This window comes from Gossypium arboreum, chromosome 1, assembly GCF_025698485.1.
Source record: "Gossypium arboreum isolate Shixiya-1 chromosome 1, ASM2569848v2, whole genome shotgun sequence".
NCBI classification, from domain to species: Eukaryota; Viridiplantae; Streptophyta; class Magnoliopsida; order Malvales; family Malvaceae; genus Gossypium; species Gossypium arboreum.
Genome location: NC_069070.1, coordinates 128,776 through 194,679, shown reverse-complemented (window position 1 = coordinate 194,679; position 65,904 = coordinate 128,776). Strand labels below are relative to the sequence as shown.

At 33.3% G+C, this 65,904-nt stretch overlaps 13 protein-coding genes, 1 non-coding gene and 1 pseudogene across 24 annotated transcripts in view; 8 read left to right on the top strand and 7 right to left on the bottom strand.

Annotated features, from left to right (window-relative positions):
• LOC108450251 (uncharacterized) overlaps positions 1 to 2,944 on the top strand; it is a 5,046-nt gene extending 2,102 nt beyond the window's left edge. Inside the window, exons 7-9 of the mRNA XM_017747785.2 lie at positions 549 to 632; positions 1,482 to 1,772; positions 1,864 to 2,944. Of these exons, the coding sequence (XP_017603274.1) occupies positions 549 to 632; positions 1,482 to 1,772; positions 1,864 to 2,660 (1,172 nt within the window). The 3' untranslated portion in view covers positions 2,661 to 2,944. The remainder of the gene's footprint in view (positions 1 to 548; positions 633 to 1,481; positions 1,773 to 1,863) is intronic.
• A 1,213-nt stretch (positions 2,945 to 4,157) lies between these two features.
• LOC108450630 (dolichyl-diphosphooligosaccharide--protein glycosyltransferase subunit DAD1) lies at positions 4,158 to 6,237 on the top strand. Its single transcript, XM_017748346.2, has 5 exons — positions 4,158 to 4,374; positions 4,469 to 4,516; positions 5,251 to 5,338; positions 5,418 to 5,461; positions 5,746 to 6,237. Exons 1-5 carry the CDS (start codon positions 4,285 to 4,287, stop codon positions 5,827 to 5,829), a joined length of 354 nt encoding a protein of 117 aa, XP_017603835.1. The 5' UTR covers positions 4,158 to 4,284; the 3' UTR covers positions 5,830 to 6,237.
• A 1,517-nt stretch (positions 6,238 to 7,754) lies between these two features.
• Positions 7,755 to 14,073, top strand: LOC108450168 (glycerol-3-phosphate acyltransferase ATS12, chloroplastic-like). 5 transcript variants are annotated; one of them, XM_017747677.2, is made up of 13 exons: positions 7,761 to 8,412; positions 9,423 to 9,520; positions 9,961 to 10,047; positions 10,176 to 10,273; positions 10,968 to 11,025; positions 11,513 to 11,614; positions 11,697 to 11,758; positions 11,850 to 11,960; positions 12,080 to 12,158; positions 12,512 to 12,631; positions 12,697 to 12,810; positions 13,521 to 13,691; positions 13,811 to 14,073. In XM_017747677.2, exons 1-12 carry the CDS (start codon positions 7,785 to 7,787, stop codon positions 13,653 to 13,655), a joined length of 1,692 nt encoding a protein of 563 aa, XP_017603166.2. In that variant the 5' UTR covers positions 7,761 to 7,784; the 3' UTR covers positions 13,656 to 13,691; positions 13,811 to 14,073. The 5 variants fall into 5 exon arrangements, with proteins under 5 accessions (XP_052881500.1, XP_017603166.2, XP_017603164.2 ...); XM_017747675.2 differs by having other exon boundaries at positions 7,763 to 8,412; positions 13,521 to 13,684; positions 13,774 to 14,073; XM_017747676.2 differs by having other exon boundaries at positions 7,763 to 8,412; positions 13,774 to 14,073.
• Positions 14,074 to 18,223: 4,150 nt separating this feature from the next.
• On the top strand, positions 18,224 to 18,295 carry TRNAQ-UUG (transfer RNA glutamine (anticodon UUG)). Its single transcript has one exon. It is a non-coding gene; the product is annotated as a tRNA-Gln (tRNA).
• Positions 18,296 to 18,443: 148 nt separating this feature from the next.
• Positions 18,444 to 22,242, bottom strand: LOC108450331 (UV-B-induced protein At3g17800, chloroplastic). Of its 2 annotated transcripts, none has more exons than XM_017747898.2 (3): positions 21,781 to 22,242; positions 20,274 to 20,551; positions 18,444 to 19,453 (listed from the first exon to the last, which is right to left on the bottom strand). In XM_017747898.2, exons 1-3 carry the CDS (start codon positions 21,892 to 21,894, stop codon positions 18,643 to 18,645), a joined length of 1,203 nt encoding a protein of 400 aa, XP_017603387.1. In that variant the 5' UTR covers positions 21,895 to 22,242; the 3' UTR covers positions 18,444 to 18,642. The 2 variants fall into 2 exon arrangements, with proteins under 2 accessions (XP_017603387.1, XP_017603388.1); XM_017747899.2 differs by having other exon boundaries at positions 20,274 to 20,610; positions 21,781 to 22,152.
• A 1,504-nt stretch (positions 22,243 to 23,746) lies between these two features.
• Positions 23,747 to 28,856, bottom strand: LOC108453862 (bZIP transcription factor 16-like). 2 transcript variants are annotated; one of them, XM_017752212.2, is made up of 13 exons: positions 28,582 to 28,856; positions 28,059 to 28,175; positions 27,899 to 27,958; positions 27,730 to 27,807; positions 27,478 to 27,567; positions 27,324 to 27,383; positions 27,056 to 27,225; positions 26,410 to 26,464; positions 25,269 to 25,311; positions 24,898 to 25,178; positions 24,567 to 24,644; positions 24,339 to 24,464; positions 23,747 to 24,226 (listed from the first exon to the last, which is right to left on the bottom strand). In XM_017752212.2, exons 2-13 carry the CDS (start codon positions 28,113 to 28,115, stop codon positions 24,122 to 24,124), a joined length of 1,203 nt encoding a protein of 400 aa, XP_017607701.1. In that variant the 5' UTR covers positions 28,116 to 28,175; positions 28,582 to 28,856; the 3' UTR covers positions 23,747 to 24,121. The 2 variants fall into 2 exon arrangements, with proteins under 2 accessions (XP_017607701.1, XP_017607702.1); XM_017752213.2 differs by having other exon boundaries at positions 27,730 to 27,804.
• A 3,186-nt stretch (positions 28,857 to 32,042) lies between these two features.
• Positions 32,043 to 36,236, top strand: LOC108453360 (protein IWS1 homolog 1-like). The gene is made up of 11 exons (XM_017751424.2): positions 32,043 to 32,355; positions 32,481 to 32,901; positions 33,706 to 33,825; positions 34,018 to 34,238; positions 34,324 to 34,453; positions 34,550 to 34,612; positions 34,682 to 34,759; positions 35,112 to 35,203; positions 35,295 to 35,357; positions 35,440 to 35,626; positions 35,913 to 36,236. Exons 1-11 carry the CDS (start codon positions 32,348 to 32,350, stop codon positions 36,009 to 36,011), a joined length of 1,482 nt encoding a protein of 493 aa, XP_017606913.1. The 5' UTR covers positions 32,043 to 32,347; the 3' UTR covers positions 36,012 to 36,236.
• A 231-nt stretch (positions 36,237 to 36,467) lies between these two features.
• On the bottom strand, positions 36,468 to 37,898 carry LOC128279330 (uncharacterized). Its single transcript, XM_053025517.1, has one exon. The coding sequence runs from the start codon at positions 37,439 to 37,441 to the stop codon at positions 36,662 to 36,664; it is 780 nt and encodes a 259-aa protein (XP_052881477.1). The 5' UTR covers positions 37,442 to 37,898; the 3' UTR covers positions 36,468 to 36,661.
• Positions 37,524 to 40,254, bottom strand: LOC108451737 (uncharacterized; annotated as a pseudogene).
• A 115-nt stretch (positions 40,255 to 40,369) lies between these two features.
• Positions 40,370 to 43,238, bottom strand: LOC108450723 (vacuolar protein sorting-associated protein 25). The gene is made up of 7 exons (XM_017748472.1): positions 43,107 to 43,238; positions 42,458 to 42,547; positions 41,644 to 41,783; positions 41,465 to 41,518; positions 41,278 to 41,366; positions 41,100 to 41,175; positions 40,370 to 40,790 (listed from the first exon to the last, which is right to left on the bottom strand). The coding sequence occupies exons 2-7, from the start codon at positions 42,514 to 42,516 to the stop codon at positions 40,669 to 40,671; spliced, it is 540 nt and encodes a 179-aa protein (XP_017603961.1). The 5' UTR covers positions 42,517 to 42,547; positions 43,107 to 43,238; the 3' UTR covers positions 40,370 to 40,668.
• Positions 43,239 to 44,433: 1,195 nt separating this feature from the next.
• On the top strand, positions 44,434 to 46,974 carry LOC108450596 (uncharacterized). Of its 4 annotated transcripts, none has more exons than XM_017748287.2 (7): positions 44,434 to 44,550; positions 44,880 to 45,063; positions 45,501 to 45,583; positions 45,780 to 45,842; positions 46,001 to 46,146; positions 46,261 to 46,392; positions 46,591 to 46,974. In XM_017748287.2, exons 2-7 carry the CDS (start codon positions 44,883 to 44,885, stop codon positions 46,778 to 46,780), a joined length of 795 nt encoding a protein of 264 aa, XP_017603776.1. In that variant the 5' UTR covers positions 44,434 to 44,550; positions 44,880 to 44,882; the 3' UTR covers positions 46,781 to 46,974. The 4 variants fall into 4 exon arrangements, with proteins under 4 accessions (XP_017603776.1, XP_017603775.1, XP_017603774.1 ...); XM_017748286.2 differs by having other exon boundaries at positions 45,998 to 46,146; XM_017748285.2 differs by having other exon boundaries at positions 45,756 to 45,842.
• Positions 46,975 to 48,530: 1,556 nt separating this feature from the next.
• Positions 48,531 to 52,821, bottom strand: LOC108453703 (26S proteasome non-ATPase regulatory subunit 13 homolog A). 2 transcript variants are annotated; one of them, XM_017751969.2, is made up of 6 exons: positions 52,534 to 52,813; positions 51,235 to 51,681; positions 50,619 to 50,699; positions 49,438 to 49,634; positions 49,256 to 49,355; positions 48,531 to 49,105 (listed from the first exon to the last, which is right to left on the bottom strand). In XM_017751969.2, exons 1-6 carry the CDS (start codon positions 52,681 to 52,683, stop codon positions 48,920 to 48,922), a joined length of 1,161 nt encoding a protein of 386 aa, XP_017607458.1. In that variant the 5' UTR covers positions 52,684 to 52,813; the 3' UTR covers positions 48,531 to 48,919. The 2 variants fall into 2 exon arrangements, with proteins under 2 accessions (XP_017607458.1, XP_052881469.1); XM_053025509.1 differs by having other exon boundaries at positions 48,531 to 49,355; positions 52,534 to 52,821.
• Positions 52,822 to 53,818: 997 nt separating this feature from the next.
• LOC108451872 (uncharacterized) lies at positions 53,819 to 55,541 on the bottom strand. Its single transcript, XM_017749569.2, has 3 exons — positions 55,169 to 55,541; positions 54,507 to 54,689; positions 53,819 to 54,198 (listed from the first exon to the last, which is right to left on the bottom strand). The coding sequence occupies exons 1-3, from the start codon at positions 55,232 to 55,234 to the stop codon at positions 53,977 to 53,979; spliced, it is 471 nt and encodes a 156-aa protein (XP_017605058.1). The 5' UTR covers positions 55,235 to 55,541; the 3' UTR covers positions 53,819 to 53,976.
• A 2,591-nt stretch (positions 55,542 to 58,132) lies between these two features.
• LOC108451776 (uncharacterized) lies at positions 58,133 to 61,894 on the top strand. The gene is made up of 2 exons (XM_017749454.2): positions 58,133 to 58,636; positions 59,091 to 61,894. The coding sequence occupies exons 1-2, from the start codon at positions 58,298 to 58,300 to the stop codon at positions 61,695 to 61,697; spliced, it is 2,946 nt and encodes a 981-aa protein (XP_017604943.1). The 5' UTR covers positions 58,133 to 58,297; the 3' UTR covers positions 61,698 to 61,894.
• Positions 61,895 to 63,414: 1,520 nt separating this feature from the next.
• On the top strand, positions 63,415 to 65,546 carry LOC108451736 (uncharacterized). Its single transcript, XM_017749393.1, has 3 exons — positions 63,415 to 63,598; positions 64,776 to 65,413; positions 65,532 to 65,546. Exons 1-3 carry the CDS (start codon positions 63,415 to 63,417, stop codon positions 65,544 to 65,546), a joined length of 837 nt encoding a protein of 278 aa, XP_017604882.1.
• The last annotated feature ends 358 nt before the right edge of the window (positions 65,547 to 65,904 follow it).

Below are 65,904 nucleotides of genomic sequence, written 5' to 3'. Positions count from 1 at the left end.
TATAAGTGTAAGTGATTTCTTCCATGGATTCTTTATTAGATTGTTCTTCTGTCCTGCATCAAACATAGCATGGCCTTATCTAGTGCCTTTTTGTAATATTTTTTGGTAAAAGTACCATTGAGGTCCCTGTACTAGGAGTATGATTGCATTCCCTCCACTAAAAAATGGGCAAATTAGTCATTGTACATCAAAAAGCAAATTGGTCATTTCTATTAAAATTTGATCTATTTGTACCATTAACAACTGGCGTGGCTGGCTTAATAACCACATAGTGACATGTGGCGTGTCACATGTATTTTATGCTAATGTATAGAGACCAGTTTTTAATAGGAGAAATGGATGAAATTTTTAATAGAATGACCAATTTGCTCTTTGATCTAACATATAGGGACTAATTTTTCTTTTTTTTTTTTTTTGAGTGGAGGGGGCAAAATGCAATCTGACTCCTAGTATAGTGGCCTTCATGGCACTTTTACCAATATTTTCCTTCTAACCTTTAGGGTTGTTCATCTAAATACACCGTAGTTTATATTATTTATTTCTTTCAGGTGGCGGGCAATTCAAACACCTTTGTGGCCGTAGTAAATTCTTCTCACTTATGGCAGGGAAGGTCAATTCGTCCCAATCTAGTGGTAGGATATCCTACCTTATCAATTACTGTTAGGTGCTTCTTGGAAAGAAGAATTATGATGCTTAGCATCAGAATTCAAATAATTTAATTGTGCTTAGTGTTGTCAAGTGCACAAGGCGCATTCTAAGTGCTAGAACCCTTATATTTGCCTCAGATGCAAGCCTCAACAAAAGCGCTAGCCCAAGTGAAGTAAACTGCAATATGTATATGTGTGAGTTTTTGCAAGTCTGTGCGTGTATATATATAATATTAAAGCTTCGGATATATGGTTAACTCTAAAGTGTGGTCTAGTTTATCTAGAAAACATTTCAATATGCATGATTTCCTTGCAGTCAATATTTTTTGTTGAATACTTAAATACTGAGGAGTATAGAGTTTGATAGTATCCCTTTCTTTCTAGTAAAGGCATATCAAATGAAAACAAAGAAAAATAAAAGAAATTAAAGAGAAATCAACCAGGTGGGCTTCTTTTATGCCTATTGCCTTACAGAAAAGTGCGCCTTGGTGCGTGCCTGCTCAAATGGGCCTCACCTGGAAGGGTCTGAGGCATTTTGCTGTATAATGATAAGGTGCAGGTGCCTAGGCTTATTCCTTGACAACACTAATTATGCTACTCTTCGGTTGACCTGTTTAGAACCTGTTGCTTCATTATTTCAACTGAAATAATATCGGGATATTTACTGTTGCATTTGTTTATGATTGTTCCATTGACTTAAGGAAATTGAGTGGTATATTGTGTGTGCTCTGATTGGAACTGGTTGAGCCATTATTGTGTAAAATGTACAAAAAGACGATGTTCATGTCTATAATAAAATTATGCATTTCCTGATGGGTGTGTCTGTATTTTCAGGTCCTAAGAAACTGGTTAGTAAAACCATGAAAAGTCTTGTAAGTTTATTTTCTACTTCATCCTCGGAAGTAGTGTCTGTGTTATTGGAATTGTTGCTAAGGGCTTTAGATTCTTCAAGCTCCATGGACATTTCAGAAGACTCTGAAAGTGGCCTGGATAGACACACTGCATTGGACGATTGGCAGCTTGTGATAAGAAAATTTTCGAATAAGGAGCCAGAATTGCTTCTGGCCCTTCTTCAAAGGATTCTTGATATGATCGGGACAAATGAGGCATCAAAATACGAAACAGGTAAACATGCATTTATATTGACTTGGTTGTACATCCCTTTTGAATGTCGTACTTTCTACGTAATTCGGTTTACTTTCTTATTTTTGTTTAGAAGCCCATCCGACAGCTTCAAAGGGTAGACCGGAGGCTTGCCAAGTAGAACATGTCTCATCTTTGTTTGCATGGCTAGTTAGACATTTAGAATTAAAAGGAAAAAGCATGTCAAATGCAATTCTACTGGAGCTACTGCGTAAATGTCTTTTGGTGGCGTCTTTACGTAACAACCATCTCATGGATTCTGCCCTTCATATTGCACAGTTGATCGGAAACAGTGTTCTAATGGAGAAACTCAACAAACTTCATTCCTTAGGTTTGTCAAATACAGCGGTTACTGAAGAAAATACTTCAAATGAGATTTGGGGAATTGTTAGTCAAGAGGAATATCTTAATCAAGCAGCTAAGAAGTTGGAAGTTGTAAAACTTCGTCGAACGAAGAGCACTGCTGTGAAAACAGCAGACGATGTTAGAAACTCGAACAGATGGGTTGTGGCAAAATCATGGAACCCATGTCCACTCGGTATGTTGCCTCGTACTCTTGGGTCTTCTGGTCGTGTTCCATTGCTTGACTGCGGTAGTGACTGCCAAAAGGATACAGAAGTAATGGAAGCGAAGAATGAGCGGGAACTTAACCGACGAAATGGCAAGAGAGAAGGTAGCGATGATATCCAGTTAATGAATTTCTCAAGCCCTAAGAAGCTAAAGGAAACGGTCGAGAACAAACATGAACAGAGTAGTGAAGGTGTTTCTTCATCAGGTACCTGCAGGCACCTTATGATGGATGGGGTCTGGAAGGAAGTTGGGGCAACAGAGGTCGAGGCTATAGCATCTGCTGTAAGGCTTTTGGTATAGAAACCCTGCATATTAGGCATTGCTTTAGTGTAGGTGTGCTGTTTTCAAATTGTATCAGAAGCTGTTGCTGAATTGCCATGGCATAAATTTTGTCAATGGTTCTTGTCCAATGGGTGGAGATTATTTTTGGTAGTATTGAGGAAGTTGTCACTGGGAGGCAATTGAGGTTCTAATATGATATTTTCAAATCATCATGCTTTTATCTCGTTAGTTTTTGGCCCTTGAACTAAACTTTTTTTTTTCTATCCACATTGGCATGTAAATGCCTTGGATTTTAACTTAAACATGCCAATGGACAATTGTGACTACTTCAAACTTGCATGCCAAAATGGTAAAATTTCATTTTAGATCCTTTTAAAATGTCAAGAGTATGGTTAAACAATGACTGCTTTACACTCGTATGTGGAGGTCTCATCAAGCTCTATTGGGGCAATGCCAAAGAGGCAGCTATAAGGGTCTTAGTCCCCAAAATAGTAAACTTTTATTTTAGTCACTTTAAAAATTTTGAGAGTACAAGTTAACACTATGATTTAATTACGCTTTAGCCTCCAAATAATAGAATTTTAATTTAACCCTTTTAAAAATTTTAAAATATACAATGATAAAATTATATATTGATGATTAAAAATTATAAATCAAATTGGACCTTCAAAATGAATATGAAGAGATTTTTTTTCATATATATATAGGCGTGCACGATTTGAATTTACTATTGTTGAAGAAGTCAATTTTGAATACGAATATTAAAAAAAAACAAATATTATTATATTAACCTTTTATTATATTAATACTTTTATTTAAAACTACTCGACCAATTGGATTAGGAATTTGTCGGTATATCATTTTGGACATTAAGATCTGACCAATTCGACTATCTAGTTATTAAAATATTACAAAAAAATTATATAAAAATGGGGAAGAAGTTACTCTAAAGACATTAAGAACCTAAGTCACTAAACTATTAATAAGTTTATGTTTTGGTCACTTAACTTCAAAAAGTTACAAAATGATCATTAAACTATTCGAAAGTTTTCATTTAAGTCATCGGGTTGTTAAAATCGTGGTTGTATAGCATTCTCTGTTCGCGTTGCCTACATTAATCAAAAACTCTGCTTCCCCTTCTCTTCTATAGTTTAGTTTTTTTTTTCATAAAATTACTTTGAAAAGCCTGAATTTGCAAACTAAAATCCGAACAGCTTTCTTCTCCAATCTCCAACACTGTTCCACCGTATCGATCATCAAATCCTCACTTGGAACTCGCTAGCTAGACTTTAAAAAAAAATTAAGAACCTAGTGACTTAAATAAAAACATTCAAATAGTTCAATGAGTTGTATGAAAACTTCGATTAGTTTAATGATCGTTTTTATAACCTTTTGAAGTTAAATAACTAAATCGTAAACTTATTAATAGTTTACTTACCTTAGTTGTAGTTTACCCTTTTCTTTAAAAATGAAGGGTCGATATTCAATCTTGAGATCTGATCACAGTTGACTTGGAGTAAAACCGCCCTTTGCTCGACGTTATTTCATTTATTGTTATTTTTCAAGTTAGTACAGTTTACAAAGAGAAGTTCTGGCGGAGAAGCTTGGAAGAAGCCAACGGCGGCAATTGAATTAGGGCAAAATGGGAAGAACATCATCCACCAAGGAAGACGCCGGCGCCCTCTTCCATTCTCTTCGATCTGCTTACGCTGCTACCCCTGTCAATCTCAAGGTTCCTCTCCTCCTCTTTTCCCCCTTTTTGTAACTCTCAATTATTTTTCCTAATCTTATATTTTTTTTTCTTTGGTGGCGTCTTCCATTTACAGATCATTGATTTATATGTTGGTTTTGCAATCTTCACCGCTCTGATCCAGGTACTTCCATTCATCTTCATAATTACTTTTTTTATCTAAATCTTTTCTTGAATGCTTTCTCATTATATTTCATCCGTTTGAAGTTCAGTTTATTACGCATTAGAAATGTTAAATTCTTTTTCTTTTTCGGAAATGCGAGCATATCGTAAATTGAATTAACGAGTTTAATGGAAGGACGCCATAATTTGAAACTCCATGAGAACCAAATTAGCATTGAATGCTCCCTGGAACCTTTTAATTGTTGAAATCGATGAATATTAATCAATTAGATCCTACCATCAAGCTAACGCCAGCTTGGGTGTGAAATGCTATCCCATATATGATGTGGAGCATATTTGAAGCATATGATCAAATTTAAAACACGTATATACCTGCATGGGCAGTTTGAATCTGATGCGTTAAAGAAAAACGTATAGTGCCATTAAAATTTTGTCAGATCTGAGCTGTTTGTTTATGCAATAGGTACAAATATGTTTAAAATTTGATCTGTGTTTTTAAATATGCTTCATGCCAGATCCTAGTTAAAATTTACTCTCAAGCTGGCGGCTAAGCTGAACTAAGTATCTAGTTGATATGATCTTTATACTTTGAGAACTTAATTAAAATGACATGAAGTTTAGGGGCTAATTTAGAATCTGGATTATAGTTTGGGATGCCAGATGTAAATATCCCTATATTTAATTTAGTTGCATATATGTTCAAAAACTTTGTACTCTAATATTGACGATACGCAGGTAGTTTACATGGCAATGGTGGGATCATTTCCTTTCAATTCATTTCTTTCTGGAGTGCTTTCTTGTGTTGGAACAGCAGTCCTTGCCGGTAAGTCAAACTTTCTATCACCACTCTTTGCAAAGGTAAATGACAGATTCTGACACTGATTTGGTTTTGTTGGATTCAGTTTGTCTTCGTATTCAAGTGAATAAAGAAAACAAGGAATTCAAGGTAAGCTTGGTCATGTCTTTTGTGTTTGCGTGTTACTACATGAGTTATGAGGCAGGGGAATAAATACGAAAGGAAATGATCTTATTATCCTTCTATATTCAAATGGTTTCGGGACCGCAAAGAAACTTTCTTAACTTAAAAATAGATGCTTTTGAACAGCAATAACCACCCCCGGGGAAAAATTACTGTCTCCTAGAGGTGGGCATTGGGTAATGGGTATATAACTATATATGTATCATCTATGTGTTAAATCCTTAATTTGAGAATGCTCATTTCAATTGCAGGATCTACCACCTGAGCGAGCTTTTGCAGATTTTGTTCTTTGCAATTTGGTGCTCCATTTAGTGATCATGAATTTCCTTGGCTAAATCGCGCCTCCAGGTTTGCTGTGGACTGCTGGCTGTGATTCATATTTAAAGCATGAAATGAAATTCTTAGGTCATTACTGTGAGTTTATGCATATAGCGTATATGATCAGGAATTGTAGTAAGAATTCAGTGGTGTCTTTAGTTAAAGAATTTTGAAGTTGCTTGGAGAGGAACAGTAGACGTTTTAGTGTCAATTTGCTTGTTCTGATTCCTTTCTGTGTTCATCTTTCATACAAGGCATTTTATAGACTTCGGATCTCTCTCTGGTGCTTAACTTAACAATCCTAAGTGCATGCATCGGCATATGGTTGGTAACGTTAATTTTCTTCTAGTTTATGAGTTGGATGAACATTTGAAAAGTAGTGAATTTACGTGTTGCCGGTAATAGCATCGAATCATAAAACATAATGAGCTTGCTTTATATTTTTTATACTGCACAAGTTTCATGGTGTTCATGAGTTGCAAAGGAAACTGTTCATGAAGAACCTATAGTCATTGATTTAGAAGTTTAACATGTTTGAACCCAGCTGATAAACAGGACAAATTAGTCTCTGTACGTTAGATGAAAGAGTAAACTGGTTTTTTTCTGATAAAAACTCCATCCATTTTTACTTTTAAAAATTGGTGTAATTGACAAAATAACTCGACAGTTACATTTGACGTGCCACATTTACCTTGTGCTAGTTTACCACGACAGTTTCTAACAGTAGAAATGGATGAACTTTATATCAGAATGACTAGTTTGTCCTTTGATCTAATGTTTAGAGATTAATTTATTATTATTTTTATTAGAGGGAACAAGGGTCTCTATAGTATTTTTATCGTGTTAAATGTCAATTCAAATATGGCATGAATCATATTTAAAACATGTGAATTAAATTTTAAACACGTATATACTTATTGCATGGGTAGTTTAAATTTAGCGTGTAAGAAAAAAACAAACAGTTCATTAAAAATTAAGAGACTTATTTTATTTAAGAGAGTTAGTACCATTGATATATGCATATTTAGTTTGATCTATATGTTTTAAACATTATTCTCATCAAATTCGAACTAGTATTTAATGTCTAAGCTTATATGATACTAATATTTTGAAGAGTTAATTAAACTGTTATAAAGTTTGCGATCAGTTTTGTATATGGATAATCATTTAGGGATGTTTTGTCTTGTTATTGGCTACACTATTTTGTATGATCCGCTAGGCGTTAGTTTCTATTGTCCAAACCTATGTTTACTTTTTTTTTTCTTTTTAATTGCACGTTCTATGGTAAATTTGCTATAATAATTTTAAGAGTTAACTGCTTTAAATATACCCAAATTATGTTCTCATTTTAAATTTAAATTGATGTTCAAACTTCAAGATATTTTAATTACATTTTAAACTATCAAAATTATATTAATTGAGTTTTTTATTATTAAAATTGTTAAATGACATATCAAATTTTATGTAGTTAAATTTAAAATATGTATATTTTAAAAGACTAACATAAAAGTAAAAATTAAAAATAAAGTAAAATTGAAAAGAAGAGTGGTCGATTTAGTAATGGAATGGCTTAATATTAACAATTTGATGATGCAATTAGAATGATTTAAAGTTTAGGTATCAATTTAAAATAAATGTGATAATTTTAAGATGTTTGATATAATTAAATCTAATCTTAATGGTATATATAAAATTTAATTTTATCAATTTTAACCCAAATTCAATCGGATTGATTTTGGCTATAAAAGGATAATAATTCAAATCTATTTTACTTGATTAAAACTTAAAATCATTCAAATTCATCCATTCAAACATGTGATAACACAATTAAAACATCAAATGAAATTCAATTCACTGGAATTAAAGGATTCGAAAATTCAAAATGATATAAATTTGTAATAAAACCATCGTACGATCAAACCCCCAGGCCTTTTTTTTTTTTAATATATAGAAAGGAGAAAATTCTTATGAGATGACACGTAAACATTGGACGCCACGCATGCCGATTACTACTCCAATCCTAATCCCTACACGTCAGCATTTTAAGCTATTCCCCTATTGGCCTCTTCCTTCGCTCGCCGATATCAGGCGATGTAAATCACGTGCTTCCCTCCAACAACATCGCCCCGCCACCACTATACCCCATAAAACAATCCACATTTTCCCTGTCCCAGAAGACTATATAAAAAAGAAGAGAGATCAATTCGTGTTTTTCGTTTATTTTTTCCCCCTTGTTTTCGCTCGTATTGTCCTTTTTTTTCAAAAAAGTAAAGCAATAATGTCTACTTTGCCTTTACCTCTCTCGTTCTTTAGATTGAGCGGCACATCTACTAGGGATCTTCCATTTCCTTCCTCGCTTGAACGTTCTTCGGTGTCTTTTCCTTTGATTCCGTTTAGGCGGCTAGAGCTGTTTCGATCTACTTCCGGAATGACGATATCTAGGAGTTTCTCTTTCGTGTTTTGTTCATTGAAAGCTAAAGCAACGGCTGAGCTCGTTCAAGATACGGAATCCGGTATACCTGCCGTTGGTCGTAGTGGAGGTGGAAGGACAACGGAGGTTGAGCATTCTCGTACCTTTCTTGAAGCTCGATCCGAGCAAGGTTCGTTTTCCTTTTTCATTTCTTCTACAAAACATTATATATGTTTATATATATCGGTGTTTATTTAATTAAACAAATGAATTTAGAAAAAAGTATGGTAAATACTACTGCGTGATGCGACGTTCTTTTTTTTTTTTTCGGAAGAAAAGAAATATGTATTTGTAAATATAATGACGTTTTCTTCTTCGTATTATTTCTTTCCTTGCCTCACCGGTAAAAGGAATTAGCTATAAAAATTGTTATTGGATAATTTTGTTATATTTTATAAGTTAGTAACCACTCTCTCTCTTTCTCTTTTTTTTTTCTTTTTGGAAATAGAAATTAAAAAAAAAAATTGCTTACATCATAGGAAAATGTCGTTTTTATTATTTAATGAATACCTTAATGGATCTTTTTTTTATGGTTTTCAAATAAGCTTGGATTAAAGGTTTTATGGTTTCATGCACAAAGATCACATAAATGAATAATTACACTCAAAAGCGCTTCATGCAAAAATTTTCCTATCAGAATGTTTATTGGAGAATGTGAATGGATGTTGCTGCTGTAAAATAAAAAGATTTCTGGAATCTGTTAATGCTAAGAGCATCAGCATCATGAATTGATCAGGATACGATGAATAATTTATCTCCTCTATAACGGTATACGATGAATAATTTAGTTTGATGGTTTTTTTGCATGAAATCTTTTTATTTTACAGCAGCTACATCCATTCATGATAAGAGCACATCTTGAAATTATCTACTGTGTAACGGTATACAATGAATAAATTAGTTTGATGGGTTTTTATGAGCATATAAAGAAGGAAGACAAGTTGGAAAATGCAGGTGGTTGGACACGATGAAGAATAGAAAGGTTTAGTTTGTTGAAAGAAAAAGTGGGGCTGAAAATGAAAGAAAATCATTTCCTCACTTTGAATACAACTTGCTGTTTTCTTTCAACTACACCCTCTTGTTGTTCCAAAATTAAACCAGGGGACTAATTTTACTCTTGTTCTACTTATTTGTCTACAGAACTCCTATATGGAATAAGGAAGGAAGTAGAAGCAAAAAGGCTACCTCCAAATATTGCAGCAGGAATGAAAGAACTTTATCAGAATTATAGAAATGCGGTGAACTAATATTTTTGAGCTCTTTATTTTAGTGTAAATTAGTGAATGTTCTAGATATGATAGATTCTGCTCTGCATATATTTGAGCTCTTTATTTTAGTGGAAATTAGTGAATGTTCTAGATATGATAGATTCTGCTCTGCATATAATGTGTTAGTTCAGATCGCAGCATCAAGCTTCCTTTTGGGTGCTATTTATCCTGTGTCTTTAATAAGCTCATATTTTAGCAAGTCTACTGGCATGTTTTTAAATCTCTTTATTTTTACACTGAATGCATGGTTTATACTTAAATGGTGTATATGCATTTAAAAATTGGAGTATATTTTAGTTTCTCACCTAAAGATTGCAATATTTGGCCAAACCTTATCATTCAATGGTTAGCTTTTATTTGTACCTCCAAAAACCTAAAAAAGAAAAATTTTTGCATCTGGGAACATTTAGGTTTTCCAAAGTGGAGATCCTTCAGCTGCTGAGACTGTGATGTCAAACATGGCTGTTGCATTTGATCGTATACTTTTGGATGTGGAGGTAATTCTACTAAATTCTCTTTCAAGATGATTCTGCTGTTTGTAGCATATATGAATTTCCATTCAGATATTGCATACAGATTATGAGTTTTATAAACTTCTGCATGAAATATGACAGTAACTTTTCAGGATCCTTTTGTCTTCGAACCCTACCACAAAGCTTTGCGAGAGCCATTTGACTACCACATGTTTGTTCAAAATTATATTCGGCCTTTGATTGATTTCAGGTGATTCGGTGACTTCCACCCTGTTCCCATTTTTGGTTTGGTTACTCGTTAATTTAGTTTGCAGAAAGTTCCCTTGAAAATTCAAGATGTGCCTTGATAAAGGAATTTGTGGTTTTCCAATTCCATAACTCTATTAAGAAAACCAAGGTACTGTATTTTAAGGTTAGTGGATGGGACATGCTTGATTATTAGCTAACTTTTGAGACCATCTAGGATTAAGCTTATTCTATGATCCTTATTTCTTGCATTCTCTTTGGTGTTTTTTTAATAAATTCCATGAGGGTTTCTTGATCAGGAAGTGAATAAAATAATAATGCATTTCAAAATTGCAAAGGACCCCTTAATATTCATAGGGTCTCAAGTAGTTTTTTTTCCTTCATGTTTGATTGTTTATCATCAACTGTATTGACAACAATTCCAAGAAAGAGAAACATGTATTATGCATATTGCACTCTCTTTCCTGTTTCAACATCTTATTTTACATTTCTCATGGGTGCTTGTATTTTACTTCAATGCTTGTCAACCTCATAATCACATTGCTATTATTTCATGTTCTTCATATGAAATTTTTGTTATCCATATTTTAATCTCCTGAAGAAACTTTTTTATGGGAACCAGAAGACACATTTGGTCTATTGTTTTTTTTGTTTTTTTGGTTATTTCTCTTAACATCAGTCTGTTACATTTGTGGCAGGAATTCATACATTGGAAATCTTTCTTTTTTCTATGAAATTGAAGAAAAGCTTAAGCAGGTACTAATGCTCACTTTTTCCCTTTCCTTGACTCTTCGGAACAAGACTGAGTTTTGCTAAATCCTTTTTTTCACAAAGCTGCGGTTGGATGTTCTATTGTGTTTGCATTTGAAAAGAAAGTTAAAAATCATAACTTGTTTTATCCATTGTAGTGCATGTTTGTAGATGAAAATTTTCATTCTGGCTATAATACTTACATGTTTTTAATAACTAATAAAAACATGTATCCAAGAAGGATATATAGATAACAGGTTTTTGTATGCTTAAATTTGTTTCCATTTTCTTGCAATTTTGCTTTTTGAAATACAAAGAATTTGTGGTGTTCTACTTCCAAATTTATGTTGGCATAAGCCAAAAGTAGTCATACTAAGTTTTCAAGGTTCTGGAGTTTATAACATTCAACTGGAGCCTGTGAAGTGTGTAGTACTGTCTAAATCTTTTATATTTAGCTGGCTTTATATGTATAATTTCTGACAATTGGTTGCAGGGTCATAATGTTGTACTTATATCTAATCATCAAACTGAAGCTGACCCAGCCATCATTGCATTGTTGCTTGAGAAAACAAATCCACGTATTTCTGAGAACATGGTAATTATAAATTTTACATTTTGAGCTTGTGGTAGTAGCCATTGACTGTGCTCTTAATCATATGTTATGCTCTATTTTGCAGATCTATGTTGCAGGGGATAGAGTCATAACAGATCCTCTTTGCAAGCCTTTCAGCATGGGAAGGTATTCGAATAGTTACTTCCTGTTTTGAATTGATTATTCCAAAATATACTAAAGAGTCACTTACAAAAAAGGTTTTACCATTTCCTTTCAGGAATCTTATATGTGTGTACTCCAAAAGGCACATGTATGATGTTCCTGAGCATGTTGAGATGAAAAGAAGAGCAAACACAAGAAGTTTGAAAGAGATGGCTTTGCTGCTAAGGTGCCTTAATGACCATTATCTTACTTTTAGAACATAACTTTTCATAACACGCTTGAATCTGCACTGTCGTATTTCACTATAATATGCAGCTTTAGACCAAAATTTTTGTTTCATTATAGGGATGGCTCAAAAATAGTGTGGATTGCACCAAGTGGTGGCAGGGACCGCCCAGATCCCTTTACAGAAGAATGGTATCCAGTAAGTTTTAGCAGTCCTCTTTAACTGTTGTTGTTGTTGTTGTTATTCAAGAATTTTTTAGTGCTTCTTATTATCAATTTTATCTTGTAATAAAAAACTGTAGGTACAATGCTAGAAATGTATAAATGCTGCTTTCATTAGGATAGAGTCCAATCCAAAACATATTATCACTTAAAAAGGCCTCTTACTTTACTTTAATTATGTTTCTGCCTCATTTTATTTATGCAACAAGCAATAGTCATTCTTGTGTTAATTAGACCCTCTAAAGGACATGAACCTTTTGACTGCAAATGTGTATCACCTTATTTTTAAGACAAGCTTGTATTCATTCATACTAATATAAGGGGAGTTAGGATTCCTTTGAATCCTCTTCAGTAGACAATATGAGAAGGCTCATAGGACGATCAGGTGCAGCAGGGCATATATATCCCTTGGCTCTATTGTGCTATGACATCATGCCCCCTCCACCCAAGGTGTGTACTTGCCTGTCAGTTTGTCATATAAAAATTTTCTCTTGTGACTCAATTGCATTTTCCAGGTAGAAAAAGAAATTGGAGAAAAAAGAATCATGTCTTTTCATGGGGCTGGATTGTCGGTGGCACCAAAAATCTGCCCTTCCGAAATTGCTGTTGCTAGGAAAATGTCTGAAGAGGTTAGTTGCTTTATATATTTCAAAAGTTTTGAGAAAAATAATGTATATTGGATGTTGCATGGTACAGCATCTAATCAATGCAGAGTGCACATTTAACTTTATCACTATCATTTCCACATGAGCTTCATCATTTATATCAAAGATGATTGACCATACTAGCAGATATTGATTGTAATCATAACTTCATGTTGACAAAATGACTACCTCAAAGATTTTATTGGATGTGAACCATAACAATTATTTGAATAATTTGATAAAAGTATTATGGAGGCCATTGTACTAGGAGTCAAATTGCATTTTGCCTCTTTTACTCAAAAAATGGGCAAATTAGTCCTTGTATGTTAGATCAAAGAGTAGACTGGTCATTTCTATTAAAGATTTTATCCATTTCTACTGTTAAAACAGAATAACCATATAGTTACACTTGGCCTGCCATGTATATCTCATTCTGATGTACAGAGATCAATTTTTAATAGAAGAAATGGATGAAATTTTTATTAGGACTAGTTTACTCTTTGATCTAATGTATATGGACTACTTTGCTCATTTTTTTAGTAGAGGGGGTAAAATGTAATCCGACTCCTATTACAAAGGCCTCCATAGTACTTTTATCAAATAATTTCTATGTTCTAAAAAACTCTAGAGGATAACTCTCTAAAAGGATCGTGTTTGTGATCTCTTTAGTTTAAATTGGCTTTACTTTTGGGCAGGCTAAAGATACATATGCACAAGCTCTGTATAAGTCTGTGACTGAGCAATACAATGTCCTCAAATGTGCCATACATGGGAAACAAGGGTTTGCGGCATCAAGCATAGGCATCTCTTTATCGCAGCCATGGAACTAGTCAAAACCTTACTATGATCTCAACATCCGGTAATAGGTATTGACTTAAAATGTGCTTTCTGCAGTGTCAGAATGAGCACATCCTAATGTAATATGTTACTCGATTTACTTGGTGCCAGGTCATTTCCATTGCATATATTTTTGACTCGTTAACAGGAAGCCATCAGATATGTAGATAAAAGAATGCCCCGCAAGACGAACAATAGATGTTACTCGATACCCATTGATAACTTAAAACAGTAGATACCTTTTACGTGGAGCTGAATCCATCAGAAACAGAAGCTATGCCGAAAATCTGCTTCAGGTTTGCTTTTGTACAGACCTTACTTTCTAGAAAGAATCAAAACTTATAGATACAGCAAATTCTTACGTGTATATGATCTTTATTCAAATTCGATGCATCACATTATATTTTCTGAGTTGAAGGTCCAATAATTAGTTATGCACTTTTACCGAATATGATATAATAAACCAATTTTGATGGCATCCTTTAGAACATGTTCTCTCTAATAGGAACCATAATTGGAAGGTTAAATGTACTTGATCAAATTAGTCCCTCTGATATTTACTAGATCAATTTAGTCCTTATACTATTAAAAAGAATCAAATATGACTGAATTGGAGTTGAGTTATATTTTCAAAGTTTTTATGGTTCTGTAAATGAAATACTTTGTTCAGAATTGAATTACAATTGACAAAAAATATTTTTCAAGACATTTTTTATATGGCAAATGTTAACTCTGTTACAATTTGGACTAGTTTGATTCTTTTGATTAGTACAAAGACTAAATTGATCCATTTAATAATAGAGGGATCAATTTGATCTAGTCCTTATAATACAAGGATCTCCTAGGTACTTTAACCTAATTGGAAGTATGAACATCATTACCATTCTTTGGGGCCAGTAATTGGGAGTAATTTAATTGCTTTCTTTTTCATGAATAGAAAGGCCTTCTTTCTGCGACTGTTGGTGAAATTGCTATTTTCACCATTAGTTTTATTTGTCTGCTGCCATCATTACTATTATTGTTATTCATATTGCATCCTCAATGGTATTCGTTATGTCTGCATTTAATGGGCAAGTATGGCTGAATGCCTGTTTCCCCCTTAAAAGTCATTTTCATGGTTCGAGTTTTTTTAGGTTAAATTATGGTTTTGGCCCCTCTGCTATGCTTGAATTTGAAACATAGTAGAATTTGAAAATTTTTATCAAGAGCAAAGCCAGGATTTTTCTTTGGAGGAGTCAAACGGACTAAAATGTAATTTTATCAATATATTAGCTTACATCTTATATTGTTTTTAGGAAAAAAAAATCTTATCATTTTGGGGTCAAATTATAATTTTATCATATATTGTTTATAATTTTATAAATTTTAAAAGGGTCTAAAAGTAAATTTTCTATTTTAAGGGTGACGGTTTTGCCTGACTCTTGGTGTCACCCTTGTTCTTATACCGAAAATTGGCATGATTTGATCCCTCTATTTATGTAGTGTAAATAATTAGCTATTTTTAAAAACATAATTATGACAAGTGTTTTCTTTTAAATACATTATTCATAAAAATAAGGATTAAATTATCTAAAATATAATACTAAATTTTAAGTATTTTATTTTTTAGATGAAATCAATAGTTTGACATTTTAGGAAAAGAAAATGTGATTATTTAACATTGAAAGGGAAGCAAGATAAGATGTAGGAGTGGGAGTATATACGTCTGTTTGTTTGTTTGTATGAGATATAAGCATTTATTACGCTAGGTTAAAAAGTAGCGCCTCACGTGAGTGCCGTATGAAAAAGACTGGGATTGGTAGTTGGATGAGGAGATGTAAATCTTAATCTTAAAAGTGGCTGTTCAAAAGCTTACACATGTTATTCGTATTGTCTTTTTGTTATCTCTACCGACTGTAGTAGTAAATTGGATTCAAAATTTGAAATTTTCAACATTAATGTTTAAGTTTTAAATTTCACTTAGCATTTATCAATTTTATATTAAGCTTTTTACAAAATATTAAACATTTTGTATATCTACCTGGATTTTATTTTAAGGAATTATAATATTATTTATCAACTAATAATCAATTTAGCGAAAACAAAATCCATTAAAGAAAGTAAGTGATTTCTCTTTCACGATGTATGCATTTTTTTTTTGGCTTAATTGGTGCCAAAGTCACTTTTTTATATGATTGTCTCAAGTCTAAATGAATTATTAAGAATAAGGGAAAGAGGATTGTGCATAAATACATGTTATTTTCGGATAGTTGAATGGTTGAAATTAGCTGAAGGATGGAAATAATAGTTTAAAATTTAAAAAGATTATAAAAAAAGTTTTAGAAAAATAAATAAAAATAATGATATCAATATGATCATTGTTATTCCTAAATTAAAGTTTTAAAATTTAAAATTAAATCACCAAAACAAACATTAATAATATAAACTAGAGTCAAAATATATAGAAAGTCCTTAAAATCATTTCAAGCATGACAAAATGATAGAAAATATGAGAGTATGATACCCGCAGGAGAGTGGGCGTAGTAAAAAGACAAAACACAACATCGATACTGTAGCAGGCACACATAGTGGCAGCAAAGACCAAAAGATGGAGATTGAAAGTATTAACTTAAACCCTACCCTCCACTGTTCAAATTGACACGCATACGCAATCAAGTTATGTACCTCGTCATTTCGAGTTTCAAGGAAAACCCCTTGAAAAGAAAATGTCACCGCTTTAAGAGACCCGCCATTAAGATCAAGCTTAAGAGCTTCTCCTTTCGGTATTAATTACTATATTTCCTTCATGCACTCAAGCTTGTTGTTTTTTCAATGACTTCTTGTTGTTGTCTTACCTCTTCTTCTTCTTGTTGTGTAATGGGGTGTAAGTTTGCTGCTAAATTTGCCTTCTTTCCACCATCTCCTTCTACATATCAGATCAAGAAACATGACAATGGCAAACTCACAGTGGTTTCATCATTAATGCCTGATGATGCTTCTTTGTACGTGCTTTTAATTGACACTAAACATGGGGACAAAGTTGTTGGTTTTTATTTGAAAAACTCGTATGCACGCCTTACTCTGCTTTACTCTCATGGCAATGCTGGTCAGCTCTATAGCCTCTTTATTCAGCTCAAAGCCCACCTTAGAGTCAATCTTATGGGGTAAGTTCGGTTTTTAATGCTGTTTTCACGTTTTGAACCGACTTTACATTTAGCAACTAAGCTTCCTAGGCTGAGAGTGTAGTTCTACATAGCAGCATTCTTTTCGCCTTAAAACGACAAAGTTGAATACTAGTCAGGGATGTTGTAAGATTAAGTTATGGCAACCCAAATGTCCAAAACCAAGATTTAGTAAATGTTGGTGGTGGCCTAAGTGGTCTTGTTGTTGGAGACCTCGGTGTTTGAACTGCTGCCGGAAACCAAAATTCATGTCGGAATGTTGCTGCTTCTGCAACAAATGTTCATGGTGGAAATTATGTTGCTGTTGTGGGGGTACACACAATAATAATGTTGAGTTAAATGGTATAAGCAAGAGGGTTAATGGTGATAATGTGCTTTGTATAGATTGCTGAACTTGCTTAACATCCGCCCACCCTATAATCATTGGCAGTAGTAGCCTACAAAACAAGATTTTATAAGTTTACCTTTTAATTTAAAAGTTTTTATATAATTCATTAATTTATTCAAAAAATTTGCTTAAGTCATTGGTTATTAAATTTTTTAAAGAAAAGTCTAGCTAGTTAGCTTTAAGCGATGATTCAACAATTGGTACGGTGAATCAAAATGCATTTACGAAAAAAACAATATACTTTAGATCTAAGTCAATCTAACAATCAATGTTGAAAATCGGAAAAGAAAACCATTTGAATTTTGATTTATAGATTCATAATATTTAAAGTTATTTCATAGCCAAAAAAACTAAACCGTAAAAGAGAAAGGAAATGAGAGCTTTCAATTGATGCAAGCTATGCGAACAAAGAAGTCCATACAACAATGATTTTAATAGCCTAATGATTTAAACTAAAACTTTTAAATAGTTCAGTTGACTATTTTATAACTTTTTGAAGTTAAATAGCCAAAATATAAACTTACTAATAGTTTAGTAATATTAGTGTAATTTATCTTTATTTTTATAGATTTAAAAAATATAGGAGCTTTCATTAATTATTACCCATTAAATTTTGGGATAAGAAGGTAAAACAATTACTCGGTCAATTTTGAAAATAAACAACTAATGATAAGTAATCATGACACATCAAGTATCATATTTTTCTTGGTATATAATTTAACTCTCAAATTTTACACATTTCGTAATTTAATCCGTAATATTTATACATTTTGTCAACATTTACACAAAATATACAAGCATTGAGATAAAATTTATTATTATATAAATCAAAATTATATAAAATTAATAGAAAAATATGAAAGCTGTACTTACTTGTCCTTAATTTCTTACTTTCAAAATTAATAGAGACTAAAATTGCTCCAAATTTTTTGAGATGAAATCAATGGAAAATGAAATGATTCATTTTGTTTTATTAGACAAAGACCTTAGGAAGGATTTAAGTCAACAAAACGGTTCTATGGTGTAGTGGTTAGCACTCTGGACTTTGAATCCAGCGACCTGGGTTCGACTCCCGGTAGGACCTTTCATTTTTTTTACTATATAATATTGTAATTACTTTACATACGGACACATTATATCGCAATTACAATGAAACTTTACATAGATAATGGGTTGAATGATGAATTTGCCCATGGATTTGAGCAGCAAGGGCCATAAAACACACTTCAAACTTTCTGAATCATCAACACAGCTCTGCAAAATAAAGTCCAAATATCACATATGTTTCTAACAATGTGAGTTTTCACTATTAATCTCTTTTTTTTTTTTTGAGCAGTATGGTTTACATTTTCCCAACTTTTACAAACTTACAATCCCATATTCCATCAACACTATCACCATTCATCACACGAATTGATCATTCGATGCCAATTAGCTCTTAAGAAAATGGTACTTTGATTCAACATAGCTCTCTGCATCCCATAAAAATGAACCAAATGCCACTGCTTCCAACACTAGCATTGTCAACCCAGAGAATGTGAGTGAAACTACTTCATCATTTGAAGTGTCGAGCGAACCGTCATCAAGAATTTGAATGTCAGGCCTCCCAAATAGTGCTTGTGTTTGCTTTTCAATTAACGAAATAGCTTCTTTGGATCTTATAGTTGCGTATCTCTGAAGTGTCTCGGAATCCAAATACATAACGTAAGATCTCAGTCTATATTGTTTTCCTTCGGCATCTTCGTATCCTCCTCCATCATCGTCATCATGGGGTGGGATTCTAATCAAAGAATCTGGATCCCAAAGCTGCTTCCCTGGATTAGGATCTTCAAATCTTGCTTGGCTTTTAGTGAAATCCTCGGGAAGGGTTTTCATTGTTCTCTCGAGTTGAAACCGTTGATCGACTCTTCTAAGGAAATATCCGTACATTATCGAAGCAGCATAGAGCTTTCCAAGTTTGATCTTGCTAATTTGAACAATGGTACTTAGGGGACCAACCATTCGGTCTCCGAGCACAAGGGATAAGTGGCTTTGAATCATTTCAAATGCTTCAGGAGAATGAACAAATTCCAGTTTTTGTTCCTGGTTTGGCCAAAAGTCCACTCGTCCAGTAGGGTCTGAAGTTTCCGTTACCTTAGGAATCATTGAAATCTCGTTGTCGACAAATTTCTGTACAATCAAACAATATATGATTTCCTCCAGTGTTTTCTGTCTCTCCTTTTCTTTAACTTCAGCTATTCTCCTACAGTTCAATGGTTTCAATTATATCAGTAACTTCTTAGTAGGGTAATAGCAAAAGAACAGGTAAAAGTACCATGGAAGCCCTTGTACTAAGAGTCAGATTGCATTTTACCCCATTTACTCAAAAAATGGGCAAATTAAGCACTATACGTTAGATCAAGGAGCAAATTCATCCTTTTTGTTAAAAATTTCATTCAATTCTATAGTTAAAAATTTGTGTGCCTGGCAAAATAACTAGAGGTGTACCACATTCTGACGAACATGGACCGGTTTTTATCAGTAGAAATGGATGAAATTTTCAACAAAACGACCAATTTGCTCTTTGCTTTAATGTACAGGGACTAATTTGTCCATTTTTATAGAAAACGAAGCAAAATGCAATCCAACTTCTAGTACAAGGGCCTCTATAGCACTTTTCCCCAAACGAACAATATAGACGTACATGGACCGGTTTTTATAAGTAGAAATGGATGAAATTTTCAACAAAATGACCAATTTGCTCTTTGCTTTAATGTATAGGGACTAGTTTGTCCATTTTTATAGTAAAGGGAGCAAAAAGCGATCCAACTTCTAGTACAAGGGCCTCTATAGCACTTTTTCCCAAACGAACAATATAGTAAGCATTGGTTGAATTTTGAAATAATTAAGTCAAAAACCGCTGATTCCAAAAAATAACACAGCATAACATAAAAATGCTATTATCCTGTTAATTTATGAAACGAGAAACATTTTATTCTAATTCACATGCATGCACACACATACACCCAGATTTTTTCAACTGCACAATAGAAGGAACTAACATGGAAAGAGATGAAACTCACTTGTAGAGGAGATCGTGAGATTGCAGAGTTTCTTCTGTCTGGTCATTTTTATCACTCTGAAGGTTATCGAGCTGTTGATCAACGGCCGCAGGCAATAAATGAGGATGAGTTCTCAATATTTGTGCCAAAAGCTGGCCAACCGGAGATTCAAATTCTACAGGAGCAATTGGTGATAAATTATCACCTGACTCCCCCAAGGCTCTCATAGTTAAGCATCTTCCTCCTCGGTACTTATCGGGGACCATTCCTAGCTTTGGAATGCATAACGAGGGACATCTCTGAATAGAAAACACTCAGAGAGAGCTAATCAGACAGGGGAAAGTATCAAAGACTAGGCCTGTATTCCAAAACATGCATGCCATAGGAGTGAGTATTCTAAAACATGTAACGCATACTCTAATATCGAGTTTTACTCAAACTGAAATCTACTTAACCGAACTGCTTTCGACTACTTGATATTTCGCAATCAGAACATCACAAATTAAATGATTTCCAAATAATGGTAAGCCATCTCAGATTCACAGACATAGCAGCTCCTAAAAGCATGAAGATCCAAAGGCCATATATATATAAACTCCAAGACTATTTAAACAACTTTATAAAAGAAACATGCTACTAAGTTTTTCCATATCTATTTCTTTAAGTTTAGCAAAGACAACTACGACGTCAAAGTGGCAACAGGGATTGGTTCAATTAGTTGAGTACTCATCAGCACCCTCAAGCAGGGGCAAGGGATGGGGGGCTGGCAGGAGCCCTGTCCCCCTAAAATGAGAAATTTCTTCTTAGACCCCCAGAAATTCATAAAATCCTAAGTTAATATATGGTAAAATTATAGTTTAGGCACAAAAATGCTAGAATTTGAATTTAGTCTTTTTGAAAACCACAAAGTTATAAGCCAATACAAGGGCGAAATTACATTTTAGTTCTCTTAAAAATATGCAACTTAATCTCGAGCCCCCTCTAAAAAAGTTTCTGGCTTTGCCCCTGCCCCCAAGCAAGTACCAAGGTTCGAGTCTCATCAGCAATCTCATTTGGTAGGTGATATTGGGTAGCCTTCCCTCACCTAAACTTATTTTGACCAGAAAAAAAAAAAAAGTAGTATTCAAGCATTTCCTCTTTCCAATATTTTCAATAAACTATCCAACTGGTATAAGTTAACATAGCAGCAAAATATGAACAAGGATTAAGCAGTTGCCAGTGGACTGCATCCAATGGCAAAGAGGAAAACAACAATAGGTTTCTAATAACTAGCAACCAAACTGGATTTTGCACAACCACTGAAGAAATCCCTAGCACAAGGGAGAAGAAAACAAGAATAAAACCAGCAATTTATATCAACTATCTAATTAAATACCAAACTTTTATGTTCTCTATATGAAAAAAAATACTATTCGCAAGGGACCAAAAAAAAACCCAGAGTCTAGAATTTTACAATAATTAAAACCAAGATATGAGCAACACAAATAGACATATAAATATGAATATAAAAAAGAAAAAGGTAGCATACTTTGAAGAAAGGAGAAGAGAGGAAAAAATGATTGGGATGGAAGTGTCTGAAATTGAGGGCTCCAGCTGAAGGGATGGCTATCAATACCTCAGTTGCTACACCCGCTATCTGCATTTCTTAATTTGCTACTCTCTTTTTTTTTTTTTTCCTTTTTTCTTTTTTTGAAAAAACCCTAAATCAAAATCCTCTAAGAAGAAAGAAGGGCAGAAGGAGGTTTTTGATAATGGTGGGAAATACTGTAAGATGGAATGGGGTGGTTGTTGAAGCTAGTTTCTTTGTGGACTTCTCTTTCTTTCTTTTCTTTTTTTTTTTCGTTTTTCTGGATTCTGTCTCTTTATATTATTCTAAATTATTTATTTTTCTAAAAAAATCATTTTTTGCAAGAAGTTTGTATATTTAGTGATTTATAAGTTTTCTAAAAAACAAATTATTAGACGAAAGAAAGTACACTTATTTCAAATATGTTTGTTTTTTCCCTAAACATGCTTGCTTTTTAATAACAAGAATAAAGGTTTTTTTAAAGTATATAGAAGGGTGAAGAAAGTGAAATGAAAATTACTTTTTCCTATATCAATTCATTTAGGGTGAAAATGAATATAACATTCGATAAATTATTTATGAACTGTTCGTATAATCTTTATTTATGTTTGTTTATTAATAGACGTGTGTTTGATTAGTTTATGTTCACAAATAAACTCATTTATAAATTTATTTATTGATTTGTTTATTATCGATTATTTATTAATAATATTTTCTTATAAAAATTTTATTAGTATATATTAATAAAATTATCTTAAAACTCTTTTATTGGTCCATTAGTACATATTAATAAAATTATATTGGTTTGTATTTTTCATTTATAATATAATTATTAATGTTTATATTTGACTATTTTGTATCTAAACAATATATGTGTGTATCTATTTATTTATTGTTTGTTTGTTTATTATTTATTAACATTGTTCGTGAATATGTTCAATTATATGTTCATGAACATGTTTGTTTAATGTTCGTGAACATGTTTGATTAAGTTAAATGAATATGTTCGTAAACATTAAGCAAACAAATATGAACACACATAATTTTAAATAAACGAACATGAATAGAAGTTTGTTCGTTCAAGCTCGATTCATTTACATTCCTAACTCTATTGAATTCTCAATTATAAAGTTAAAAAAATAATTAAACATAAAAGAGTATGTAAAATTATTAATTTTAATGAAATTTATTTTCATTCATTCTATTTAAACCATATTGAATTCTAACTTTTGTAAATATAAAATAGTAATAATTCATTTTAATAAATTTAGATGATAAATGTAATTGTCAAGCTATCATTTTTACTTCAAAGCTTTTTTCTTTTCATAGGTTTTCTGATATGATAAGCAATTAAACTAAATTATTAGTAAGCTCAAATTTAAAAGATAAAATTTAATTTCGACAATTTAATTTTAAAATAATTTAATGGTCATTAAATTATTTTAAAAGAAATTTAATCAAATAACAAAACTGTTAAAAATCATTATTAATCTTTCCTATTCACACCAATCGAAAACTCTTTCTCTCTCTTCTATGGATTATATTTTTTTTCATAAAATAATTTTAAATCTAGTTGATAAGTACTAATTCAGTACACCAATAATCATATCGTTGCTTGAAATTTACTAACCAAACTTTTTCTAAAAAAAATTAACCGTCCAATAAATTAATAAAAACCTTAAAATAATTCAGTGACTTAAATAAAATTTTAGAATGATTTAATAATCATTTTATAACTTTTGAAATCATAATGTTATTAATAATTTAGTCATAGTTTACCTTTTTAACGTATTATCATGTGCTTGATTTTGCTTGCTTGCAATCCTATTTTCAGTTATTCGATTGTACTGACAGGCACAACAATTCCAATGCAATCGAAGGGAATAAAATAAATGTAGTAAAAAGAAAAACTATCATCACCCAACCATTAAAATGAATCATAGTTTATTACACGTTCATCATCAATCATATTTTAACATAAAACAAGCTTGAAAAGGTTTAAAAGAAAAACCTGTGCATACTTACCCTTCTTTCAACAAAGAAAGGTATCACATTCACAACACTTACCCTTTCTTTCAACAAAGAAAGGTATCACATTCACGTACTTATATAGTCTACATACCATCATCATCCTCTTAAGGCTTTGCTTGCAAAAGGCAAGCCAAATCAATGGTGATGGATTATAAGGGATATGGGAACCTAAAAATCTATCAAGGTCAGTTTTGATGATATTTATAACATGTCATGCAGAATAAATATTGTCTTTAGCTAAGCTAAATTTGGTTAAGAGGGTGTATAAATCCTACTGACTACCTTGCACATGCTCTGTTTGTTTATCATTATTTGTGTCTTGGTCATTCCTACTGGAATTTAGATCCTCGTGCCCTGGAATTTCCTTTAGCCTCTCCTGCAATGTTGTAACTGATATTAGAAAGAAGTTTTATTCGAATGGGGTCTCTAAGGACGACATGCTAACAAGGTTAATATTTTTGAAAAGCAAATCAAGAGTGGAATATGACCTTGAGAGAGGTATTCTCTGCGAGAAGTTGCTCATACTCGCTCTTGATACGGTTAGCTTCTGATCTAAGATTGGCATTATCTTCTTTTAAAACTTCAGCGCGCTGAGCCAGCTCATCGCATTCCGCCTGATTCAACAGCAAGAATTTGAGAAAAATAAATTAACATGTGGCTTTCAAATGGAAGATAACCGTAATACAATCCACAATTTCTGAAGGATACTTCATTACCTGCTTGCGCAACCTGGATCTACGAGCGGACTCTCTGTTTGATTGCTTCCTTCTCTGTCTTTTAAGCTCCCTTTCATCCTAAACTCATAAAACCAAAAGAGTTCCAGTTACAAAGTAACCCAAAAAGAAAAAGAGAACCCGAAAAAACAGATCTTACAACATAGGCAGCGTAAGTATGAGACAGTTGATTCGATGAGAAAATCAAGTCCAGCTTAACTTAGATTGAAATTAAACATTACAAAAAATGACGGCAAAGCACTAAACCTCAATCAAAGATATCAAATCTAAGGAGATCTTGAATTTTACTATATTGTTTAGAGAAAGAGAGAACCTGTAGCCATATCTGTGACTGAACACTGTCCCGTGATGCAGGAGTTACTATTCCTCCTGCAACTGGAGTTGGAGGAACCTTCCCACGCATTGCAGGGATGGTAGATGAAGCCGGACTCCCCCAGTAGTCCATCCCAATATGTAAGTTTGTTGTTGGACCAGGAACAGCTGTGGTGGCCACAGCCGTTGATATAGGTACAATGGGCAATCCTGTATTCACCATTGTATTTGGGCCTCCATTCTGAGGACCATGTGCTGAGTTTCCATTCTGAGATGCTTCACCTGTAATACAGACATTGTAGACACTCAGGATACCCAAATGATAATAAAGAAATGAAAAAAGATATGCTATTGACACTATCACTGTCTAACCTTCTCCAGAATCTAGTCTTCCTCCAGACTTCAAATGTGAATCCTACAAATAAGGAAACAAATAAGATTTTACAGCATAAATATGTGAACTCCTGAATTTGGGATAAAAATGAGCCATTGAAAGTTTTCTCATCCTTGGAATAGTTCCAAGAGAAGCTGCAACTGATGGCGAGCTGAAATAGAGATTATTGTCAAATGCCGCTTTAGCATTTCTTCAATAACACAACTGCATGGTATTTTTATGACATATAGAAGACCAATTCAACTTTGTTTCCCATGTGACAGGAATAAATAGAAAATTAATCTGATTAGTTGGCAGGCTAACTCTAACAACATAATACAGAAGCTGCAAGAGGATTTTATGCCATTTAGAGAGTGTGTCTCAACCAATGCTCCTAAAAATTCTGAAGAAGCATTTATGTCAGTCTCTGAGCAACATGCAGGCAGACAAGGTTGAAGCAAGGAATTTTATGTTTTTTTTTTTTTTTTGGGGGGTGGGGTGGGGTATAAAAGAGGATGAAATAATAAATTTGGGGGGAGCCAAAATAGATTTTTACCATCTTTTGAGAAAGAGAATATTGAAGTATCTAGGTATTGGACAAGCCAAGGGGACCAAGGCCCCAGCCTTCGCCCCTGCAGGCAGACATACACTGGGCAACGGACATGATCTTGAACCATAAGTGAAAACCCTAAGATTAATAATGCAAAAAATTTGCCCACTAAGTGGGCACCTACATACAGAATGAGAAGAAATGTGAGCCTCTTTGGCTCTATTAACTTACCTTCATACTTAGGGCAAGCCAATATCGAGAAATACAGAGAGTCCGGTGGCCACAGAATTTAATAGAATCAAATAGATGATGTCAAAAAAATATGATGTATGGCAAAAAGAAAATTGCAAAGAGGAAATCCTTTACCAGGGAAACACCGGTAACATCTCTGAGAACTTATTTGTTGTATCATAGGTCCAGAGTGTAGGGGGAAATAATAGCTATGGTCATAAATTCACAAAATTATAAGTCTTGCCCAGGAATCCACCATTTACGAAGGGTGTTCATGCTCCCCAAGATAGATGAAATACGGAAGCAATTTCAAAATATGAAATTATCACAAAGGAAAAGACAAGAGGCAATGTACTCACATTGTGGGAGTTCTCATCACTGCCTTCACTTGTACCTTCACTGCCACTCTCAGCACTACACATACACAATTATTACACTTTTAGCTAAATTACCTAGAAGGATCATTTTGATAGCAAACACAAGCAATTAGCAAGTTGTTATGCTTAGATGAGTAGGTGCATCTAAAAGTCTAGATATGACTTTGACTACCAACTAAAAGGCTCAAACAAAAAAAGGAAAACAAATGCTTAGTCAAATCATCTTAATTCAGGAGCTCTTCAAGCCACAAAAACAAACAGAACAATTCAAAAACTATTATCATAGAAGTTCGGGGGGGGGGGGGGAAGCCTTACTCTTAAACAAACTTTTCAAATCTTTCTAAATCTTCGTACAACTTAATAAAGGGAGAAGCATGGGAGGTTTATTCAAGAGTGGAGGTAACGAGAGAGCTTCTTTAATAAAGGGTCCTAATGACTTCACAATGAAACCAAGTTGAAACTACTTTGTTTAATAGGCTCTTTTCTTATTATTAAATTCTATTTTAAGACTAAGATATGCAGATCAAGAGTAGCCTTCCGACAAAAAGTCCATGTAATCAACAACAGCACAAACTTTGCAAACAAAATCTATAGAATAATTGGAAAGATCATTTCTTTTCTCCCCTACCTTCTAGAATAAGCTCCATTAGCCGAAGCGCCTGATTCTTTACCGAGATTATTGTTCTTTCCAGTAATCATGTTCAAACTGCCTAAACTCCCTTTTGATCTTTTAATTGGCAATTTTTCCTTCACATCAGAAGGCTTACCATCTGCTTCCATGTTTCCAGGAGTATTTCCCTATATAAAATCTCAAGAATCAGTCCTCTGAAAGAATGTACAAAAAAACATGCCTTCTAAAAGTAAAATCATAAGAAAGAGTAAGATTAAGTGCTCACAGAAGCCTCAACAATGCCGTTAGGAGAAGGCATAGCAAAAGGACTAAAAGGATAAGATCCCTGTCCAAGATTAAACCATGTCATGAAGAAGGCTCCAAATCTCGAGCTATTGTGGCATTAGAAACAAAACTAAGAACAGTGAAAAAGAACAAACTGGAGGAATGGATGGATGCGCATATATTCCACCATGAGGATACATTGCAACATAAGGATGTGGTGGGGTACCATATGGAGGCATAATATGCTGCAAGAAACAAAGAATTACATTAAAGCTTTAATGACCAGCAAATGAAATCATTAAACCAAAGTAGTTAACAGAGCCAACAAATCCTAAAGCTGTAAAACTTAACAATTATAATAATGCACCATCTACCATCCTACAATACCAATTAACAACCATAAATACCTGAACCCCCCACATATATGGGGGAGCTTGAGGAGTCGATGCCAAGAACCCATGTGGAGGAATGGGAGAATATGCCTGCTAGCAAACAACAATCCACATACATAATAATTCAAAAACACGTATGACCTTAATTCCAAAAATAGAAACTGAACACATTTATCTACCAAACCTGAAATCCTGACCAGTCTGCATTTGCTGGACCAGCTGAATTAGTGGTTGAAGATGGCTCCTGAGCACAAATAGAACATTATTATAAACAGAAACCCAACACACACAGACACACTTGTAAGAACAGCTCCAAAATTTTCAAACAATTAACAAAAACATACCTGAGAACTACTAGCAGGAAGTGTTTTAGGCTCCTTCTCTTGTGCGGTTTTATCCATCTCACTGCTACCCACTACTCTATATCCACCAACCAACTATTAAAAAACCCTCAAACCATCCTACAAATATTCAATAGATACTTCCATCAATAATCCGCACTTTCAGATTTATCTAAACCCTATACATATAAGGAATGTCAACACAAAAGAAATCGCAGCTTACTATTTAAAAATAATCCCTTAAAATACATATACCGAATGCATTAGCCCCAATCAAAAAAGAAAATTCCCCATTTACATCACATCAAAAACAGTTAAAATTCCAATATCCAATCCTCTTTTTTATTATATTTCTCAGTAACCAAGCAAATAACAATTAAGAAAAAGATGTAACATGCATCCACGGAAAGAAATAATTAAGAAAAACAAATTGTATTTGATAAAATTTGAAGGCATGCAATATACTGTTGACTACTCCACAAAATTAAGAAACAAATTATAAAAAAAAACGTAAATATTGAATTACCGGTAAAAAAAAACCAAACTGATACAAAAGCCGAGTCTGAGATCCACTGAAAAAGAAGCAAATTTTAGGGAGCTATGGAGCTGAAAATTGCGCGAAGGGAGTTTTTTATTTCGATGGGTGGGGAAGAAGGGTGTAGGTGTCAATCTAGGAAAAGATTAAGGGTGGGATTGGAAGACAACAAATTTCTCATTTGTCCATTCCTTTTTACCTTTTCCAGATGGGAAAATTGTAAAAGATCATGCGATTGATGTTACACGTCGTACGGTAGTGGATTATTACTGGGATTCCCCCTTTCTATTTTCATGACATCGGGAATTCTCTATTTTGTCCTCCAATTTATTTTTTTATGGCTTAATTCAATGGTAAGCCATCAAATCATATCCATTGTTTGATTTAAGTATCTAGTTTTTTTCTCTTATAACCATTCGTTTTTTATTGATCCTTTGTTTTTAATCATTTTTTTTCTAATGGTTAGAAGCTTTTAAATATAATTCTAATTTTTTTAAAAAAATCAATTTTAATAGGTTGGTATTGTTATTTTTAATAATTTTATTTATAATGTTTATGATCTTTTAAATAATTTTTAAATTTTTAAAAGGTCATGATTGAATTTTTTTTTTTTTAATTTGTTACCAAGTTCTTTGAAAATGAAGGTTAGGCGGTATGCGGTAGTAATCCTTCCCTGAAGTGTTGTGTTGGGAGTCCAAATATTTGTTGTGTCAATCGTTGTTTCTATTGTCCAAAGAGTTTTTTAGTCACCTTTTGTTTGGAAGGCTCCGTTGTAGTCGTTGTGATTATTTATGGCATGGTTGATTACTTTTATAGGGTTTCGTTGTGCTTGGGTGAAGCAAATCGCATTTTGATGTTTCCAAATGTGCCAGTCTGAATATCTACCCTCGATTGATAAGATGGTTCGGTTGTCTTGTAACTGTGTATCCAAGAAGCAATCCATTCTCGAATATCTGAGATTTGCAAGACATCGACGTGGACCGACCATGAAATACTGATTCAAATCGGTCTGATTAGGGGCATAGTCGGAATTGATTCATTTTGCTCTGAACAAATAACACAATAAAGGTGAATCGGAATCCGTCATCTTAATAGTTCATCACGGATTGGTTGTAGATTGCGGCAAAGTTTCCAAAAGAATATTATATCTTGTGCGGAATATTAATACGCTATAGTGCCTCCCATTTTATGTTAAACTAGTTGTGAGTGAGTTCTGGGTTACGTTCCTCGATTAACATGTTGTAGGCAGCTTTGACTAAGAACTCGTTCGAAAAACTATGTTTCCACACATACCTGTCATTAACGTCGGTTAAAGAGAAGCTCCTCAAGTGTAATTCATTGGCTCAGTTGTCTCCCAGTCAATTCTGTATAAATTGGGAACACCACCTTTTGTTTTCTATATCCTATATGTTCGTTAATGGAATCACCAACCAATCGAAATTTGGTCCAAGCGTAACGTCTCTATTTGCGGCAATGGTCTAGCACTCAAACATCGGAAGAGATGTTAAGTAAAAAAGTTCAAGTACTTGTTTTTTACGAACTTTGTTACCATCTTTAGGGATACAGTTTCATGCAAAAATACATCTGTTTTTTTCAAATGAGATAAAATGTTACAATTTCCCTCTTGCATGAAAATTCTCAATACATGATGTGTGTTCTAACTTTTTTTAAGCAACCATGTTTTTCATTAAATTAAAACATTTAAATTAATAAAAAATACATTTCTCACTTTATTGTCCCAAACATGAAAAATTATCATGCATAAAATTAGATAAAAATGAAGTGTAAAATAAAGTATATTACAATTTAATTATTTAAATGAGATAGGTGGGTATGCGCTCTTTCTCTCTCGTTATAAGAAATAGTTAAATTTCAATATTGAACTTTATACTTTAAATTCTAATATAATTTCATTACCATGTTTTTATAATGTTATTTAATAGTTCAAATAGTTAATATCGATTGTTGATTTTTTATTAAAATATTACATGGTTATATATAATTTAAATGCCTTAAGAGTCTTAGAAACTAACAAGTGATTTCTTATTCTTCTTTGTTTTTTTCTAAACATTAGAAGAGGATGATCAAATTTCAGATTTTAACTCTATACTATGCGAGACTTGAGATTTAATATATACTTTAATTTTTTTATATAATTTGGTTCCTCCACTTTTATAATGTAATTAGTTAATATTGTTAATTATCTTGATCAAAATGTTAACGTCATTTTTTCTTAAGAACACGACAACAAAAAATCATTTTATCATGATGTGTTTGAAAAATTATTTTAAGAAAAATCTTAATCGATATTTCAATATATTATTTTTAATGTTACATGACTATAAGGTGAATATATTATTATTTTAAATTAAAAAAGTCACACCTATGTTTAATAAAATAATGAATTTTAATTTCAAAAATAAAGAAACTAAATTCACGAAACTAAATTCACGAAAGCATGGGAGTGAACCGTATTAGTATATTTTAATTACAATATCTTAATTTTTATAAAATATTATAAAATAAGAAAAATGGTAAATTACATCGATAGTCACCCAAGTATTTAACTTTTCTTTTTGATCACTAATTGTTAAATTCTTGATGGGAAGATAACTTGGTAGCTTCTAAAATTAGCATAATAGCAACTTTAACTCTCAATATTTATACACCGTGTCAAATTAACATTAATTATTAAAAAATTTATCTCTCAATATTTACAAATTGTGTAATATGGTCTTTTTATATATATAATTTTGTTTATTTTTTGTGATAATGAGGTTTAATTTTAAAAGAATAAGAAAATATGAAAACTGTTATATTGGATTTTGTGTGTTCACATTTTTATATATTTTCGATCAAGTTAACTTGATAATTTTTTTAGCTTTTCATGTGAATGGATCACAAAAAAAAAACCAAATTATATGATGTTTAAATGTTGAGAATTAAATTTTTAAAATCAAGACTAAATTGATACAATATATAAATATTGAGTATTAAACTTCCTATTATACTAATTTTAAAAGTTGTCATATATAATCTAATTATTACTATTGATGTAGTTTACCCATAAAAATAGGGATAAATTTGAAAACAATACATGAACTATAGTTTAATGTGTAATTGTATACATAAACTTTGGTTTTATATAATTTTATATACGAAAATTTGATTTAATCAAATTTTTGTAAATTATTAACACAATTATTGATATAACAGTATTTTATGTTTATATATTGCAATAATAAATAATTATATTTATCTAATATCAAAATAAATTAATGTACTTATTTTTTTAACGTGTATGATTAAAATAAAATAAATATTTTAAGTATATATTTAAACTAAAATTAGAGTTTTATGTGTATAATTGTCTCAAATTAATGTGTATAATTATACTTTAAATTAAAATTGAAGTATAAATTTGAGATTTATAAAAAAAAAAAAACCACCGGCTCCGCCGTTGGATACGTTTACAAAGTGACAAACAATAAGACGTAAACCAAACGTTGGATCCGAAAGACCGAACGGGTTATACCAAAATTGAAAGGAGTCCGTTCCATTTGGGCCGGATGTACGAGTGGACCGACTTGGCGGGTGAAAAAAGAAATACTAATGAAAATTTAGTTCATCCCCCCGCTCAGCTAAATTACTTCTTCTTCCCTGTTGCTCCATTCATATCCTAAACAGAAAATATTGGGAAAAAATCCCATAAAATTAAATAAATTCAAATTTTAGCTTGTGATTGATCGCCATCGTCATGGATTCGTAAGCTTTTCTTTTTTTTTTCATTTTTATTTATATGTTCAATTAAGGGCTTAACTTTTTTTTATTGAAAGTTTTTTATATAAAATACTTAGGGTTTGTACATGGTGATTATTTTGTTTTTTTAGTTATCGTGACGAGGAAGGAGAGCCGATTGTGGATTACGATGACATTCAGTCGGATCCTGGTTCACCGGAGCCGCGGCAAGATCTTCTCGATGACTTTGAGGATGAAGTGGAAAATTGGGGCCAACGAGAGCGATCGCAGACGCCGGCTTATGATACCGATAAGGTTGGGAAGCCGAGGAAAAGGCTGGTCAAGAAAGGAGGATCTACGGGAAAAGAGAGTATGGATGCTCCCGAGTTGTTAGATGAAGGTGAAGAGGGCAATTTTTGGAGGGGAGGATCGGATTCAGATGCGAAGAAGAGGAAGAAAAAGGAGAAGAAGCTCAAGGACAAACATTATGGTGGTGCTACTGAGAAAGGAACTGTTAAAAAGTTGGGGAAGTCTGAGGAAGTAAATGAGATGTGGGAATGGGTTAATCCTGAGGTATTTCTCTCTCTCTCTCTCTTTTCTTTTGGGTTATTGAACTATTGATTGATGTTTGATTGAATTTGTGGTTTTGGAAATCTGGGTTCTCATTTTTTGGATTTACAATGGGTTCTGTTGCATAAAAAGAGATAAACTAACGTTGTAGTTGTTTACTCATTGAAGTTAAATTCCTAAATTGTGTGCTGAAATTTGGAATCAGTGAAATATTTATTGGTTTGTACTGATTTTAAGCTCAAAGTTTGGTTATGAAGTAAAGCAAAAAAGGAGAAAAACAACGAGTTCGGTTGCTACTTTTCTTTCTTTTTAACTTTATTTTATTAGAGGAGAATTTTGTGATATGTAGTCTCTGTGTAAATACCCCAAGATTAAGTTGTGTTATTTGATTAATTTTAATGGAGAATTGAGCCTTCTCTTTATTGCTGTTGGAAAACAAAACTTTTTGTGAGCATGCTAAAACAGTTTTTAAATTTAACCTTTCAGTTCATAGATTAAAGGACATAATAGTTTTGCATTTCAACCATAATATGTTCACTAGCTTAAGTATCTTTTTTGAAATATTGGCTTCAGGTCTCATCATTTCATTTTTTGAACAAATTACAAAACAATTTTATTCGTTATGTGATCCGCATAACTAATTGATGGTTCTGTTTCTCTTCTCTATGCTTCTATTTGATTATGTATGAAGTGGCCTACTAAGATAAGCTTGTTGATGTGATCACATTTCTTCTTTAAAATTTAATGATATAAGGTCAAAGGCTAACCAAAATTTTTCTTTGATTATCTGTCTCTGAACTGGAATAGAATGATCAAGAAGGTACTAGGACTATGGATGATGACGATTTCATAGATGACAGTGGTGTCAACCCGGAAGATAGATATGGGAGTGACAATGAAGCAAGGTCACCTGGTGCTGCCCCACAGGTTGTCAATCTTTGTGTATGACTTTCTTGTATGTTTGTCTTCGTGTTGATAAAGAGTTCTAGGAAACTGAGTTTGCCATGATATTTGTAGGTTTATGTACTTCAAAATTCAAATCCAAATTCATTGGTTGCTTAAAATATGTTATGAAGGGTTTTTAAAATAGTTTTTTGGTTCACTTCTATGATCTTTTAGGCAGAGGAAGATGATGAGGATCCAGAGATTAAGGAGTTATTTAAGATGGGTAAAAAAAGGAAGAAGAATGAGAAAAGTCCAGCAGAAATTGCATTGCTAGTTGAGAGTGTCATGGCAGAGCTTGAGGTAACTGCTGAAGAAGATGCAGAGCTTAATAGACAAGGGAAGCCAGCAATTAATAAACTCAAGAAGTTACCACTTCTTACTGAGGTTCTCTCAAAGTAAGCTGCTTGTCACGTTGATATGCTTTGCTTGTATTTATCAAGAAATGATCCTTCTCATTCTTTTTAATTACTCTTTATGCAGGAAGCAACTTCAACCAGAATTCTTAGATCATGGGGTTTTAACCTTGTTGAAAAATTGGCTTGAACCCCTTCCTGATGGAAGCTTACCAAATATAAATATCCGTGCAGCTGTTTTGCAGATTTTAACTGATGTATAAACTGGCATTATTTCTATTTCTGCTTGTGTAATAATTATCACCGCCTTGTTATTCTGTTGCATGAAAACTGAAATGTTGTTATCCATGCAGTTTCCAATTGATTTAGAGCAGCATGATAGAAGGGAGCAGCTAAAGAAAAGTGGTCTTGGAAAGGTAAGAAACTTTTTTATTTCAAAGCATGTTTGGGTTTTGATTCTCTTCACTCCCAAATTTTATGGGCAGGTCATTATGTTCTTATCAAAATCTGATGAGGAAACTACGTCCAACAGGAAACTTGCTAAGGAATTGGTTGATAAATGGGTAATCTTCTGGTTTAAGCTCCTGTTCTTTATATTCTAAAGATTTACCTACATCCTTCTTATCGTCTTTGGATCTGTATCCGCAAACTGTCATGGTTTGTGGCCTTTACTTTTTATCCTTTTTATGCTTTAGTATGTTGACTTAAGAGTATGGTTTTGATTGGTGATTTTTTAGTGCTTGGGAATTGTGATTTCAGTGAAAAACATAGGCTTATTTTAATATATATATTTTGTATGTTAACTTTACATTTCTCAGGATGTCTTAAATGGCTTCTTTTATGGATAGCAATGGAATTATTTTCTGTCCAGCTGTACTAAGTCTCTTCTTATTAATAATTTTGAACATAATCCAGAGTAGACCAATCTTTAATAAGAGCACTAGGTTTGAAGACATGAGAAATGTTGAGGATGATAGAGTTCCCTTGCGAAGGCCATCTGTGAAAAGGTACCCTTTTAGTCAGTTTTATGCAAAATATGGTGTCGGATGGGTTTTTGTAATGTGGTTTCTTATTAATTTTTCTAAAATTCTTTTGTAGGCCCACAAATAGAGCTGCATCAATGGAATCTAGAGATGGTGATTTTGATTTGGATATTTCTCGGTAAGATGTAACCTAACATTTGGTTTAACATCATTGTTCTGATGATCTGTGCTATTGACTATTGTTGACCATAAAATTACAGGGACCACAAGTCTGGTAGATCATCGTCAGGTCAAAATGCTTCCAGGTCTGAATCTTCTTCAAGGCTACATGCTTCAAGGCCAGATGCAACACCAATGGATTTTGTTGTGCGTCCGCAATCTAAGATTGATCCAGATGAAATTAGAGCTCGTGCAAAACAAGTTGTACAAGATCAGCGTCGTTTAAAGGTTCAGCTTCTCTCTTTAGTATTAAATTAAGTTGGTTTTATTATTCGGAGAAGGTTCCTTGGTTAGCAAAACTGAAGGGGATAGTTATCTTAAATTGTTCCTTTAGCAGTCAGAACCCCTAATATGGTGATACCCTCTTAAATTGTTCATCTTAAATCAAATGTTAAACCAAAAGTTTCATTGTGGTATAAAACGAATGAGCTGCAACAAGCATTCCTAAATCCTGACGCCCTTTATTCTTTTTTCTCTACATTTTCTGATCGAATTTAAACTTGTATCATGGCAGATGAATAAGAAGTTGCAGCAGTTGAAAGCCCCGAAAAAGAAGCAGCTGCAGGCATCTAAACTTAGTGTTGAGGGTCGTGGTATGCTTAAGTACCTGTAAATGATAATCCACAGTCCAGATACCCAAACTATAAGCTCTCTATTTCGCAGAAGAAACCTCCTTTGAAGCAAATGTTTCTGTTTTACTTATCCAATTGATTCCAATCATTCAGAAGGGATTAACGGTGGGACTATCATGATGTTTCATTAATTCTGTCTTGGGAAAATACCTTCACTGCAGTTCAAATAAATATGGTATAATGTTTCAAGTGCATGCTTGCGTTAATATGGTAATTGATTTGATTTCTTTGTTTTTTTGTTCGACACACCTCCTTATACAACTTGACTGGTATCTTGGTAACATCGGCTTCTAGCTTCATATTTATATATATGCATGTAATTCATCATATATATATGTATGTATTTCATTGTTGAGTTGCGAGACAATCAATGGCTTGGCTTCACTTTTCTAGATGTTGGTCTTTCAAATTTATCCTGAAATTAATGTTGACGTATATGGGAATTCTCCTCTGGAACAAATTTATTTGCAGGTGTAGCAAGTTGAAACATATTGTTCAGTAAAATCCCTCCTTGTAGGTTGCAATGTTGCTTCTCAAATGCTTCAAGCAATGAGATTTAAGATATTATTGGACAATGTTTTCAAATAGAGGTCCCACAGCATATGCTGGCTCATAGAAACAATTTTGATGATCATCTTAATCTTGATAATCTTTTCCATTTTCTATTCTTCTCCTGCAGATTGCTCTTGGAAGTAGATGGAAGAGCTGGAAAAGATGCCGGTATACCAACAAATTTCCTGCCCTTCTTAGAAATCCATTTCAATGGCATATTGTTAACCACAATGCCAATATCATTTGAGCTGTTCAGTTCAACAAGTTGTTTGATTTGATCAAGCATCTGGTGGCTCCAGGCAGCCGACTCATCTAATATGATCGAATCATCCATTGGTTTCTTCCAAAGATCCATCAGTATCTCTCTGAACGATCGAGAAGACATGGAAGGTTCGCAGGCTTTATCATTGTCACACATCATATTGACCTTAATGACATGCTTGCAAAAATTTCCTTGCATTGACCATGCACAGTCACAGAAGCCAAATTCTGATCCAGGATTCCATACTATGTGTGTAATGCTGCTGCCTTTCAGACTTGCTACCTTTGCAAATAGGTTATACTTATCATCCAAGGTAACAGCAGAATCGGGAATTTGCAGTGCCCGGTGCCAAGACGTAGATGCAATGTATTCTTCGTTAACATTCTGGAAGGAATTACTTTCATCTGCATAACGATTGAGCCAATATGTTGAATGCAACTCCGTTGTCAGCTTGTGCACTAACCAGTCAACTCTTAGAAGTGCACCGAGATGTGAATCATCAAACAATTTTGTTTTCAGCTTCACATGGTAAGCTTCTATGGCACCAGATGCCTCCTGGCTTGCAAGTGGAAAACTTTTCAATGTTAAAAGCCACATTTCTGGTCAAGCAGACATAGACAACATCAGTACTAGACATGAAACCTTGATTATTTGTGCATTGAGCTACAGTGAGAGAGAACTAACCAATCTTAGGCATCCAAGAGGATCTGAAATAATCTACAAAGGCAGTTTGATCAACAAAATCCTGAATGCTTTCTTCCAATGCGACGGAAGTATTTACGCTGTCCCAAGTGTCATAAACTATTTTGCCTAGGCGCTTAAAGATTTCCCGTTGAACTTCGATATTGGAACATTTCTTAACAACATTCCTCAACCAAGAACTACGAAGACGCCAAAGAGAGAACAGGATAGGACAGCAAAATGTGTTCCTGATCCATCAGACAAAACAGGAGTAAGAGATCTACTCAGTTCAGACAAAATCTTAAAGCAAAGTCTCTTGCCTTGTGGGATCCATTTCCATGGCTGCATTGTCAATCACGAAACCGTTGACCTTCCATCCACGTTCTATGCTCTGAGCTCGATCAAACAAGGCTTTTGTCCATTTAGACATATCTGACTTCACGACACTGGGTGTAATGATCCATGCAACAGGTAATGCATGGTGTCTTGAATCAAAGACAAGAAGTGTGCATAGGGGGTACTGCATTCAGAAACATTATCATGCAAGTTCCAGATCGAATAGCTTTATGAACACTGAGCAGACATAAATTGATAGAGTTATTACCTTGAGTTTTTTAATACCAAAAAGTCGAATCAGCTGCAACGAGATTGTGACGGCCAAAACGAACCATCTGTTGCAACTGCCATTCTGTTTGGATCCCGAGAATGAAAGGATCCATCTCGGAAGCATCCTGATAGAAGAATATAGATTTCTTATTGCGTTCAACCCACATCCGAATGCTAGCTTGATCATCTCTATCTAACTCGTGTGTGGATCTTTTAATGATCATCCCAAGTTTGCGGACATATTCAGAAGCAAGTGTATCGAATGTTACATCGGAACCACAGTATTGTTGAATGCATTCAATGTGTTTCTCGAGTACGTTTTCTTCAGGAATACCCTGATAGATCATAGACATTGTTTTCTGTTGAATCTAATTGGAAATATATGGAATTTTCTTTGCACCGGGGCCAATGGCATCTTTGTCAAGAGGGCCATGGCAAACGAAACCGGATTTGTTTATGTGACATCTCACGTTGTAAATAATAAGCGCAAATGACGGTCGAGTGTAAAGACGTTTGACAACAAAATGGCATCCTCGCATGGATTGAGGTCTAGCAGCTCGATTTCGGGTGTTTAGACGATATTTTCTACTAGGTAAACTACCACCACCTTCCCCATAGTTTTCAGGACCAAAGGAACACCAATATCTTTACATATAAAATAGAAAATGTAAGAAATCTTATGGAACAAAATGGTAAACACTGTTAAGCATGGTTCAAAAACTTACAATTTATATTCCAAATATTCATCATTTTTGTACTCCTTTAAACTACCCTTTGATCGTTTACGTACCCTTTCTATATGGAATCGCGTCGGGCATTCCACATTGCAGCATTCTCCGATTATAAAATCATCGACTCGAGTGCAAGGAATGAGTGCTACATCATCTTGGTGCTCAACTGTGCCGAACTTTTTCCAAGTCAGATCCGCAGAAGAGAACTCCGCTTGTGGATCTTGTACTGGTATATCGAGTATCGATTTGACTATCTCCATAGACTTCTGCTCATCAGTATACCCGCAAAATGGTCTTAAAGCCCCAAAAAATTTGTACTTCAAATGGTCTTAAAACATTCAATGTTAGACTAATGATAATGAACCAAAATCATATCTAACTTTCACATCAAATCAAAAGCAAAGTTTTGATTTTTTTTTCCCGGAGTACAGGGATGGAGATATATCAAAATACGAAAGCAAAAGGAAAAAAGGGTCATAGGCAAGTTTCACAATGATAGTTCAACCAAAATTCATTTTTGCTCATCAATTGTTAAGAGTAGAAAGATAATACCTTTGGAGCAAAGGCAGGCTAGCAAAAACTGGGTTTTAGTCCTTTCAGGATCAAGTCCTATTTTAAGCTTGCAAAAATGGAAATGGCAAGGATGAAGGTTTTAGAGGAAAGGATGAAGGTTTTTTTTGGCAAATTGCGAGAGAAGGAAAGGAAGTACAGGGTACTGGTACAGTACTATGAAGGAGGCCGTTGGGACCTGTTTTTGGCGTATAGCAATTACAATCTCATGTTCCATTTTCATTTGCAATTGCTATAGCTATAGCTACCTATATATGTTTTCATTTTCATTTGGATCATTTAGATTTACCAAGTTTTTTTTAGTGAAATTTTATTATTTTAGGCATTAATGAGAGACTAATTGCAAGGAATCACATTTCATTTTCTGCTATTACTTTTCCTTTTGTCACGAAGAAGGTCATTGAACTACGAAGTCCACAAATGGGACCAGAACACAAACCAGAACAAACTGGGCGAAAAACACAAGGCAACCCTACCAAGTCTAGACTAATCGTTCTACTAATGGAATTGAGGGGAGGGAAGGATCATCATGATACAAGGATTCAGCCATTTATACAATAAATCGTATAAATGCGGATAATCCCGCCTACCCGATGGGCCCCTCAATTCCACTAATTAGTCAGCATAAGCAAGGAAGATAACATTAAGCACAAACGATTAAGAAACAAACAAATCGGGAGAAACCCGAAAACAAAACATGACCAAAAGGCCCAGGCAAAGGACCACGGAGAAGCCTAGCAAAACTAAGTCCACCACCAAGGGAAGAACTCCACAGGAACGACCACATCCCCAACTGTGGGGCAAGGCACCAGTAGGCCATCATCACCAATAATTGTCACAGACACCACCGGAAGGAAGGAGCAGGCCACACCCAACCAAAAAACACACATATAGAGAGCAGTGGAGCAAAAATAGGCCAAGCATCGGGAGAGCAAAGTGAGAAAAAAGGAGATCTGTTTCTGCTATTAATTGATTCTTACAATAAAAGAAGAGTGTGTATTTAGTTCAAATCAAATGCCCTGAAAAACTTGTCGGTTCTTATTGTACATCTTCAGAAAAAGGAAAACAAAAATGACACTGATGGCTCCAGTCTAGTACCAGGGTAAAGTTGAGTAAAAATTCCATCAGGTTTGGTTTTTCAACACATCCGGTTACTGACAGGCTGCTGGTGATTAAAGTTCTGATGATCAATAGGCAAAATGTTGCCTTGCCTCTGAAAGCCAATTCGATAAATAATTATACAGAGAATTTTACACCTTCATCATCAGTTGAAGTTCCCTTAAAAATTGCAAGCTTTCCCTTATGTTCTAGTAATTTCAAAGCTCGCACTAGAATCGTCCGGTCTATTCCCTGAAGCTCTGTGGGAAAAATCAGAGAGTGAAATTGCAATCAGTAGCTTGTAACATTTACAAGAGTTTTGGATCATGAAATGTGTTTATGGATGCATATGGATTATGATACATGCTCTTATTACCTTTTCCAGATGGAGTTTGCAAACCATAAAAAATAAAAAAAGGCTTTGCTGAATTTGAATGACATAGATTCTTTCTAAATGAATGCTTGCAAGAAGTTAAAGCACCATCCATGGAAGCTTGATTTTTGGGGAATATGCAGTATATAGATACACCAGGAAAATCCAGAAGCCATGTAAAGATATGTATATTTACCTGTCCCTCGAGATTCAATTCCCGATCGTATTTCCTCAACTGTCATAACACTGTCCTCGAAGCCGTTATCTTTCACCTTAAAACATACACAAATATGTATCAGAAATTAATATTTAGAAGAAACCATGTAAAACTAAGAATTTATGACCAAATAGTTGAAGAACCAAGATTAACTCACAAAATTCACAATAATGTCAGCCCATTCTTGAATTCGGTGCCAAAGGATAAGGCAATTCCTACGTCCTTTATCCAACCATTCTGCACGCCCTGTTGCATCACAGACAAAAAAATTCAGAGCTTCCAATGAATTAAGGATGCTGAACTATATACACTTGTATTAGTTAACCAGCAGAACCAGTAAAGACCTTCTGCAACCAACGCCGAGAGGAATGCTTCCCTAGCTTCGTGACTGAGCGTGCCTGAAAAAGAGCAAAAAAGTTATCTTCATATATATGTACTACTCATGACCACAAACAAATGCACCATACAGTTTGAGAACTCTAATTAGATGGCTTAATCAGAACTTAAGAGAAACAGTTCTTACGTTCTATCACAGAATTTGAGAACAGAGGAAATTCTTCCTCAAGCCTAATTACGAATATCTTCTGAGTTCTGCAGTAATCCAGAATCAGTTCCTTCCAAAGTTGTATTTGCTTCTCGCGAGTCTCCCTCACTGGCTGCAAACTGCATATAAATCAATCCCAATCCTTGAAAAGCTCGTTAACAATTCAGGTGAAATAAAACGACAAAGATGGTGACAATGGTGAAACTTTTCTAGAGACAAGTTTTCAGCTCCACTTCCATATCATGTTCTGGTACACATTAAAGAGTAAGAAATATTAAGGCTCCGTCCGGAATATACTTTTTGTGTTATTATTATTGTTATTATTTATCTATTGCATTTAGATCAATTCTTTATGAAAAAATCAAATAAGCAAAAGCATGAAACGAAGGAGCCTAGCATGTAACGATGCAATTTGTTATAAGCAAGTATCCAACTTATCTTCACAGGTAAGGAACAATATTTTCCATGATGTTTCATAGAGAAGATTGAAGTAGATGTTGTCAACCGAAGAAATATTATATATATTGAAACATCGACATTCATCTGATTTGTTAGAGTGCTCACTATTAATTCCGGTTACCAAGGTTCAATCTCTAGTAACCTCAAATACTATATATATTATATGGAGACAGACGCCCATATATTCGAACTAAATTATCAAGCATACTTCACAGGTGAAGATCAATCTTCTTCATTTCATAAAATGAGCGACTAAAAGGAACAATAAGTCATTGAATGTTCTGCTAGAATGTGAATAAAGCAAAACACTGAAATGAAAAATCGAGGAGAATACGTGAAGTATGGAGGGTAATTGAAAAAGTGGGGAAGCTTAAAATCACCCAATTTCTGCATCTCTATCGGCGTTCCTTCTCAGTAGACGATGCTGCGTAAAAAAAAAAAAAATCAGTAATTGAAAGGAAAAGGAATGAGGTGAAAATTTAGCTGAATTACATTAACAAAACAAGTCATAACAATACAAAGGTTATCAACAAATCCATAACTAAGAAGACAAAGGTAAAATCAACAAACAAAGATAAAAGAAACAAGAAAAACAGAGAAGACCAATAGTGAAATCCACTAGATAAATTGAAAATTAGCAGCAAGATTATGAAAGGCGATTAGGAAGTAAGATATTTGATAACATAACATGGAGTTTCCTTAGAACAATCACATCACCTTGAAAGAATCTCATCTTATAAAAACTGCAAAACCACGGGCAAATACCCACTAATATACTAATAATTAAAAGCTTATTAATTACCTAAGAATGAAATAAACTGCTACTACTAATAAAAATAACAAAAAGATGCAGCTTATAAAGGATTCAAAGAAGCAACTTGATTTGCTTTTTGGATTCAAATAAATTCACAAATTTGAAGTTTCTAACAGTATGGGGTTCTCCAAAATTGGATATTGAAAAAAGTAAAAGGGAGAAATTATGCCTGATCGGAGAGAAAAAGTTTTCAGCTTTCAATTCCAAATTTCGGACTCTTTTGATTTTTTTTTTTTTTTGCGAATGTCCTTTTCTTTATGTTCTTCGTACTTCTTAGCTCCGCGGCTTAACAAAATTGGTTAATTTCATCAAACATACCAATCTATTGCTTATATTCTAAATTAGTCTCTAAATTTTAAAATATTCTAATTGAGTCTTTAAAATATCTGTACTGTATCCATCTACAGTTTCCTCATCCTAAAAGTGTTAAATGTTACTTCCCACCATGATTTTCAGAATTAAATCAGATAAATTGGTTGAATTGAAAATTAATAGCCTAATTAATTTAATAAGTGATATATAATCAAAAATAGAGATAATCCTTTTAAATTCATAAAATTTAAGAATGAAAAAAAATTAAAGTTTAGAAATATCAAAGAAATTTTTAAATTTATCTTTTAAAATAATTTGAAATTTTTAATTGTGTTTTGTTAATTTTTCTTTACTTTTAGACTTTTTCTTATTCTATTTTTAATGGTTTTAATATATTTTTATGAATATTTTTAATTATTTTTAATTTATTAATTTTAATTTTCTTCAAAGTGGTTGAACCATCATAGTTACAACTGATTTGGATATTGGTTTTGAGTTTTATAAATTAGTTTAAATTTAATTAGAATATATTTATAATATGTGGATCTAATTATTAATATGTATGTATTTATCGAATAGATAACTCGGATATAATGTATTAGAAACATATAGTCTCAAATATCAATAAATTTATAAGGCTATGTATCTAAACTATCGATACAAATAGGTTAACACATGTTTATAATTTGAATATCGTATCTTAAATATGCTTTATATGATATTTGTGTGATGATTTAACTTACAAGTTAATGGTTAAGTTGGCAAAAGAACTTATTGACATTTGATAAGGTTAGAGGTCTGAACTCGCAATAGTTTATACATTGGGGTTTAAATTTTTTTAAGTTAGTCATGAAATTTTATTGAAAACTCTAAAATTCACGCTTAATTTGAGAATAATTGTCAAGTTTAAAGATTAATTTGAACAAAAAAAAGTTCAAATCTCAATACGAGGATACTTACTTAATCAACTAACTTAGACCAAACAAAAGTTCAGGCCTGTGTTTAGAGTTGTTGCCAAGTTTATGCTCCAAATAGTGATTTAATCTTATTTGATATAACACTAATACATTAAGGACTCAATTAGAACATATTGAAGTTTAGAAACCAATTTAGAATATGACTATATTTTGAGGATTTCTTATGAATTAACCCATAACAATACCACTCCTTTTAATTTTAATTTTGCCTCGAACAGTATCTACTTGTTTCTTCCATCACTCTTCAGGCTCTTCTGGAGAAAAAGAACCAAAAAAAAAAAAAAAGCATTTCTCTTTTCTCTGTAGAAGATAGATACGTTAAAGGTACGCAAATTACACTCTGATATTTGAATTCATTAGCTTAAATTTGTGGGTTTATAGTTAAAGTTGGGATTTTTCTCTAATCTTAAACGAAAATTTGCTCCATTTGAGATTTGGGTTTTGTTTCTGAACTCTTTAAAAATGTTTCGAAATCATGATTTGGCTTTATTTTCTTACTGAATCAAAAGTTTTGACTAAAAAGTTTCTATGTCTTTCATTTTCTTTTCGATTTTCTAGTTACAAGAGAAAACGGCACTTATTCAAAAGGGGACTGATATTGAATCTGGGTTTAGATTTCTAAGCTTTTATATCTCATAGAACTTGAAATTCAGGCTATGGAAGGGTTGGAACAGTGGAAAGATCAATTAGAGCAGTTGAAGAGTCAAATGGAGCCATGGAAGAATCAGTTGGAGAAATGTTTGCATGAAGCCATTGAGTATTTGAATCAAATACCCCCTGTTCAATTATATGCTGCTATTGCTGTCTTGCTGATTTCTACCCTCTTGCTTTTGTCCAGTAAGTATAAATGTTGTTCGTATTATTTATCGAAGAATTAGTTTTTCATTAGTTTTTAGATTTTTTCCCTTAAAATCTTGGTTTGTATGCATTTTAGAATTTGAAATATTATTCTTTTAACCACAAAATAAGTTGTAATTATAACATTTTTTATCAAGAATATGTTTTTTATAATGTATGCAGTGAAATTGTATTGTTTTTATGATGTTAAAATAATGATTGTTTGATTCATTTAGTTGCTTAAATCATGATCATTTAGATTGAATATTGTAGAATCCTATTAGATTGCAATGGTGCCAAGGGCAATATCTTTATATGATTTCGCATTCTATTAAGTATTGTGTTTTGGGGCAGTATTCTGGATAAATTTGGTCGCTTATTGGAGTGTACACTTTGAGTTATATGTGCTTACATTTTGTGCATTCTTTGTCTTGCAGTTCGCTTGTTCAAACGCGCAAAATCTAATACCATTATACTCACTGGCCTTAGTGGAAGTGGTAAAACTGTTCTTTTCTATCAGGTATGAAATGCCATTACTTGGTTCATTGTGCATGTTTATTCCAATTTAAGCTAATTATCTTGTTGTGGTTGCCAATTGCCAAATATATGATATGCTACATAAGTGTGCATTTTGTTAGAAGGCATAGTGATGCAATGTTGTCATAACTTTCTTGAAATCGTTTGCATGTCAGCTTCGTGATGGTTCTGTGCATCAGGGTACCATTACATCTATGGAGCCAAATGAGAGCACTATCGTGCTAAATTCTGATAGTAATAAGGTAGTTGACCTTAATCCAGGTTTCTGAACTAGTTTTACTTTCTTGGTTTTCGTACTAACTATCTTACTTCATTCTCTTGTAGTCAATTTTACGTTTGGATCATTCTCTTAAATTGAACCGACTCTAACCATTCCTTTTTTATCTATTCTTGAAAGAAGCGTAAAAGCAAGCCTGTCCATATTGTTGATATACCCGGGCATTCTCGTCTGCGTCCCAAACTGGATGAGTTCTTACCTCGAGCAGCTGGCATTGTGTTTGTTGTTGATTCTTTGGAGTTCTTACCGAACTGCCGTTTAGCTTCAGAGTAAGAATAAGCTAGAAGGATGCACACACTTCACCTGCAAGTCTCTTCTTTCTCCGTTTTCCCCCACCCCATTTCTGATTACCGAAAAGGAATTGGATGCAATGTTGCTTGTAGGTATCTGTATGATATTCTGACTAAGGCCAGTGTGGTCAAGAAGAAAATTCCAGTTCTCATCTGCTGTAACAAAAACGATAAAGTGACTGCTCATACCAAGGAGTTCATCAGAAAGCAAATGGAAAAGGAAATGTATGACCCCGAGTACATTTGTCCTACATGTTTCTATTTTTCTTAAGCATTTTCTTTTGCAATATCCCTAATTAGATAACGTACTATTACTTTCAATAGATAGAAACTTACAAGGTCCTACTTACATAAACACGTGTATCTGTTCCATTCATTCTTCCTAATTTGTACTTAAATTTATCTACTTTTACCATTTTGTAGTGATAAACTGCGGGCATCGAGAAGTGCAATATCAGCAGCTGATATTTCAAATGACTTCACTCTGGGGGTACCTGAAGAACCATTTACATTCTCTCAGTGTAGAAACAAAGTTACGGTCGCAGAATCTTCTGGTTTAACTGGTGAGGTTGGTCAAGTAGAACAGTTTATCTGGGAATGTGTAAAGCCCTAGGCTAAATCAGTCTTCTTTCTTTTTTATTGTAAACCTGTTTAAAAAGCTGGTTTGATTATTTCATCTCGAACATTGACCGAGTTTAGGAAAATGAGTCTAGGAAAACTGGTGAATTAGTAAGAGAACTGCTGATTTGCAAAAGTGTTGTGATGAGAATTGTGATTAGGAAAATGATTATCATACTTTGTGTTAAATTATTTTATCAACTGCCAATATCTTTAACTGTATCTAAGCTCAGGAGAATCTCCTTCATGAATTAATTTCCATGCTCTCTAGATTTTAAGAACATGTTGAACAAACACTTCACACACACACTTGGCAAAACTTTGCCTTGATCTTTAGTCTAAATCCAATAACACAGGCTACAACACCATCACCATGCACTGTTCTTGGTTCCATTCATTAGATTGGTAGACTGTTGAAAGGTTAAAGCTATTCTTTTTCTGCATTTGTGGAAGTAATTACGATCTCTTATGATAATCCGATATTCATAGGTGATGGATATTTGTCTTGTTTGGCATATGATATGATAGTCATTTACATGGAGGTTCTTGTATGAGGAATTGGATTGTATTTTACCCTCTTTACTTAAAAAATGGGAAAAATAATCTTTGTACACCAGATCAAAGAGCAAATTGGTCATTCTGTTAAAATATTTATCCATTTTTACTGATATTTTGTGAACCAAGGTAGTTTTGACAATAGAAATAGATGAGACTTTTAACAGTAAAAAATTGTTTTTTGATCAAAGAGCAAATTTGCTCTTTATCCATGTCAATTTGTTTTTTGATATAATGTAAGTATTAATTTGCTCATTATTTGAATAAATGGGGCAAAATACAACCTGACTTTTAGTTCAAGGTTCTCCATGGTTAATGGTTATAAGAGAACCTTGAGATGTATTTGTGTAAAGGGCAAATGCATTTGGATGTTCAGTAACTTCTTAACACTGCATAACAGTGATGTTCAGTAACTTCTTAACACTGCATAACAGTAATATATCACAATTTATAATTTATATAACTTTTCAGTGCGACATCAACAATCAGATATCACAATCTATAATTTATATGATAAACTTCTCAGTGTATCACAATTTATATAATATAACTTGTCAGAACAATAACAATTGGCGCAGCGGAACCCACAGGTCCCAGGATTTGAAACCTGGCTCTGATATGAGTTGCTTCCTTTGGCTCTAGTATGTATTTTTGCTTCCTTTGGCTCTAGTATATATTTTTTACTTTCCACTGCTCGACTTTTGTAATCCTTTTTAATGTCACAACATTTGCCGTGCCATACGTATTGATGAAGCTGTTTTGCATTCAGAGCCAAGCTCAAATGCATGCCCATGAATCTGATGGTGGTGAAAAGAACCTGCTTGGCTCAAGTACTGAAGCTCCAGCCATACTGCTTAGCAGTACATGAAAACCACAATATTCTTTTTTCAACAACAATCAAATTTCCATGTGGAAGATTACAAAGAAAAAAAGGATGATATCAGTAAGAAAACAATATTAATGATAAAATTAAGATATGGGGTATAAGAAAAAAGTGAATTTTTTATGACATCTTATACAATTTGATTTATCTCAACTTGAGAAACAAAGCTTGAAGTTGGACTGAAAATAGAACAAAACTGAACTGAGAATGGAGTTTGAGTTTTAAGTTTCATTTTCGAGTTTTCAAGGCCCATCATATCTTGCAATATTGACCAAACAACATGATCCATGGCAGATAAAAAAGAACATTCTAAAATGAAAATGCACTTTCTTATCATATGATCCACATGAAAGTGGTTCATATATCTGATTGTATGTAAATTAGAACTCCCAATACAAAGTTAAAAAAGAGAAGGAAACTAGCTATTCTCAAGTTTAACAAGTATCCTTAGGCATATATGCCACTGTAAATATCCAACAAATGACCAAACGTGAAAAAGAAAGTACAAAGGAGGGGACACTCCTTCCACAAGAATAGAAGAATTCCAGGATCAACTATCAACTAATATCCCCACATCACTTACACTTGTCTCTATCCTCATTGCTCACCATTAACTTCTCTCTTCTTTTTTTTTTTTTTTTTTCCAATAACGAAATTGTTACAATGGGCAGAAAGGAACTTGAGGGGAGAAAAAATTCATGCTGCAACAAGATCAGGTGTTTCAGCCTCGATTGATAACCAAGCAGTTTGTACTTTGCCTACCCAATTATCCAACCTGTCACGTAAGGATTTGATCTGTGGAATTCCCAGAACTCTCGGCTGCACCCAGGAGACATGAACTGTACCCTCAACTTGATCAATTGTGCCCTCAATCAGATGAACCTGCAATTGTGATTCAAATGAAAGGTTATACAAGTAATCCATGCGATAGCTAGTGGTTGTAGACATAAATGCAATCAAATGCATGCAGTGATGCAAAAGCTCATATGAGAAGGAAATGGAGAGGCTGGACTTGTACAAGATGCAACTTACAGACAAGCTCTTCATAAGAAGATGCTCAACATCCTCAATGGACAGTTTTGTTCGCTCAGCAATAACTTTTAACGGTATGGTTCGGTCTTCGGATGGGCGGCTGCATGGAAACATATTGTAGTTTAGCTTTTAACCATACATACAGATATCAGCAACATACAGAGGACACTGCAAACACACACCTGAAGATAATCTCCATTAAGCATAGAATATTGATTTTTTCAGACAGCTTCTTCTCATTCTCAACCAAGGCTGGTTGAGCCCTCAATGCAGCATTGTGCACATGACACAATTCTTGATAGCGAGCTAGATCACCTGAGTTGAAGGCCTGGAGGATATGGTAAAGCCACTCAACCCTAGTCCCAAGAAGACTTGTTATCTGTAAAAGATGCGAAGGATGTCATCATCTCAAACATAACAAAAGTGTATATATGAATGTACATAGAATAAAGCAATGATAATCAGAAGGAACAAAACCTATAACACAAGAGTGGCATTTCAGATCAGCCCCCTGAAAGACAAATAAGCATGCAACTGCAATAGCATAAAAGAAAATAAAAAAAATGAAAAGAACCTGTAATCATATGGCACTTTCCAATCACTACTTAGGCTCCTTTGCACCTCTACGTATATCTAACCTCAACATCTCAGACTGGTCTTATCAGCCTTACTTTAGTGCAATTATTAAAGTCCATACTATAAACTGTCAACTGTACGTAATTACACAAAAAATGGTATTTCTTATCTGTTTGTTTACACATTTTAACATTTGAATCAACATCAAACCAAAGATGTTCATTCATACCAAATTGTCTACTACTAGACATCATGATTCCGTATGAGCAACCATTTTGTTTGTAGCATAAATAAAGTTACTTCCATTCTAGGCATTGAAATGTTTCATTCCCTCGGAAAAAGTTCCAACTTTCAGGTTGAACCATGCCTACAAGTAAATCCACGAAGCTAATCGATTCTCAATGTTATGCATCTATATTCCTTGTGTTCCTACAATGGACAATCAACCACTACATCACAACATTTTAAATGGGTCTTCTACTGCTTCCAAAGTTATTGACATTCTTTATTTAACCAAAGCTTGATTAACAGCCTAAACCAGGTTAAAACTAAAATCAGATTTTAAATGAAAATAGCAATATCCTCAATGAACCATACTATCAGACAAATAGCATTATCAACCATTAAAGGTTAACTAATACATGCTTAACTTGTTAATGGCAAACAAGGATGAATAACATTTTGATTAAATAGAGGATCATGACATGAAACTATTCTGTCTGTAAAAATATTAAAAAAGAATATTCAGCTACAATCTATAGTGAAATTAGAAAGCTGGTCTTCTTACAATGGGATGCGCAAGCAGTTCTCCAAAGTTGTAGATGTTATCACCCAGAAGAGCAGAAAGGGACAGATCAAATGCCAAATCCTACATAATTTAAAGGATAACAATAAAATGAATTGAAGTCAAAGGATAAAAATATCTACTGGCCAAATAAAAGCATTAAACTTTCTTTAGTTTATTTATTTATCCATCTATTTTAATGACAGGAGTGTAAGGATAAGCACCACCCCAGCCTTCCAGCTGGAAGGCTGACTACTTAAGCACATCAGCTATACCGCAATCAGCATTAATTCCATACAGAGGTATGTCATTTTTATGGAGGTCTTATTGTCGATTATATACCTGGAAACTTGAGTCATCTTTGTTATTATAAAATTTAGATATTGAAAGGGACGTGGCATGAAAGAAAAGGCTGAACTAGTAATACAAAAATTTAGACTTCCAAGGCACTGCTGCGCATGAATTGGTTGATAAAACAATAATTTCTTGCAGGGACACTGAGGAACAACGAGTTTGTAACATCAAATCTTGATTAATGAGTAAAAATGATGAGCTCCTGTAGTATCACAAGAAAGTACAATTTCCCCGCCAGAGAACACATTAACCTATAAAAACATACCAGCTTAAAGGATTCTGACAGGGACGCCACAGATGTGTATGCAAGATAAAGGAGAGCACTTCTGTAGAAGTCAGCAAATTCTTGACGAAATTTATGGTATTGAGATGAAACCCAATAATAGCTAGCATATACAGAAGGATCTATGTCAGTCATACTGTCAAGAGTACTCTTTCCATCATCAAGAAGTTTCTTGCACTCCTTTTGGTCACCCTGCTCAAGCTTAAATTTGGCAATTTGCATCTTAATATAAATAATTGGCTCTTCTATGCGCTGCTCTTTAGTAGCCTGAAGCTTTTCGATCACACCTTCAAGATAACTAGTAGAAGCTTCTTTGTCAGAATACTGCCGAGAAACTATAACAGCAAAATGTGCAAGCTTGAGAAGATTAATCTTGGTCTCAAAGTCAGTGATAAAATTATGATACAACTGTATCAGTGCATCTCCAGCCTGAAAATTAAGAGAAACAAGTTATAGGAAGTATAATCTTCTAGCCAAAATCTAGCTCGTCGGGTACACTTGGTTCTTTGCTACCACACTTATTTATCTATGCATGAACGCATATAAACACAAAGCCTTCTCTTCAATAATGAAAACCATTAACTGAACCACACTCCAGATTAATTATCCAAATAAGACGTACTAAATGACCCAATAGACCAATAGGAAATCATGATAAAATTCAACATGTAACACGAAAAAACAAGAGGGATGAGAGAGTGTAACATAAGCTTGCCTCCCAAAATTTTCCTGTCTACAATTAAGAATTCTAAAATAAGATGTCAAAGCTAGAAGCTAATGTTTCATATATCATATGATTTGACAAAGATATAACATAGTCTTGCTCCTTAAACTTTCCATTCTGCAATTAAGTAAACAATTTTTTCTAAAAGCAAACATATAAAGCCTTAGAAACTAATATTTAGCTAACTTCCTGCATTGCAGCTCATGCAGAACAAAATATTTCCTCTAAAAAGTTTTACAAGTCAGCAACAATTTCCATGCTTTGGCATCTTCTATTTAAAAAAAAATTACAATCAACAGGTAGAAGGGAAAATTCAACTGAAACTACTTTCTCGAATCATCTTTGAGTTATCGAAAATCAAAATGATAAGCATTTTTATAATTTCTCTTCAATTTAAAACTAAAAAGAAAAGAAAATGATCCAAATGGAACCCCAGTTCTAAACCAAAATCCTAATTCCTCAAACTCAATTAGGGAAAAAACAACTCCATTCAAAAACTTTAATATAGAAGAGATCTAAAAAACCCTAAACCAAAAAAAAAAGAGAGAGAGAGAAACCTGAAAGACGGTGAGAGCAACGAACTGTTCAAGCTTGAGAGTGAGCTGATGCCAAAGCTTCTTCTGATACAGATCTGCTAGAGAACTATACCAGTCGGCTAGCTCTGGATGCTCATTTCGAAGAGATTCCAGGTATTGCAAGGCCGCCATGGATCCCGATTCCACTACACAGTCGAAGAGAAGCTGAAGCGTAAAGAGGGTTTTTTTTTTTTCAATTTTGGTTTTTTTCTATTATTTATTGAACTCTGAAAAAAATGATGTTTTGCGTGTCTTGTGCCCAAAGAAAAGAATAACGGAACCCGAAAAAGGCAAAAGATATCGGGCCGGGCATGTTGTGTTGTACTAAAAAGTAAAGTGGGTCGGGTTACGCAACGAATTTGGTTCATTGTGCTACTCTTTGTATTTTGTCTCCCTATTTAAAAATTTGAATAAATTAATATTTGTATATTACATCAAAAAATAGTTTAATTTTTTTTTAAAAATTTTTATTTATTTTTACTTTTTAAAAAATTATTCTTATACTTAAAAATAAACAAACTAGCCTATTACATTGGATCAAAGAGCAAGTCAATCATTTTATTAAAATTTTATCTATTTTTATTTTAAAATCGATTCTTAAATAACATATGGTAAGCGTGGCATGTTATGTATTAATATTTGGTTTTTCGTCAACGAGATTAATTTTAATAGTATAAATTAATGAAATTTTTAATATAAAAACTAATTTGCTCTTTGATCTAATGTATAAAGATTATTTTACCCATTTTTTAGTTAAGAAGACACAATGCAATCGACATTTAGTATAACTACTTTCATGGTACTTTTATTTATTGTAATTAGACAACAAATATTTTATTTAATTCTAATTATAAAACATATAATATAAATTTTTATTTTTTGGCAAGTAAAATTATATTTTATTATTTTTCAAATGAGTCATTTGGACATGTGAGCTTGGAATTTAAAAAATATGTTATTTATTATATTAATATTAGTGATTTATTTTGTTTTATATACACCATAAAAGATTATACATTTAAACATTTTAATTGCATTAAAATTTCTTTCAACATGATAATGTATTGCAAGTTTTTCTTTCATTACCATGAAAATGTTTATTTTATTTTTATAAAGATTTAATTCGTATGATTACGAGCCAATCAAAATAATTAATGACATGCAAAATTTTCATCGTTATGCTTTATGTATGTCATTTAGTTGGACAATTACATTTTATTCTAAAAAAAATATAATTTAAATTTTTATAGACATAAAATAGTTAAAATTATATTTAAGTAGAAATGAAAAGATGGATTTAAATTTAGATGTGATTTATGAGATATACAGTGGGTAACATTTCCATGATGTATATATAGTTTGATGTTTATAGATGACATGCAAATTATTCCAATGAAGTTGAAGTAGCATTGTAGCAGCATGCTTTTAGATCCCAGATGCAGTACATTCTTCAAGGAGCTTTAGTAAATTATGTTCCGGAGCACTTAGAGACGGTAAGATCATACGATTTGAGGTCGGCCGAGGTTTGGTTCCGACAGTAGCTTCAGATTCGGATTGAGATTGAAGGGTGCCTCCATCTTGCATAACCGGCAAGTCGGCTCTCCTCCGTACGCTAGCTGATACACGCTCCTTCCATATTCTTCCGTCCTAATCACGACAGTATATTATATATGTAATGCAAAGCATATATCCATGAATTTTTATGGGTAAAACTACATGGAATCTATTATAATTAGATAGTAAAAATGAATGGAATGTTTAACAAAAATAATCAAGAATTAATTTGTTCATTTTTTAAGTAAAAGAAGACAAAATAGAATCAAATTTCTAATACAAATTCCTCTAGGGTAGTTTGGTTTATAGAATAGTGAACTTACATGGTGAGATTATCACATAATCATGGCCAGCTATACTAATAGGTACTCAAGCCAACAAGACAAGTCTCCGGAGCTTACATTTAGAATTGAAGGCTCAGGCAATGGGCATTGAATCGGCTGGTCGTTGTCCAAAGGTTCAATTGGATGTTCTACCGGTTTAAACTCGACCGCTACTTCGATTCCATGAGCAGTAGTAGGGGCAGCAGTGGCCGCTGCTACTGTTGCAACATCCGAAATTGGAGGCACCACTTCCCGTTCCACCTGAACCACAAGTGAGGCAATTCATTAGTCGTGTTATGCAAACTAAAATCCAGGTACGACATTAAAGGGGTTGGAAGTTGCCTCAGCCTAAAATTTATGAAATTTTAAGTTACTACATAATTTTTAATAAATTTTTTATTTAATCCAAAAGAATAAAGCAAAAGAAAATAGAAGTAACATTAGCCTAACAGGCATTGAATTAAATGGCGAAAGAGCCAAAACAATCCAAAAGCAGATTCTATGAAATAAAACAGATTATTGATTAGGAGATCTGGGTTTAGCTTATATTGGTGATTTTTATGAAATAAATCCCAAAACCAAGGCAACTAAAGGACTAATTCGTATAAAAAAAATGGTCAAAAGCACATTAAGGAAACATTCAAGCAAGTATAACAACTAAAGAAACAGACAGATCACAAGATTAATGCAAAACAAGACACAAAAGAAGAAATAAAAAATAATGATTTAGATTTTCTTACAAGAGCGCTCTGGGATCGTCGATGACCAGCTTTGCCAACAGAAAATCTAGGAAAAAGACCAACCATGTTGTTGTCTATTTCCCAGCTATGGGAAACTCTATTTCAGACAAAAGGGTCCTCAGATCTTAGATTCGTTGAAAGCCAAGAATAAAAAAGTCAACTGAGAACCAGAGTTATATGCTGCAATAACAAATGGTGATGATGTTACAGATTCTGTGAAGAGACAAGCATAAAAGGACAGAGAAGATGATAAGAGTGGGGCAACTTTAGGTTAGGGTTGGCTTTAGTTTAAGCTTGCTTTGCGTAATGGGTGTTTTTTGTGTCTGATAAGATTAGATTCTCGTTATCTTTTTTTTTCTTACCATTTGCTTTTGTTAGTGTAATAAATAATATTTAACTAGAAACATGGGAATCAGTAGAGAAAAGGGTGATAATGGAGAGAAAAGAAAAGGACATTTGGAGTGGACAGAATCCATCGTAAGAGTGTAGTTGACAGCACAGAGGCAGGCAACAAGCATTTGTCCCAAGCCACACCTATCTAGCTGGATATTGCAGTTTCCTTTTTTTTTTCTAAAATGATTTTAAATTAAATTAATATACTTAAAAATAGAGGTGTTAATAAGTCGGATCAGATCTAGATACGATATTAACATGTTTTATATTTATTTAAGTTTACTTATATTTACAAAAGAATAACTCAAACTCATCTATTCATTTGAACATTAATGTTTATTATTTGTTTCTATATTTCTTTGTTACACTCATCACATAATTGGTCATAAAAAGTAGATATTTGAATATAATTGATCGTAATTGCTCTGACAGCGATTATAACTTCTTATAATTTGGATCTAACGATTAAATCGAATATGAGATATTACAAAAGTCCTTTCTATAACAATTTTCTCTTATTCGAACTTTCTTTACAAACATCGTCTTCAAATCCCATGTCAAGCCAACATCTTTATTCTTTTAACATATCTTTACTCTTTCTCTATGTATCCTTAATTTATTCCATCCCTCAAATTTTGTTTTAGGATATTTTTGGACAACACAGAATAATTTAATGAAAATACAATTATTAGGGTAATAATTACATTCTCATGTAATTACAAAGAATTATAATTCTTTAGGACGTATTTGGTGATAAATTTGACCGTACAAATTGTAATTATATAGTTAAATAATTTATATTTTTAAAAATATTAATTACTATAAAAATTATTAGTATGATAAAAATTCTAAGCGAGTAACAAAAATTAAAATCAAATCATCATATATATTATATTAGTCTAAAAAGTAGTTGATAATATGATTACTAAAAATAAGAAAAATAAACATCATATACAATTTTATCTAATTATTCTAGTACATATTTGTTGTGTTATTCGCTCTTTAATATTTAACATATGCTTATTATCATCATTTGTTGGTCATTGATCGAGTTCATCATCATCATCTAAATTTGAATTTGTATCCTTATGATTATCAATATCTTCTTTCATGTAGTTTTTAAAGTATGAATTATCTTAATTCTACTTTTGATTTAAATTATGAAGTATACATCAAGCTTCTACGATCGACCTTATTTTTTACACTATATTAAGGGCTAGTTTAACAATATTTTGAAAAGTGATTTTGAAAAATATTGTAGAAAAGTATTTTGAAAAATTTGGTTTAATATTTAAGTGTTTAGCATTCTTTGTCAAAAGTACTTTTGAAAAATAAAATGTCAATTTTAGACATGTTATTGTCAAGTAACAAATATGCATTTAAATAATATTTAAATTAATTAATATTATTATATTTTAGTAAGAATATAAAAATTATTATAAATATTTTAATATATGAAATATAAATTTTAAATATTTTTAAGCAATAAACATTAATTATTTATAAAATTTAATTAAAATATAGAAACTATATTTTAAATATTTAAATATAACCATTAAATATTTGTAATTAGATATTAATATATTTTTATTATTTTAAAAATATTTTTTATTTTTAATTAATGATTCTAACACATTTATAATTAATCACCAAGAAAAAAAACGGAAAGTACTATGTTATTAGAGGGTTGAAAATTAATTAAGCACTAAAAGTACTTTTGGGAAAGGAAAAGCTAAAAATTTTAATTTTTCCTTTTCATAAGTGCTTTTAAAAAGCCAAAAATTTCAGTAAAAGCGGCTTATTTAGTATAACTTTTGGAGCCAAAAGTGTTCTTGAAGCCAAAAGTGTTTTTTTAAGCACTACTAAACAAGCCATAAAGTGATGTTAATATGAATATGAGAAATATTTTTTAAGAACCATAAATGTCTTATCAATCATATTTTAAAATCTTAAATGTCTCAAATTAAAGAGTTTTCAAGCTATTTATGATGATTGTGTCTGTCACCATTCTCTCAAATGGTATCATACCCTAAGATTTTTTTTTTTTATTTTGCATAATTAGCATCAAACTTAAAATATTTGAGTTTACAATCCAAATAATTTTAGCTTTAATTATAAAAATCTTATAATATTTTTATAATAAACTTTTTACCATAAAATAATATAGTTTTCTAGAATTTATGATATAATTTTTCCGCTATAACTATCCTAAGCACTCATACATGTTCATATATACTTAAAATATAAATTTTATAACTTGTATAAAAGTAAATTTTAAAATTGGATTTGGGTGTAATTCTTATTCTCCTCTTAAGAATTGAAAAGTGTAATTGGAGGCTCTAATTACGCTCAATTCAGTGAGACTCACCAATTACAATAGTTACCTAAACATGTTAATTATTTGTATGTAATTACACCTAAATTTAATGATTAAGTAGGTTGATATTTATTCTAATAAAAGTTAAAAAGAGGCATGTTTTTGAATGGTTTTAACTTTAATAATCAAAATTGTTTTTAAAAGAATATATGATAAACCATGTTTAATTTATTCTTCTAAACCTTTACAAACTGAAGAAGCTATTGGCTTTTTAGGATGATAATAAAATGAATGAAGTAATGCATATTTTTGTTACCTTACGTGAAGGTTTGGAAACGAGACTTTAAAACTAGCACAGAACCTTTGTTCCATTTTCAACGTCATCTCATTCACACCCTATTCTTGAATTTCACCAATCAATGCTTTTCAACCATCCCTTATCCATGGCAAAAACGATTGAGAATTTAAGCCTCTTGTCCACAAAACTTTCCGCGGCTGCAAAGTCCAACGCCGGCACGTCTGATAAGCTCGAGCTGGATGCAGCCTCCAAAGAGGTCAGGTCTTTGATTGAGGAAGTCAAGGAACAGCAAAGCTTCGAAACCGATCTTTCCGAACCCCTAACAACCCTTAATATGAAGGTTGATAGCATCGTAAAAGACCCCAACATGGAAAACGGCAAGTGGGAACTCATGACAAACAAAATCAAAGACCTCAGAAGCAGCATGGCCGAAGTCAAATCCCAGCTCCATTGGAGAAAGGTATTGCTAGTAAAATATAAACATTTTTCGTTTTTAAGGTTACAGAAAACAGAGTTAATTAAAAGTAATATATAAGGCATCATTTTCATGGTAAAAAGGAGTTGTCAAAGAAACGCCATCAAAAAGTTGAGTAATGTTGATTGCATATCACTTACTAGTTTTCTATTGTTATTGTTTTATTTTTTTAATTTCTTTATTTATTTCATAAAAATATTTTCTATCAAACATGTTTATTTAAGGTTATATATATCATTCACCTAGGATATTTCATTACAAGATAGTAAAAGAAACAAATATCTTTATTCTATTTTTCAAAATTTTATTATTTTTCAAATATTATAGTAAAGAAAAGAAAAAGAAAATACGATAAGCTCGTGATCCGCGAGAATTTAGAAGAAGACGAATCATGTCTTTGAATTCTAAAGATAGTTCTCCTTTGCCGCGAGATGATCAGGTACCCATGGGGAAAGTCATTGAGAGTTTAAGCTTCATGTATGCAAGACTAATTGATGCCGCAAAGCCCGACAAGGCTTCTAAATTGTCTTCCCCTGATACGGCTGCTGGGGATCCAAAGTCCAAGGACGCTGCTGGGGATCCAAAGTCCAAGGACGAGACATCTGAGAGTTTCGAGCTCGATAAAGCCTGCAACGAGCTCAAATATTTGATTGACGAATTCAAGAAATTGCAAGTGTACGAAACCAATCTTTCTGATCCCCTAAAAACCATTCAAAACAACGTTGATGACATCCTTGGCGACCTCAACGCAAACGCCGACAACGTGGAGTGGGAAACGATAAAACGCAATCTCAAAGTGCTGAGAAGCAACATGACCAAAGTCAAAGCCCAACTCCCGTTGCTACATCAAACTTCTTCCTCCACCGAAGCCCGCCGTTTGTTAACCACGACTTCCAGAGAAGAAGCGAGCAAGCTGCCCAGTCCGTACCAAGCGGATGGGATATTCCAGAAAGGGCCTTTCTTCAAAGAGTTTCAAGACCGTTACCAAAATCTATATACAAGAGAAAAATTGTGTTTGCTGTGTTTCGCGATTTTCCCAGAGAATGCTGAGGTTTCCGAGAGGCTTCTACGGTTTTGGTGGGAAGGGGAAAGACTAAGGCCGGAATCGGAATCTGATAAGAAAACGGTGAATGAAATTCTAGAGGAATTTGTGGAGCGTGGATTCATCGAGCCTGTTTATAAGAGAAGCGGGTCCAAGGGTAGCTGCTATAAGATGCATCCCATTGTTCGTTGTCTCATCGTTAGGCATGCCAAGGAGGCCAACTTCTTTTATTACGACTCTAAGGGATACCCCAACATGGAGTTTTTCAAAAGCAAAAAGATATGCTTGGTGAAATCTGAAGGACCTTCTTGGTGGTCCAAGGATGTTCTTGCATTTACAAAGGCACGTGAACAGGCACAGGAACAGGCACAGGCACAGGCACAACCACAGGCACAACCACAGGCACAGGAACAACCACAGGCACAGCAAGGGAAGGATAAGAAGCAGGCAGAGGACGAAACGAAGACGAAGACGAAAAATAAGCAGAAGCAGAAATTAGAGGAGCAAGAACGAAAAGAAAAGGACAAGAAGAGAAAAGAGGATGAGAAGCAAGAACGAAAAGAAAAGGACAAGAAGAGAAAAGAGGATGAGAAGCAAGAACGAAAAGAAAAGGACAAGAGAAAAGAGGATAAGAACCAAGAACGAAAAGAAATGGAGAAGAAGATAAACGAGGATGAGAACCAAGAACGAAAAGCAATGGACAAGAAGAGAAAAGAGGATGAGAAGCAAGAACGAAAAGAAAAAGAGAAGAAGAGAATAGAGGATGAGAAGAAGAGAGGAAAGCTGGAGACTAAGAGAATAAATTACCTGGAAAATCTGCAAACGTTGTTCAATGTGAGCAAGCAATTTCCCGAACTGCCGGAGGAGCTATTTCCTAAGATGAAAAACATAGACGTCCTTTATTTAGGAAGGTGGGAGCGCACAGCTGAGCGGCATATGGAGGTGGAAGACGTGCATTTTTTAAGAGGGTTGAAGAATATGAACAAGCTAAGGTTTTTTAGCCTTCAAGGGATCTCCGGGATCAAGACTCTCCCTGTTTCTATTGGCATGCTCCTGAACTTGAGGATCTTAGATCTAAAAGCTTGTCACAACCTGGAGGAGCTTCCCAAGGAGGTTGGTTTACTCAAGATGCTCTCTTACTTGGATTTATCTGAGTGCTATCTGTTGGACAGGATCCCCACAGATCTCTCAAAGCTCTCAAAACTCAAAGTCCTCAAGGGTTTCGTAATTAGCTCCAATAGCCCATGCCATCTCACCCACTTGACAACGTTGTCTGAACTGGAGAAACTCAGCATTAGCATCCACGATGACAAATTCTCAATAAAAGAAGAGGAATCAATAAAGCATTTCTCTGAGTTTAAGTCGCTTACCAAATTGAAAATAGCGTGGGGAGCTGGTGGAACAAAAAAATCCCATGACAAAGCAAAACACCCGGAAGACAAGAACAAAACAAGTGAAGTGTCAAAATTAGTGCCCACAGCAAAGGTACTTGAGAAATATTTGAAATTACCATTTTTGGGGTCTTCAAAGTCAGTACCTGAAAAAGGCAATGTGGCTGTGGCGCCTACGACAGCTAAAGCAGGCCAGGACAAGAATGGGGATAATGCTAAGAAGAAGAAAAGTGGTGCAGTACTGCAATCCAATGTACACGCAAACAACAAAGACCAAGGTGGTCGGTCCCCAAAACCAGAGTTGAAGCTAGAGAAACTGGATATCCGATGTTACCCAGATAAAGAACCACCGAAGTGGTTGGTCCCCAAGACTCTGACTTACCTACGGCGTCTCTACTTTAGAGGTGGAGAAGTGAGTCATATTCCTGTGGCTAACCAAGACGAGAAGTGGAACGTGGAGACTTTACGTTTGAAATACTTGATTAATATAAAGATGGACTGGAAACAAATTCAAAAGCAATTCCCCGACCTGAAGTTGTTGGAGAAAGTGAATTGCCCTCAAATCACGTTCTGCCCTTGCGATGCAAGTGGTGCGTGGGAGAAGCAAGCTTGAACAAAAATACGCATGGATGCCCATCCTCCGTAGTTCATGCATACACTTCCACTTATCAATGTCATTACTTTTATGTGTTTATATGTTGTGAGGAAATGTGATTGGTTTGTATATTTATATAATATCAAATGTGTTGTCGTACACAAACTATGTATGTATTTCTATCGCTTTTATTGTATACATGTGGATATTTTTCATTTACTTTCTATAACTTCCAAATCTTCACTCTATTTATTAGTTATTTTTTCTTACCTAATGCATGTTTTTATTAATTATATTCTTTTATTTTTTTCAAGTTTCCCTCAAGATAATTGTGTGATTTCTTTTCCAAATTTATTTTAATTAATTAATTATTCAATTCAACACTTATAAAATCAAACCTCCTTGGTTTAATTTTTAACGCTATTCTCAAGATGCTCTCTCTCTCACATTAATATTTTAATGCTTAACTATTTAATTTATTGATATAATTATATTTGTCATGTATATAAAATTAATCGATCGACATTCCTATCATATCAATCTAAAATATTATATACATTAATATTTATTGAATGGTTGAAAGTTTTGTCTTTACCCTTTCTTTATGTTTCATTGCTTTATTTGTTTTTCTAAAATTTTGTTTAGTATATGTTCTTTTGTCTTCACAAAAGTGATTTATAATGTTATTTTGGTTTAATTTTATCCATTAATTACTGGTTAATTATGCTTGATTTTGTAAATTTAAATTTCCAAATGGATGGTTTGGTAATGATGCATTGAAAGTTATTATTTGGTAATGTTTGAACATATTTAGATAGGTTAATTGAATGAATATGTTTTGTGGTAAGTTTTAAGTATGTTTAGGTTCATTTGGTTAAGGTTTTGAACAATTAAAATTGTAGGATTTTATTCATTTTGTTACTAAAAGGATCCTTGTGTCTTTGTAAAATCAACATTAAGTCATAATGTAAAACACTAGATAAATATTTAAAATGTACCTTGCTGATAGCATTTACTAATTTGACTGCTCAATTTGCATCACAACTTCCCACAAAGTTTGACACACAACTCATATTTCTTATAGATAGTAGCTCCACTAATAAATCAATAAGTTTCACATTAATTTGTCACAACTTTAGCATTTTCAAGTGACACTTCGTAGCACTCTGATTAATCAAGTCAATGTTGTTGCCACGATAAACATTCTTAACTAGTTGAATTGTCGATAATACCTTAATTCCACATTTTTCATCAAGGCATAATGCATTGACGTCGATGAATATCCAGTATACAAATATAATTGCCAAAAAGAATCAAAATATTATTAATCTGGTAAAAAAAATTCACGCTAAGCATATCATCTAAATGATATTCACTAATTACAGATTAAGCTTTAATTTCTTGGTCATTCCTACGCGGTCCTTTAGAATCTAAAGACCAGCAAATTTTCCTCGACTAGCTAGAAATGTTATCACCTTATGGAAATTATGTAAACTAATTATATTAATTAGCCTGCAATGAGACATCTGAGAGTTTCGAGCTCGATAAAGCCTGCAACGAGCTCAAATATTTGATTGACGAATTCAAGAAATTGCAAGTGTACGAAACCAATCTTTCTGAGCCCCTAAAAACCATTCCAAACAACGTTAATGACATCCTTGGCGACCTCATCGCAAACGCAGACAACGTGGAGTGGGAAACGATCAAACGCAATCTCAAAGTGCTGAGAAGCAACATGACCAAAGTCAAAGCCCAACTCCCGTTGCTACATCAAACTTCTTCCTCCACCGAAGCGCGCCGTTTGTTAACCACGACTTCCAGAGAAGAAGCGAGCAAGCTGCCCAGTCCGTACCAAGCGGATGGGATATTCCAGAAAGGGTCTTTCCTCAAAGAGTTTCAAGACCGTTACGAAAATCTAGGTAAAAGTTTTTTACTAAAATAGGACAAAAAAATTAACAAAATATCAAAATAATACAAACTAAAAACTATGTACCAAAATGGTACATTTGGGTTGGTGTCGCCTATGGCAGAGGCATGACCATCCCATTTCAGATCAGAAATTACTGTAGCTATCGGTCAAATTGCAACACAAGACTAAAATGTATTAATATAAAGAATTTAGGGACCTGTTATACAATTGTTCCATTTAGAATCGTTGGTGAAAAAAAAAAAGGGCCGTGGCGGCACCAAATTTTAAATAGGGCTAATTTTCTTGTAAGCCCTCCTTATTTATTATTTTATTTTTATTCCCCCTTTAACTCACTATATTGTTTTTAAACAAGCCCTTAACATATTTTTTAGTTAAATAATCCCTTAACTTATAGTTTTTACTCATAAAAGCCCTTTTATTTTAATATTAAAGTAAATATATTTTGAATTTCAAGCTTTTATCTTAAATTTTTGTTGATGCAATAAAATTATATACACTTTAACATGAACATAAAATCTAAAAAGTAATTAAAATTTTCGAAAGAGTAGTTAAGAATATCATGTATATAAGCACTCTCAAGAAATTTTAAAATTTTATTTTTATTTAATAAACTATTCACATCAACCTAAAATATTAATTAGTTTATATTTTTTAAATAGCTTTACTTTGGGTAAAATATATTTACTTTAATATTAAAATAAAAGGGCTTTTATGAGTAAAACCATAAGTTAAGGGCTTATTTAACTACAAAAATAGGTTAAGGGCTTGTTTAAAAACAATATAGTAATTTGAAGGGAATAAAAAGAAAATAATAAATAATGAAGACTTAGGCAATTAGCCCTATTTAAAGTTTAGTGCCGCCACACTGTCACCCACCTTCCCTTTTTTTTCAGCCGCCATTCTAAATAGAACATTTTGCATAACAGGTCCCTAAATAATTTATATTATTACATTTTAATCCTGCTCCACAATTTGACCGGCAGCTATAGTAATTTCTGATCTGACATGGGGTGGTCATGCCTCTGCCATAGGCGGCACCACCCCAAATGTATCATTTTGGTACATAGTTTTTACTTTGTATTATTTTGGTATTTTGTTAATTTTTTTGTCCTATTTTAATAAAAAACCCGAAAAATTGTGTTTGCTGTGTTTCGCTATTTTCCCAGAGAATGCTGAGGTTTCCGAGAGGCTTCTACGGTTTTGGTGGGAAGGGGAAAGGCTAAGGCCGACATCGGAATCTGATACGAAAACGGTGAATGAAATTCTTGAGGAATTTGTGGAGCGTGGATTCATCGAGCCTGTTTATAAGAGAAGCGGGTCCAAGGGTAGCTGCTATAAGATGCATCCCATTGTTCGTTGTCTCATCGTTAGGCATGCTAAGGACGCCAACTTCTTTTATTACGACTCTAAGGGATACCCCAACATGGAGTTTTTCAAAAGCAAAAAGATATGCTTGGTGAAATCTGAAGGACCTTCTTGGTGGTCCAAGGATGTTCTTGCATTTACAAAGGCAGGTGAACAGGCACAGGCACAACCACAGGCACAGGCACAACCACAGGCACAGGAACAACCACAGGCACAGCAAGGGAAGGATAAGAAGCAGGCAGAGGACGAGACGAAGACGAAAAAGAAAAATAAGCAGAAGCAGAAATTAGAGGAGCAAGAACGAAAAGAAAAGGACAAGAAGAGAAAAGAGGATGAGAAGCAAGAACGAAAAGAAAAGGACAAGAGAAAAGAGGATAAGAACCAAGAACGAAAAGAAATGGAGAAGAAGATAAACGAGGATGAGAACCAAGAACGAAAAGCAATGGATATTTTTCATTTATTTTCTATAACTTCCAAATCTTCACTCTATTTATTAGTTATTTTTTTTCTTACCTAATGCATGTTTTTATTAATTATATTCTTTTATTTTTTTCAAGTTTCACCAAAGGTAATTGTGTGATTTCTTTTCTAAATTTATTTTAATTAATTAATTGAATTAATTATTCAATTCAATACTTATAAAATCAAACTAATATTTTTACAATTTATATACAAATACAAATGCATACTATACAATGAAAAACATTCACTACTTGGTTTCTATGTGTGTGTGAGAGAGAGAGCTGAGCTGATCATATCCAACCTAAGCAAACAAGATGACATGAGATATACCACTAACCACAAACTTGAATGCAAACATATATTAGGATGCATGCAACGACCAAAAAAATTAGATAATCAAGAGTCATTATCAATATTCATAATCTATTAGATAATCAATCAACCCTAAAAGTTCAAGCATCAAGTAAA

What these genes read in the sequence shown, in the direction of transcription:
- LOC108451736 (XM_017749393.1), top strand. Translation starts at nt 63,415, where the DNA reads ATGACCAAAGTCAAAGCCCAACTCCCGTTGCTACATCAAACTTCTTCC. An exon ending in AGACCGTTACGAAAATCTAG is followed by an intron (nt 63,599 to 64,775) that starts GTAAAAGTTTTT and finishes CTATTTTCCCAG; the next exon opens with AGAATGCTGAGGTTTCCGAG.
- LOC108451872 (XM_017749569.2), bottom strand. Translation starts at nt 55,234, where the DNA reads ATGGTTGGTCTTTTTCCTAGATTTTCTGTTGGCAAAGCTGGTCATCGA. An exon ending in GACGATCCCAGAGCGCTCTT is followed by an intron (nt 54,690 to 55,168) that starts GTAAGAAAATCT and finishes CTTGTGGTTCAG; the next exon opens with GTGGAACGGGAAGTGGTGCC. An exon ending in CTGAGCCTTCAATTCTAAAT is followed by an intron (nt 54,199 to 54,506) that starts GTAAGCTCCGGA and finishes TGTCGTGATTAG; the next exon opens with GACGGAAGAATATGGAAGGA.
- LOC108453703 (XM_053025509.1), bottom strand. Translation starts at nt 52,683, where the DNA reads ATGGCGGCCTTGCAATACCTGGAATCTCTTCGAAATGAGCATCCAGAG. An exon ending in TTGCTCTCACCGTCTTTCAG is followed by an intron (nt 51,682 to 52,533) that starts GTTTCTCTCTCT and finishes CTTAATTTTCAG; the next exon opens with GCTGGAGATGCACTGATACA. An exon ending in TGTCAGAATCCTTTAAGCTG is followed by an intron (nt 50,700 to 51,234) that starts GTATGTTTTTAT and finishes TAAATTATGTAG; the next exon opens with GATTTGGCATTTGATCTGTC.
- LOC108450331 (XM_017747898.2), bottom strand. Translation starts at nt 21,894, where the DNA reads ATGCAGATAGCGGGTGTAGCAACTGAGGTATTGATAGCCATCCCTTCA. An exon ending in TCTCTTCTCCTTTCTTCAAA is followed by an intron (nt 20,552 to 21,780) that starts GTATGCTACCTT and finishes TTTTCTATTCAG; the next exon opens with AGATGTCCCTCGTTATGCAT. An exon ending in TCTCACGATCTCCTCTACAA is followed by an intron (nt 19,454 to 20,273) that starts GTGAGTTTCATC and finishes ATTGAACTGTAG; the next exon opens with GAGAATAGCTGAAGTTAAAG.
- LOC108450630 (XM_017748346.2), top strand. Translation starts at nt 4,285, where the DNA reads ATGGGAAGAACATCATCCACCAAGGAAGACGCCGGCGCCCTCTTCCAT. An exon ending in CTACCCCTGTCAATCTCAAG is followed by an intron (nt 4,375 to 4,468) that starts GTTCCTCTCCTC and finishes TTCCATTTACAG; the next exon opens with ATCATTGATTTATATGTTGG. An exon ending in AAGAAAACAAGGAATTCAAG is followed by an intron (nt 5,462 to 5,745) that starts GTAAGCTTGGTC and finishes TTTCAATTGCAG; the next exon opens with GATCTACCACCTGAGCGAGC.
- LOC108450596 (XM_017748284.2), top strand. Translation starts at nt 44,883, where the DNA reads ATGGAAGGGTTGGAACAGTGGAAAGATCAATTAGAGCAGTTGAAGAGT. An exon ending in TAAATTCTGATAGTAATAAG is followed by an intron (nt 45,843 to 45,997) that starts GTAGTTGACCTT and finishes TATTCTTGAAAG; the next exon opens with AAGCGTAAAAGCAAGCCTGT. An exon ending in AACTGCCGTTTAGCTTCAGA is followed by an intron (nt 46,147 to 46,260) that starts GTAAGAATAAGC and finishes TGTTGCTTGTAG; the next exon opens with GTATCTGTATGATATTCTGA.
- LOC128279330 (XM_053025517.1), bottom strand. Translation starts at nt 37,441, where the DNA reads ATGTGGCTTTTAACATTGAAAAGTTTTCCACTTGCAAGCCAGGAGGCA.
- LOC108450723 (XM_017748472.1), bottom strand. Translation starts at nt 42,516, where the DNA reads ATGCAGAAATTGGGTGATTTTAAGCTTCCCCACTTTTTCAATTACCCT. An exon ending in CTCAAATTCTGTGATAGAAC is followed by an intron (nt 41,519 to 41,643) that starts GTAAGAACTGTT and finishes GCTCTTTTTCAG; the next exon opens with GCACGCTCAGTCACGAAGCT. An exon ending in CTCGGCGTTGGTTGCAGAAG is followed by an intron (nt 41,367 to 41,464) that starts GTCTTTACTGGT and finishes GTGATGCAACAG; the next exon opens with GGCGTGCAGAATGGTTGGAT.
- LOC108450168 (XM_017747677.2), top strand. Translation starts at nt 7,785, where the DNA reads ATGACACGTAAACATTGGACGCCACGCATGCCGATTACTACTCCAATC. An exon ending in CGGCCTTTGATTGATTTCAG is followed by an intron (nt 10,274 to 10,967) that starts GTGATTCGGTGA and finishes CATTTGTGGCAG; the next exon opens with GAATTCATACATTGGAAATC. An exon ending in CACGTATTTCTGAGAACATG is followed by an intron (nt 11,615 to 11,696) that starts GTAATTATAAAT and finishes TCTATTTTGCAG; the next exon opens with ATCTATGTTGCAGGGGATAG.
- LOC108451776 (XM_017749454.2), top strand. Translation starts at nt 58,298, where the DNA reads ATGCTTTTCAACCATCCCTTATCCATGGCAAAAACGATTGAGAATTTA. An exon ending in CCCAGCTCCATTGGAGAAAG is followed by an intron (nt 58,637 to 59,090) that starts GTATTGCTAGTA and finishes CGAGATGATCAG; the next exon opens with GTACCCATGGGGAAAGTCAT.
- LOC108453862 (XM_017752212.2), bottom strand. Translation starts at nt 28,115, where the DNA reads ATGGATAAAACCGCACAAGAGAAGGAGCCTAAAACACTTCCTGCTAGT. An exon ending in AAGACTAGATTCTGGAGAAG is followed by an intron (nt 25,179 to 25,268) that starts GTTAGACAGTGA and finishes TCTGTATTACAG; the next exon opens with GTGAAGCATCTCAGAATGGA. An exon ending in GATCCAGGTTGCGCAAGCAG is followed by an intron (nt 24,465 to 24,566) that starts GTAATGAAGTAT and finishes CTGTTGAATCAG; the next exon opens with GCGGAATGCGATGAGCTGGC.
- LOC108453360 (XM_017751424.2), top strand. An exon ending in GGGAATGGGTTAATCCTGAG is followed by an intron (nt 32,902 to 33,705) that starts GTATTTCTCTCT and finishes GAACTGGAATAG; the next exon opens with AATGATCAAGAAGGTACTAG. An exon ending in TTTGATTTGGATATTTCTCG is followed by an intron (nt 35,358 to 35,439) that starts GTAAGATGTAAC and finishes ATAAAATTACAG; the next exon opens with GGACCACAAGTCTGGTAGAT.